At 41.1% G+C, this 72,089-nt stretch overlaps 1 protein-coding gene across 5 annotated transcripts; it reads right to left on the bottom strand.

Annotated features, from left to right (window-relative positions):
- Positions 1 to 13,051: 13,051 nt before the first annotated feature.
- Positions 13,052 to 70,737, bottom strand: LOC102846019 (protein FAM49B-like). Of its 5 annotated transcripts, XM_006879287.1 has the most exons (12): positions 51,352 to 51,363; positions 46,544 to 46,626; positions 45,554 to 45,636; positions 38,883 to 39,004; positions 29,239 to 29,344; positions 26,944 to 27,080; positions 25,951 to 26,028; positions 22,948 to 23,064; positions 21,985 to 22,064; positions 19,309 to 19,435; positions 17,216 to 17,286; positions 13,052 to 13,790 (listed from the first exon to the last, which is right to left on the bottom strand). In XM_006879287.1, exons 3-12 carry the CDS (start codon positions 45,624 to 45,626, stop codon positions 13,727 to 13,729), a joined length of 975 nt encoding a protein of 324 aa, XP_006879349.1. In that variant the 5' UTR covers positions 45,627 to 45,636; positions 46,544 to 46,626; positions 51,352 to 51,363; the 3' UTR covers positions 13,052 to 13,726. The 5 variants fall into 5 exon arrangements, with proteins under 5 accessions (XP_006879349.1, XP_006879352.1, XP_006879350.1 ...); XM_006879290.1 differs by lacking the exons at positions 46,544 to 46,626; positions 51,352 to 51,363 and adding an exon at positions 70,699 to 70,737; XM_006879288.1 differs by lacking the exon at positions 46,544 to 46,626 and having other exon boundaries at positions 51,352 to 51,357.
- Between the last annotated feature and the right edge of the window lie 1,352 nt (positions 70,738 to 72,089).

Raw genomic sequence — 72,089 nt, 5'->3', positions numbered from 1 at the left:
TTTATCCCCATTCCTAGCACCATGGCCTCCGTGCTTGTGCGTTCTGTTAAGAATTGGCTGAGGGAAGTGGAGTAAGAAGATCTGAGGTCCACGACAATGCGACAAAATTCTACCAAAAAATTCCACCAATTTAAAGTTATAAGAAAGAAGAAGTCAGCTTTCTCTCAAGGTTTTGGAAACAATCTGCCGTTCCGACTGAATTCTCCCTCATGGACATCCTGGAGCCACGTTCTTCAATCCCAAGTACTGCCAGCCACTGTTAAGAGGACAAGGCACACAAATCACAAGTGCATAGCTAGGGATAGCTCAGGCAAGAATCTCTGAAATGCCCTGGCAGGCAGCTCTCAGGATCAACCTTCCCTGAAGCCAAGAGGTGAGGAGTTAAGATTGTCAGAGGAACTATTAGCTGAACTCAAGTGATAATGAATCCATTTAACACTTAGCATCAACCTGCGAAGGTCGAAGGTCGGCATGTTATACCCTTACATATAAAAGGAAGAAACTGAAGGTCATAAACTCATTTGTTCCACATACTAGGAACTGATACAAGGAGGATCCACACTCATGTCTCTGCTCCAAGTACAGCTGCCTCCTAGGGCCAACGCTGTATCTCCTGCACAAGGAGACACGGCTTTGAGAAAGGCGGCCTCGAGTCTCCTGTGCAAGTGGAGGTCTCATTTCTTATGGTGACAGTAGCACACCTGTTAACCAACATTTAGCCTCCTGACTTAAAACATTACTTGATTAAGTTCACCACCGAGAGGTTTAAATGTGAAGGAGAGATGTGAACGACTTGATATTGGATCAAGTCCACTCAAGACAGCCCCACATGTGTCAGAGAACAATTAAGTTCCAGTGGCCTTCCAATGGCTCCTTTTTTCAGTCTGTTGCCAGAACTTTCTCACGAGATGCCTCTGGGAGAACTGAACCCTCCGACCTTAACCATATGCAACACCCAGGGACTACCTGGGGCTGAAAAGGCTCCAGTGATTCCTTTTCACACAAAAGCTGGGCCAAAGGTGCTACTTGGGTCAACCTAAGGTCAATTTTTCTCTTCCCAGAAACTGTCTCAACAGAATTGTTCCTCTTCAATATCACTGAGGTCCAGAAACAGCAAGGAGTGTGGATGCAGAGGTGAACACTGGGCTAGAAATTAAAGGATCGGGGAAGCACAGAGTTCCAAGAATCCTCCCTCGAGTTTCAGTTTATTAGAATTTCACCCCACACATGGACAGACCTTGAAAAGAGGTGAGAGCATGGAAAAGGATGGGATCATGAGAAAGGATAGGCTAGAGCCACAGAGGGCATCATCCTTGTGGGCAAAGAGATAACAAGCAGGCTTTGTTGCTGGTGCTGGGACGAAAACGCTGACACCCTAGACTATGGGTCTCTTCCGATGCACTCATTTTTTTATTCATTCCGCCAACAAAGGGATACTAGTTCCAGAATATTTATTAAAATGGTGATTGTCTATTACAGTGTTATTCTGTCCTGGAAATGGAATGAGGAATGAGACAGATCCAATCTCCAACCTAAAGAAGTTTCTATTTAATGACACAAAGGAAAAGCAGGGAATGATAAAGCAGAGACTTTAAAAATACCAATGAAATGCTAATTTCATTTTTTTAAAGACTCACACTCTTTTTTTGAATGAAATAGACATCAGAGTCTTGGGATGTAATTTGGAGTTTACCTGAACACTTATAGAAAAGGATAGCTGACCTTTTAGAAACCCCAAACCAGAAAAACCCACCCGTGTTGGTGCACGATTCTGATGCATGGGTTTCTGAGGCTGTAAATCTTTACCCAGCGGAGCAACTGGAGGGTGCAAGCCCTCAGTCTTCCTATGAGCAGGCTGGCACATAGCTCATAACGCATCATCACGCCACCAGGGCTCCTTTTTTAAGAAACCAGAGTATCAATTTAAATAGTGTCTCTATTAAGGCAATGTGTTATTTCAAGTGCAACGAGTCAAACACCTCAGACTTTGTTAGAGACCAGGTCCTGACAAGTTTGAGTCACTCACCTTTTGGTTAGCAAACCAATACTTAACTACTGTGCCACCAGCCCACCTCCCAAGGAGCAGTTGCTATATTAGAACCACTGACCTTTTAATCAGTTGTTCAATGTTTAATCTACGAGGCCAGCAGACCTCCGTCCTACTTCTGTATTAGAACAGCTCCAAGCGTGGGTTAGGGTGTAAGAGGGCATCTGGATTTCAGGAGCTACAGGAAAGAAAGGGAAGATGTCTCTCACAGAGGCCACAACATTGTGTTAGGGACAGTGAGATTGGCTAAGCATAGAGCAGAGTTCAGAGCTGTTGTGCATAGGACTGTAGTTATAGTCAACTCGATGGCACATAACAACTACCACCAAAAAGGAGGCAGCTTAAATACAAACTTTAAACCTGAAAAAGATACTTTTTTTTTTTTTAACAAATGAGGGGGCAAAGGATGTCATTTTCCTTAGGTATATAATTAACTGCATACTGAAGGCAATGAATAGGGCAAAGTGACAAAGAGTTGATTAGGCCTCTGGGTGGAGTTAGCCCCTGAACTGAGCCCTGCAAAGTGGAGTCAAAGGAAAACAAAAAGGGTCCAGATGGAGGAAGCCACTGGGCGAGGCAGAGCTTGGTCTTTTCAGTAATCAGAGAACAGCCAAATATGTAGAAGCTAAGCTCATCACATCCAGGGTGATGCACAACGAGGTCTGGCAGTCAGCAGATCAGGAGACAGTGCATTGGAACAGTCCACTAGCTGGGACCACTCCAAACTGAGGGAGCAATGATGTCAGTTTGAAGACTAAGGTGCATCTGATTCAGGCTATGATCTTTTCAACTAATTGCTATGCATCCAGGAGTTGGACTATGAATAGGAAGACAAAAGAAGAATTGCTGCCTTCTAGTTGTAGTGTTGGAGAAGAGTGCTGAATACCCTCATAGACTTCCAGAAGAACAGGTATGTCTTTGGGAAAGTGCAGCCAGAGTGCTGTTTGGAGGCAAGGACGACGAAGCTTCCTCTCATATACTTTGGGCATGCTGCTAGCAGAGGCATCCTGGAAAGCGACATCAGGCTTGGACAGGTGGAGAGTCAGTGAAAGAGAGGAAGACCCTCAAGGAGTTGGATTAACATGGTGACTGTAGCAACGGACTCCAGTGTGTCCGAGATGCTAAGCGTGGCACAGGATAGGACAGGGTTCAGGTCTGTTGTTCACAGGGTCATTATGTGTCACACTCATCTCGGTGACAGCTAACAGCAACAGCGCCAAGCTAGCAGGCGCAGGGTCAAGTGAAGCTTTGAGATAAGCAGAGTTCAGGGCCTGAAAGCCTTGAAGACACAGTAAGGAGTTTGAATTTTGCTCCAAGCCTAACAGAAACACCCAATACTGGAGAGTCAGTGGCTTCTTCCCCTGAAAGGCAATTTAAATGAGCTGCAGGGTTTGGCACAGCTGCTGGTGAGGACACAAAACCCATGGTGGCCTCGGTAAAATGGAGTTGAAGCCTCAACACTAAAACGTAGATGAAATTTGCCTTCAGGACATCAGATCTCTCACATCTCCCACAAACCCTTAACTCCCATTTATCAACCCACACAGTAAAGACAGATAATTCATGGAGACCCATCTGGGCTAGTGTTGAAACCACTCAGCATCCTCTATGTCATCCTACCTTCTCCAATCTGCCCAACTTCCCATCCTGAGTGTGGGATTGAGGTGGGTTTCCCAAGTTTGGACAGTCATGTATTCCCAAGGTCTGTTCTCACCCCTCAGAACTGACCCGCTGCTAGCCTCTGTATGGACATGTCCTTGTGGCCTGGATCTAGAACCTACCTCAGAACATGATCGATGCCACACTGTGTTGCTGTTGTTAGGAGACAGCAAGTAGTCCTCAACTGAAAGCAGCCCTGTGCATGACAGGATGAAGCACTGACCAGCCCCGGGCCCTCCTCACAAGCTCTCCCGTGAGCAAGCCCATTGCGTCAGTCCACCTTGTCGAGAGTCCTCTTCTTTTCACAAACCCCCTACCAAGTATGTTGTCCACCTTCTGGGATACAGGCTGACCAGGAAGCGATCTCTAACTTTTTTGAAATCTAAAACCCCAGTGCACAGCGTCCAGCACACGGCACACACAAACTACTGCAGCACAACAGAGAGACGGGTGGTGATTGTAACACGTCTTCTGTTCTTGTTGGATGCTGTCAAGTGGACATGATGGTGACGACCCTATGAACAATAGCTGTGACCCTAACAATCTTGCTGTTGTCATGCACCTTCGAGTCTAACAACAACAGATCAGGTCATTACTCAGATGAGCAGGGAGGGAGGTTAGCTGTGCTCTTTCATGAACAGCATCTACATCTACTGTTCACAGGGTCCTTGTGGTCCTCCACTTGCTCAGAGGGTCACTATGAGTCTCAGGAGACTCGATGGCAAGTGGACCGTGACTCTAACCATCCTATGAACAACAGGCACCGTGAAGTGGACGACAGAAGACGTAGATGTCATTAAAGTCATGCCACTGTTATAAAACGGGACTGACCTCGGGATTGGGGGGAGACTGAGAAAGATGGGTTCAATAATGTATACTGCACTGAAACAGATGAGGGAGAAAACTGTTTAAAAGGAATATATGATTAGGTATTATTGTCATAACAGGAGTCCAGAACAAAGACTCCATAGTGGAGTGGACCTGGGGGGAGGGATTATATAACAATGGAAGAATTTTTAATTTTTAAAGAGAAGAGTGAACTGGGGAGGGGGAAGGGATGGGCAGAGAGAAAAGTGCAGCAATGAATGAATGCAAAACCAAAGTCTGTAAATTTTCATTAAAATAATTAAAAACATTTAAAAATAAAATATAGATGAGCATCTGGGGAAAGAAAGAAATAGCAGAGTTATTCTTCCGCCCTCCTCATCAGAGCAGAGGTTCTGTGGCCACAGGTAACTTAACTCCTTAAGTCATTATCGTCCAAGGCCCTGAGGATTCACCACAGTCTAAGAAACTGTACCCCTCCCAGGTCATAAGGAGCAGTGGGACCCAGCAAGGCAGGAAGGTGTTCCTTTCCTGACACTGATTCTTCCCTCGTTTCCTTATACCCACGAGAAGTCGGAGAAAGAGCCGGTCTTTCTGAAGGAATGTCACACAAAAGGGAGGACCTCTATGTGGCGACAAGATGAGGGCGTGCCCCCACAACCCGTCTCACACACACACGAGTGCACCTGGCTTAAACTATTTAGGCCAAGAGATGAAGGGGACACGTGTCACACTTGAATGAATTTAACCCTCATAATGATGCAGCACCAAGTAGCAAGAGCCAGCTCTGACACATGGCGTCCTCAGAGAGATCTCAGGACAGTTTTCAGTGTCTGACTTTTCACAAGTAAATCACCAGGGCTTTCTTGTGAGGTGTGCTGGGTGGACTTGACCTCCAATTTTTCAATCAACAACAAGGCGTCTTAGTGTTTACACATTATCAACATCCCAGAAAGGAATATAACGTGCAGAAGACTCAAATCAACTGCTGACTCACTTACTGTGTGGCTTTGATGAAAATAAGGACTCCTCTCTGAGTGCCAGTCTTCTTTGTAAAATGGAAATGATATCTTCGGTCTAGAATAGATACAGAGAGTAGAGATAAATGCCTCTCTGCGTGAATGACACCGATTTATCCACCCCAGCTCACCTGGGTCCTTTCCAACGGCCTGCGAGATGGTCTGCCATCTATAAACAACACACAAGGATGTGGCCTCCCAGGGGTTCCCTCTCACCCTCCCTGCTCCTACGGTCAACTTCCGCAACGCCCAGGCTCTAGGTACTCCACTCCTCACCCGACATCCATGTCTCAACCTCCACCGTCTGTCCTCAGAGAATGTATTCAGAGCAAGTCACCAGTGAACACACCTCCACGAGTCCTTCCTGGAACCCCACATCTCCCAGGGAATTCGGGTCTCCTTCTCTGCCTCCTTCACTGACTTGTCTCTTAATCAAACACTGAGAGCGTGGTCTTGGGCAAAGACAAAATATCTCTCCGTGAAATCCAAATCACACAGGGAGATGGGGGATTGGAAGCAGCTGAGGGCAATTGAAACAGAGCCCCGTGCAGTGAGGGAGCAACATTCTGAGGTTTAACCTGCATGAAAGTCACCTGGGGCGTCTGTATAAGCTGTGTCATCTGGGTCCCTTTCCTAGAATGTGATTCATAAGACAGAAGAAGGTCAGGGAATCTGAGTTTTAACAGGCATCTCAAGAGATTCTCCTGCCAGAGGTTGTACTCGGGAAAGTGACCACACACTGGCCTGGGAGAGCTGCAGACGGGAGTCTTGATAGCGCCTGCCCGCTGCACTAACCCAGCTCTTAACCGCCTGAACCTGCATGCCCGCCCCGCCACTCTTTACAGCCCCAATGATGACGAACAGAAGATCTCCCAGGATGGTGAGTTCCAGAGCTGGTAGTTTCTGTGCTTCTTCGTGAGGGTCTTTCTCAGCCCTGCCCCTGCCCCTGCCCCACCCCGACACACACAAGGACCCCACAGAGGCAGCAGGGCCCCAGAAACACACAGAAACCTTCCCAGACAACAGTCCCCACTGTTTCCCAGAATCCCTACCTGTGACCCGGCCACAGCTCTCTGGGGCCACAGAGAAACCAAACATTCTCCTTGCAGCCCTGGGCTCTGGGGTAGTGGGGCTGCCCAGGGCTCCATCTCTCAGGAGTTACTACTCTTTCTTCTGCCGCCCTGAGCTCTGGGGTGGTAGGGCTGCTCTGAGGCTCCATCTCCCAGGAGTTCCTACATTATTTATTTTGGTTTTGCTGGATCACCTTAGAGAGTAAAGGTAAGAGTCCAGAAATAAGGGGCTGGAGGGTGATTAAAATGTACAAGGATGGAAAGTGATGGAAGGAGAAAGGGGGAACTGATTGTGCTTTCGTGAGCATTTGTGTCTTTCTCTCCAGCAATGGGAATTCATATCCCATCAGGTAAGTGTGTGTTTTTGAAGCCAGGAACAAGGTCTCTGATTTCCTCCACCTCACCACCTGGCAACATCAGCTCACAGCCCAAACTGCACGACTGTCTTTTCTCTTGGGATCTGGGGTCCTGGGCAAAGGACATGGACAGTGAAGAGCAGGGGGTAAGAGGAAATAGAGGGAAGAAATCGATAGCCACACTTCTTACATTGAGAGAACTGAATTTCACTCTCTGTCCCACATAGGAGATGGAAGATCATCTCCCTGTAGATGAGTGTGCAGTTGCTGAAGGCAGTGGTATGACCAGGACAGGTTGCCTTGCAATACCTCTGCCCTTGACTGTGATCCTGTGGAATGGGAACGATCCAGCAAGACTGAGAGGGAACTGGATGGAATGGAAAGGGCAAGGAACAGCTAGAGGAGGTGGTGGATGGGGTGGGGACAAGAAGAGATCAGTAAACTGGAGGTAGTGATAGGAACCTTCCCAAGTGTCTCAAAGGCAGTGGGCATGGGAGGGGGTGTTGAAAGAAGTTGGTCACTTGTAATTCTCTTTGTAGGAAGAAGAGAGGAACCCTTTTCTCAAGGTATTTATCAGACTCTGGGCTTCCTGGGTGGGAACCTACAATGGTGAGTACCCAGCAAGTTTCCAGACTCACCAGAGAGAGCTCTATTTTTTTTAAACCGTTGGTGTTTTGTAAGCCTGCTAACTCATTACTTCATGAGTGCCTGCATGCACGGAATCACCACTTGGTGAAGCGCCTGGGCAGCAGACTCAACTCTGAGCACTGCGGACAGAGTGGAGAACAGAGCAGACGGAAAAGGCTGGACACTGAGTGTCTGTGCTTGAGGTCACCTGAAGTCTTGTGGGTGAAGCCGAGAACTACCCATCAATTAGTTCTTTGTTAAACATTATAAAATATGGGTACTTATTTGCCAAGTCAATCCTTTCTCACTTGTACAGTGAAGCCAGTTCCAGCCATCAAGCTGTGCAACTCTCACTAACGTCCATTGCTATGTGTCCGATTCTCAGCAGACGCAGGCCTGTTACAGGGTAATAAGGGTAGCCACGCCCGTCAGACCTCACCTCAAACACCTAACACGTGTGAGCTCGTTTCGTCTCAACATATGGAGCAACTGTTAGACCAGCAAACAGCTCTGAGCACCGAAAATCTCACTCGCGAGCCCAGCACTAGAATGTCTGTAATTCCTAACATTGTCCCTTCATTTTCCTGCCCTTCCAGTGACCCCGTTTCCAGAGTCTCTAGCGTACCTCCTTGCATTGTACCCCTTGATGTAGAGGAGACTGTCCGCCTTCCAGCTTGTGATGGCGTGCCCACCCCCAAAGCTCAAGAGCCCCCCCAGCCCTTTGTCTGTGGAAGAGGAAGTTGACCCACCTCAGTGGACATCCCGGGATGTCTGAATCAAGGGACTCTTCCGTTTCCTCACTGGTGTTGATGCCTGAAAGCAGGTATCAGTCGTCCACAAGAGACAATTTCCCAGGAGATGGAGGCCTTGGCCAGGACCCCAAAGAGCCTTCAGGCCACCGTGTTCCACAGCATTCTAGCCATGCTCGGGGACAGAGACGAGCTGCAGGACATGATGGTGGGGCGGTGGTCACACGACTCTCTAAGCTGGTGAACACTGCAAGGAAGGCGGGCTTTGGGGGATGGATGACAAGGTCCGTGGTGAAGGAGGAGCCGGAAGGTGTCTGGGAGGTAAACATGAAGTCAGGTATCAGGGGCTCTGGTCCAGGTACATTATCAAGGTCAGAGCACATCACTCATGTGCGGAGGCTGCTGGGCATTCTGTGAGGGGGTAGCGAATGCTCACCTGCAGTACATTAGTTAAGCAGGTATAGACTCAAAAGATAGGGGTAACATTCTAGTTACCATTATATTATCTCCTTCAACTGGAAGAGAACCCCTCAGGTCATTTCAATGGCCCTGGAGGCATCATCCTAAATGAACCGCAAAAACAAGAGAGATCTATGCTTCCACCTGGAGCCCCACATCCCTCACATTTTAGGAGCCACAGTGGGTAAGTGGGGTTTGGGAGGAGAAAGTAAGAGTCACAGGGTGCCTCCCGAACCCTTGAAAAGAATGCGTTAGAGGTCCCTTCTCTGAAGTCTCTCAATTATCAGAATCTCACCACCATCACTGATGTCAGGAAGGCATAATGTGATAGGACAATTATGTGATCCAGGACCATCTTGACACCTAGAAAGTGACTGACTTGTGTTCATTCCAGCCTCCAGTCTCACAGGGCCAATCTCAGGACCAGAGGCTTTAGCATCCTGGAGACTGCTGTGAACAGCAGAAGATGACTTCCCAAGGCTGAGACCTTTACATCTAATGAGTTTCATTCATCTCCCTCAGAGTCCTCCTTCCCTTGGTTCTAGTTCACAGTGAGGACAGTCTTTGACTCCTCATGACCCTCTTTCCCCCAATGCCTCTCTCCAGTGCCGAGGGATGGCCGGCATGATCTGCTGGCCCAGGCCATGGAGATGAGGATCCCGGCCCAGCAGGAGGAGCAGGTGAGTAACCCCTTGGGGTGTGTAGCACCGGCCAGAGGATGAGTGAACAGGAGACAGGAAAGATGATTCTGAAAACAGGAGAGGCAGGTCCCCTGGGAGAGGAGACAGGGTCCCACGTGCCCCTGGGAAATCCCCACTGCACCTTCCCTCGGGACAGCAAGTGAAATAGCGTGAGCTGACATGAGGAGAGTCTGACTCTCCCCTGCAGTGAACTCAGATATGAATTCACCATGGGAGACAGAGATTCTCGAGATCTGAGGGAATCTGAGCCATAGCTGTGCTGTGACTGCACAGATACCACCTGCAAATTTCACCTTCTTTCTCCATATAAATGTACAAATTTAAGAAGCTCAAACGCATGACCATTGAGTCGGGACTGACTTAAAGCTCATCGCCGGTGGGTTCTCAAGAGAATAGAAATCACAAGAGCGGAGACTTTCCACCTTTCTCTCATGTAGCAGCCGGTCGATCCAAACCATGCGTTGGTTTGTCAAGGCAGCTCCCTACCACGAGGCCACCACAGCTCCCGTATAATCATTAAATTCACGTTGTTGTTAGAAGCCACCCAGCTGCTCCAACTACAGGGACTCTGTATACAACACAACAAAGTAGCGTTTAGTCCTGTGGCATCCTGACAAGCTCTACTTTACATGAGCCCATTACTGTAAACACGGAGTCAGGTGAATTTATGGAGGATCTCTTCTCCACTGGCTTCTATCAAGCATGGCATCTTTCTCCAGATGTTTCACTTGGTATCATGCCTAAGGTGGGAGACTGTCCCATCCTATTCATTTGTAAGAAGAATTCTGTTTATACTTCTTTCAGGACAGATTTGTTTGTTCTTTTGGCAGTCCAAAAGTAGATCCAGTATTTTTGCTAACACTATAATACAAGGGCATCAATTCTTCAGTTTTCATTATCCACTTGTCAACTTTCATGTGCATATAAGGTAATTAAACAGTTTATGACTTGGGTCTAGTCCACTTTAGTCCTCAAAGTGACATCCTTGCTCTTTAGCACTTTAAAGAGGTCCTTGACAGCACATTTGCCCAATGAAATACTTCCTTTTCTGTCATGACTGCTGCTTCCATAGATGTTAATTATAGATCCAAGTAAAATTAAATTCTCAATGTCAATATTTTCTCTTATTATGTCATGAATTTTGTTTTCTTGAGAGGGAAGACAAGGAACTCTGATAGCTTAGTGTCATGGTGCAAATCCCGTGCACAGCATGCTTGGTGCCTTCCTTTGGTGGAGTTGTCATTCAGCTCACCACAGTGTCTCAAAGATGGACCCAGGTCACCCAGCAGCTCATCCTTGAGTCTGGGAGATGGACACGAAGGAAGGGACTGCCAGGTCCAGGGAGCAGCCTGACTGGAGTTGAGTGTGGCAGGGGAGGGAACCACGTGACTGGCTGCAGAACAGTGCCCAGTGGAGTGGCTCAGGGTGGGCATGCACACGCAAGGGTTTAATCATGAAGGCTGCATGTAGAGTCAACTGGCCTTCATTGGTTACAAGTTTTCACAGCAGCCTCCTAGAGTCTGTTCTATATTGACTATTTTAACTCCCTAGTGGTACCCTAGGGAGCTCTAGTGGCAAGAAGCTGTGCTGCAATCCTAAAGGCACGCGGTTCAAATTCACCAGCTGCTCCGTGGGAGAAGGATGGGCAGTCTCCTTCTTACAATTAACTGCCTCTGAAAACCTGCTGGAGGGTTAGCTGTGGGTCAATGGTACACAACAACAGTTGAATGCTAGATGAATGCCTGCTTGTAATCCAAAACAGTCAGGGACTCAAATCTATCAGTCACCCCAAGGGACAAAGCAGTGGCCACCAGCTTCTATAAAGATCAGTCCTCAAAACCTGACAGGGGACTTCTACCATCCACTAAGGTCAGCTGAATTAACAGGAATCTGTTAACTTGTAATGTTTTGTGTCCTCGAGTCTCCTGCAACTCATAGTGACCCGACATACAACAGCTGTGAACCCTGCCTTATTCTGAGCCAATATCAGTGTTTCCAACACACCTACCCTCATTACCCCAGTTACTCTGTCAACCCATTTCATCCGGGGCTTCCTCTCTGATGCTGTCCATCCATACTTCCCAGCATGATGTCCTTCTCCAATGACTGATCTTTCCTGGTCACTAAAATATGTGAGACCGCAAGGAAACAGAGCTCCTTGCCTCCAAGGAGGAACTTGGTTTTACCCTCTCCAAGACAGACCTGTTTATTCTCCTGATGACCCACGGTATGTTCAACACTCTTCCCCAGCACCACAAGTCAAAGGTGTCACTTCTTCTTCTGCCATTTTTATTCACTGTTCAGATCTCTAATGTAAAGCAAATGATTGCAAAGATCATGGCCTGGATTAGGTGCACTTTCATCTCTAGATTGACTGACATCATTGCTTGTTAGCACTCTGGAGAGGTCCCTGAAAGCAGACTTTTCCAATGCAATTCGTCTTTTGATTTCCTGACTGCTGATGCCAAGAGGGTTGATTGCGGAGCTGAGCAAGATGAAATTGTTAACCACCTCAAGCTCTTCTCCATCTATCATGGTGCTGCCAGTTGGCCCAAGGGTGAGAATCTTTGTCCTCTTGACGTTGAGCTTCAATCCACACTGAAGACTACAGTTCTTGACCTTCTGCAGTAAACACTTTAGGTCCTCCTCAGTTTAAAGCAGTGTGTACTCTACATAACGCCGGTGAGTCTAGTCTTCTCAAATCTCCAGCATGATTCAACTAAGTAACCTTCAGTTGTGAGACTTAGATTTTATGACAAATGTGTTCTACCACTAGTGAGATGATGGCCTTCTGGTTTTGCCTCCTCAGAAGCCCCTCAACCGTCACTCCAACAGCATCGAGGGCTGCATTTCCTTCCACACTCAGCCGCACAGTTCATGTTGCTCTTCTCAACCCTGAGAGCTCAGTGAAAGGACAATGTTTTACTAAGTCAACCACATAAGAACAAATAAAAAATAAAATTCCTATTAATGGGATCACTAACCATCCTGTACTTGGCAAGATTTAAAAAAAAAACAAAACAAAAAAACCCAAAAAACACCACAAAGGTTAGAGTGGAAGTTTAAAAAAGCAAAGTGGCTTTCCATCAACCATTTGTCATACACAATTTGATTTAAATCATTAATTACAATGCCCATATAACTGCTCCTTTCCCCAAAACCCCTGTGATTCTAATTTCCATCAGTCCTTCTACCCCTTTCCTGCTTTCTGGACTTTACCCTTCAATGAGTGCTACCTTTCTGATGTTCTAGGGATGGTTCTTGCTCTGAGCACCTCCTGGTGTGACTATGCACCAAAAAGGCTGGCTGTCTGCCTCAAAGGTAAGTCACCAAAGTGAGTTTTGTTTCAGATTTGAAGGGTCATCGACATCTTAAAGGTAGTTAAAATGATGGGAAAAGAGAAGGATGAAGAAAAATACTACTCAGAGAGGCAGCTCTCCCTAAAATGGAAAACGTGACATTTAAACAGTCCATAAAAAAAACATACTGGGAACATTTTTTTACACCTGAAATAAAAACATCAGAAAACCAAGCCACACTTAGAAAAATGAAAGCTGATTTTTATTTTATCATCAACAGCCATTCTTTAAACATGAACATGCATACGTAATATTCTACGCACACATCACAGTTTTTAACATTAGTTAATAAAGGTTAAACACACAACATACATCCTTACAAAAAAAGTCAAAATGCAAACTTAAAACTTTAAACAAAAGTCTTACTAATTTAAAAAAAGTGTGTTGGGTACCATTTTGTACAACACAGTTAATTTAAACATTTTCATTTTGGCTGCACATGAAAAAAGCGGCAGTAGAAAACAAAGTCCTCGAGGGTTTAAATAGCAGAGCAGGCAGTCTTGCCATGCAGGAAAAGCAATGTTAAATATTAGTTTTCAAAAAAACCTTCCACATTTAAAAATATTTAGTTCAAGTCACAGAATTTTTCCTCAGGAGAGACCCCAATGCAATGCCTAATTAGCTGCCTTAGATGGCCTATTTGAAAGGACATGATCCCTTCAGAATAACGTTCTGATTTTGGCACAGAAAAGAAGTCTTAAGAACAAGAACATGATTAAAAAAGAGGGAAGAGGAACAGAGGAAAGAACTCAAAAGCAGGAGTAAATGAGAGGGTAACTGCAACCCCTAAAAACTGCATTCTCAGTCACTGCTGAATACTGTCTTCTTCCCAGGCAGGTGCTCGCCCCACAACGGTTATTGCAACATGGATTTAATCTGCTTGGAGGTAGTCTCATCATTCAAATGTTTTGTTGTGTACCTGTAAATTTTAAAAGAAGCAAATTAGCAAATTGAGGGATTACCAATAAAAATATCTGAAGATGAGGCAGAGAGCCATCAAAATCATGCCCTCTGTCCACTGCTAAATCGGCCGGTTTCAAACAGTGGAAATCCTGGCCACCTCTGAGAAAGAACAGAAGGCAAGGCTTCATTTTATCTTTAAGTTAAAAGTACCTTGTGAAATAATTGTGTTAACTTCTAAACAATTAACTGTCACTTCTCACTCAAAGGAAAAGACCTGCAGGAGTCCGCAAACTATAGGCTGTGGGTCAAATCTGGCTCTGTCATTTGCTTTTCTATGTCATGTGAGCTAGAAATGAACTTTAGATTCTGAATTGTTTGGGAAGGAAGAAAACATAAAAATAGTACTAGTTTTTCATATAATGTGGAAGTGTAATGAAATACAAATTTCAGTGTTTAAAAAGGTTTACTGAAACAGTCACGCTGATTCACCTACGTGCAGTTCATGGTTCCATCCGACAGTGGCATTACTTCACCTGCATGTAAGGAGTCCAGCTCACACCTCAAGTGTCTGCTGCATCGCTCAACAACGTAGTGTGACATTCCAAGAGTTGTGAGCTTGTTCTCCCCCGGACACACATCCCCTTCTCCTCCTGGGGTGCGGTCATTCACTGCCAGGGGCTGAGCCGTCCTCAGACAGAGCCAGCCAGCACACTCTGCACTTGGATTAAATTCTTTAGAGAAGCTGATCACTAGACCTTTATCTCATGGAACCAGTATATAGATCGAAAGACCCAATTTTCTGGTTGTATGCCGAGCACCACAAGGATCTCAGCATGACTTGGGTAGGGGAAAATATTTAATACTTATTCTTGTTTCAGGTAAGCCTAGCATATGTGCCAAATTTCTTATAATAAATTTTCTCCTTCCGTACCCTATAGTACAGTGAAGTACTTAATATGCCTTTCGAGCTGTAGCCTTTGACATTTCCATCAAACGACTACGTGGCTCACCAAGGAAACTGGATAGCTGGGATAGATGTAAATAAGATACATGGCACCCTTGTGAGTGTTGAACTGTTCATCTATGGTCTGTGAAACCCTAATAGAAGGACTGACCCGCTTTGCCATCTTGCTAGGCTTACGGGGAGACAGGGTAACACAGAAGTCAGTGAGCGATGACAGTACAGAAGATCTAATGGATGGGAAAGGGCCACAAGGATGTGGATTCATTCCCTCTGGGCGGAGGAACCAAGTCCAATTACTCTGTTTAGTCTTCAATTGAACAGAGGAAGCAAGAGCTGTTCAGCACTGCACCTCTGCTCTAGCTCTCGCAGGCTTCAAGGCTCTATTCCTCCCCCTCTCAATGTGGACAGGACCTGACGTTTTCTCTTTACCACATACTGCAAATTAGAGGTACAATACACACAATAATGACAGAACTGCATCAGAGAGAAAACTACCTATATAATTTTCTAGGCTTATATATAAAGTATACTTCATTTCAACCTTTTGGTGGGTAACTTTTAAAGATTCTGAGGAAACCAAAATGAGCATCTGTAGCTAGTCATTAAAATAAGAAATCCTTTCCCACAAGGCCCTTGCTCCATGCTGCGGAGCTGTGAAGGGACACCACCCGCCCAGCGGCTGTGCAGATGAAACAATGCTTCCAACTATCATTTACTCTGTGAGCAGCACAGGAAAGGCTGGGCTGATCTGCTGAGGCAGGTTTCTCACTCACTCCGGGGTTCACGCAAATGAAGCTGCCCGAGCGAGCCAGGCCCATGAAGAGACTCCCTGGGGAAGATATTCAAGGGCAAGGCCACTGATTTAAAGGTTAGTTTGGCATTTTCATTTACTCCTCATGCTTCTGCAAGCTGGACAAAGAATGAGAGAGGAATCATCAGTGCCTCTGAATTGTGGTTCTGGAGACAAGTAATAATCATCCCAGAAAGTACGCAAAGAACAAGTCGGTCTTGAAATGGCATAAGCAAAGCGCTCCGTGGAGGCAAGGATGGTGAGAATTCTCACATCCTGTGGGCAAGGTGTCAGCAGAGTGAGTCCTCAGACAAAGACACTACACTGGGAAAGGAAGAGAGAAGGAGAGGAGGACCCTCAATGAGCTGGACTGACACAGTGACTAACAGGCTCAAGCACGTCAGCGACTCAGATCTGTTCAGAGGGTCGCTACGATTCACCCATCGTGATGGCAACCTAACAACATTCTATAGCTGGTGAACTACCATACAGAGCTCTGTCTTTAAGTGTGAAGAAATATTCTAGAAGAACGTATACCAGACTGTTAGCTGCTAACTCAAAGAAACGCAATTACTTCTCTTCCACTTTCTTTAAATTGTTGTGTTCTATGTCCAGTCTTCATGTACTCTCTTCCCTTAAACACTCAGCTTCAAGGAGGCAAAAAGCAAAAGCCACAATTTTTAGAAATGACTGGATTTCCATTTGTGTGCACACACCAACATGTATACAAGCCTCACCATAAATGACAAGAAGATTTAGAATATTACCAATAACCCAGATGAAATCTTCACTTTTTAAACCTAAACACTTATATTCCTACCCTTTTGTGGTGTTCATCCTTTGAAGGTATTCCTTTTGGGTGCACAATGCAAGTATTTTCTTTACATAACCCTGCTTGCTGAAACTGAAGAGGACCTGAAGTGCCTGCTGCAGAGTCAAGGACTGCAGCCTACAATATGGATTGAGGCGCAATGTCAAGAAGACAAAGATTCTCACCACTGGACCAATGGGCAGCATCAGGATGGATGGTGAAGAGATTGAGATTGTACACAGCTTTAGTTTGCTTGGCTCCATAGTCAACAGTCTTGGCACCAGCAGCCAGGAAATTAAAAGGTGCATTGCCATGGGAAAGTCTGCTGTTAGGGACCTCTCCAAAGTACTGAAGAGCAATGGTGTCTCTCTGGAGACTAAGGTGCATCTGATACAGGCCATGGTCTTTGCAATCACTTGTTATGCAGAGAGTTGGACAATGACCAGGGAGGACAGAAGGACAATTGATGCCTTTGAGCTGTGGTGCTGGAGAAGAGTATTGAGAATACCATGGACTGCTAGGAAAACAAACAGATTTGTCCTGGAAAGGGTTAAACCGGGTGGCTCCTTGGAGGCAAGGATTCTGAGGCTCCGTCTAACCTACTTTGGACATGTTGTGAGGAGAGACCGGTCCTTGGAGAGGGACATCATGCTTGGGAGGGTGGAGGGACAGTGCAGGAGAGGAAGGCCCTCTATGAGGTGGATTGATTCAGTGTCTGGGATAATTGCGATGGGAGTGTCAGAGACAGTGCGATTGGCACAGGACAGAGCGGAGTTTAGGGCTGTTGTACATAGGGTCGCTATGAGTCGCAGGCGACTCGACGGCACATAACAACAACAAAAATTCATTTTCCTATACACATACATGTATACATACCTGAGAGCATTTAGAAGACCTTCTACACTATTTGGAGGTTGGTCTTTAAGAACTTTGATACACCCTTTCATCTAAGGAGAAAAGAGAAACATGTCATCTCATGCAACATTCATTTTCAACACAGTAACACTAAAATACACTAGGACCACAACAGTTGGTGTCATGAGAAAAATACACACTGGAGATGTCAAAAGAATCATCATCATCGTTATAATAAAAAGAAAAAACCACATTAGTGTTATTTTCAGATGTCAAACATATTGCAAATTTCTGTTGTGCACAATATCAAGAAAGAAAAGAAAATCAATCTCACTCTTGATATAACCACTAAGAAAGGTTAAAGAATACTCAGAAAGCAAAGTCAAAGCTGAAGGATCGCCTACACTACTGGCAAAACAAGGGTGTGCTGAGGTGGGGCGTCCCAGAAGAGGCAGCTTTTAAGGAAAATTTCAAAGGATGGAATAAGAGTTGGAAAGGGTAAGAGGAGTTTTTCAGAGAGTTCCATGACAACATTGGTGGAGGAGCACATGCAGAGGAGAGTAACACTCTGCAGGGCTGAACTGAAGAGCTCAAGGAAATCGACGGCGGCTTCGTCAAACGCCAGCTAAGTCATGTAAACCTGGTGACTAGAGAGCAAGGACTTGTGAAGAGCGATGTAAGGAGGAAAGAACTCGGTGAAGATGATACTTAGAAGATTCACTTGGCTGCTGTAAACAAAAGCACAACACAGTAAAAACAGCATAGGCGTACTGGATCCACTTGCCTTTGGGTTGGTAGCACAACTTCCTACCAATGTAAACTAGAAAGAATAAACTTTCTTGAGAGAATAAAGTAACATATATTAACATTTAAAAAAAAAAACAGCATAGGCTTTACACGTCAAAGAGACGTGGGTTTAAAATGCTGTGGCACCATTTGTGAGTAATGACAATACTTGACTACCCCATCAGTAAAGAGGCAATAACAGCACTGACCTCTTGGAGTATTTCCAGAGCTAAATCAAAGAACAAGCACAAAATCCTGGAAACATAATACTCCGTACCTGCTCCCTGACCTCTACTGACACATGATGTGAATGAAGGTAAGAAGACTGGCTAGCAATCAATAGACACAAAGCACAGAGAGCTGAAGCAGCTGTGAGAGGAAAATGGAAAACGCTATTTTCAGAGAGTGGCTGAGACCCTGATGAAGTGGATCTCAAGAGAACAATTACAAAACCGAGAAAAGTGCAACAATGAATAAACGAAGTCCACAATCTCTGTAAATGTTCATTGAAAATAATAATAATAATAATAATGGGGGGAAAAACTCGAGAAAATAGAAAACTACTTCATTGCTTATCCTTTTATTCAGACAAGGAAAGGTGGAATCTAGGCCACGGTCAATAGATGATGACAAAAGGTGTGCTGGGGAGGCATGTAAAATCTTCAACTTTTTCCACTGAAGCAGATCTAATAACTTATATATATAATTTCTATCTATATGTCATTTCTAACTATTGATATATATACATATACACGCATATATTTTGAAGTAGGAATGGCATGTACTTCCTGAATAATGTCCCTGCAAAAACTCTATGAACGTTGATAAATGTAGATAGTCGGAGAGGGGCTTCAAGCCTTTTGTTCATAGGGTCTCTATGAGTTCTGCTCGACTTGATGGCAATCAACAACTATATATGATAATCAACAATTATTTATACATATAAAACACACACACATATAAAATTTTATTTATTTACTTACAAATCTTTTGGTTGAACTGCCTCTGACTACAGATAGGAGCACAGACATACACTCCAAAAATCTAATTGTCTATACCACCAAAGAGATTAGAAGAACCATTTAGAAACCCAAGGCTTCCCTGCAAGACACTGTGAAGACAACAGTCATCCTTCAGTCACCCTGTGTCACCTGTGCATGGCCAATCAGACAGACAGCAAGAGAGCAGGAAAGTGAGAAGACTGTTAACCTAACCCAGGACTCAGTGCTGTGACAAAGGCCAATCTTCTAGATTTTTAAAGAAAATTAAAAACCCATGATTTCCACTTAAGGAAAACCCATGGAGTGATATAAAACAATGTAACTTACATCAATTTTTGAAGTTTTGGCAAATGCTCCCACTGGATGTACATGGTCATAGAGTATTATGACACCCACCATTACCCTCAAGCAGAAGGACACTGTCTCTTCATTTGTAAACCTGCTTCTGTATTCCCTGGAGGCGGAAAAGACACAAGTGAATAAGACACACTGCAAAACTCTCCCTCGAGTTGATTCAACACATTAGCTCATGCTAAAAACTTGTCAATCCCTAGAAGAGACGTTATAGCGAGCGTTCTCCAAGAGATCCCACAGGTGAGGAGAGGGTGGAACAGTACCCACAGACTTTGTTCTCTACTTGTGCCCGCCATAGTATCTTGCTGTTGTTAGGTGCCGTCGAGTCGTAGACAACTCATAGCGACCCTATAAACCAAAGTCCTCAACACTTGCATGACTTTCATCCTTTCTCCAGGTTCATAAGGTTTCCAAAGGCAAGCTATTTACGAAAGTGGATGTGACTCCTGCTTCCAAGCTTGTTTTAATAGGAGGAGAGCTCCACCAAACACTGTCCACCATGGGTAACCATAGTATCTTACAGGTAATTATAGAGATCAAAAGTATCTCCTAAAATAGCAAGAAGCTGCCCTGCAATCCCCAAAACACGGGCACAAGGCCACCAGCTGCTCTGCAAGGGAAGGATGAGCAGTCTCCTCCCGTGTGATTAATCGACTCTGAAAACCCGCCTGAGGGTCAGATATGGGTCAGTTCTGACTCTACAGTAGACAACAACCACCAACACAACCACAAATATGAAAAAAGTCACAAGCTTACTAGAGCAACTACATTTACTATTCAGGGGCAACACACTACTGGATTGCTGTTAGGTGCTATCAAGTAATTTCCAATGCACAGTGGCCCCACGCGGCAGAGAAGAACTGAGTTTACAGGAAGGAGTCCTGTGGTGCAGCAGTTAAGTGCCCTTGACTGCTAACCAACTTATGTCCTTGAAAACCTGGTAGAGCGGTCCGACTCTGAGTCACTGGGAGTCAGACTGAGTCAAAGATGAGGGCTGACATATAGTTTTGTTTTCCAAAACTTTATGGGAACAAACTGTCAGATCTTTTCTCCTGCAGAGCTGCTGGGGAGGTTCAAACCACTAACCTTTTAGTTAGCAGCTGAACAAACTCATGGTGCCACCAGAATCCAATATTACTATATCCCTATGGCATCCACTTCCATAATAGCTTGCCTCCGGAAACCCTATGAACCTGGAGAGAGGATGAAAGGCACCCAAGCGTCGAGGACTCTCCTTCATAGGGTCGCTATGAGTCGCCTGCGACTCGACGGCACTTAACAACAACAACAACATATTTGAATTCTATTATAATTCAATCATTTTTTAGTTACTTGAGAAAAAGAAAAATATTTTTGTCTCTATAGATGGCAGTATGACACAGCACAGCAAGTCCAGAATCAGGGTGGAGACACATGGGCATATATGGGGCTGGTCACTATGTCCAAGTTTATTCGTTCCCCAGCACCTCCATCCTCTAAATGAAGAGGAAGGAAGTGGACCACCTACATCATACAATTCTCTGATAAAATGATGTATATAAAACAGTGCTTTGTTAAAGGAAAAAATAAAACCTCAACAAAAACAAGTTCTCTGGTAAAACACGGCATCAGTCACTGATCCAGGAATTCTTTTGGCCTGCAGATATAAAAATCCAACCAGAAAATACTGTGGGTCTACATCATGATAGACGGTGAAGAGACTGAGTCTGTTAATGGCTTCAGTTTTCTTGGCTCCACAATCAACACTCTTGGTACCAGCAGCCAGGAAATCAAAAGACAAATTGCATTGGGAAAGTCTGCTGTCAGAGACCCCTCCAGAGTACTGAAGAATAATGATGTCAGTCTGGAGAATAAGGTACACCAGACTGAGGCCAGAGTCTTCTCAACTACTTTGTTATATATCAGAAAGCTGGACAATGACTAGGGATGGCAGAAAGAGAACTGATGCCTTTGAGCTGTGGTGCAGGGGAAGAGTACTGAACATTCCATGGACTGCTAGGAGAACAAATAGGTTCATCCTAGAGAGGGTAAAATCAGGCTGCTCCTTGGAGACAAGAATTCTGAGGCTTTGTCTCAAGTATTTTATATCTGGACATGCTGTAAGGAGGGACCAGTCCTTGGAGAGGGACATCATGCTTGGAAGGGTGGAGGGACAGAGAAAGAGAGGAAGACCCTCAATGATTGATTCAGTGACTGGGGTAATGGTGGTAGGTGTGTCAGAGACAATAAAGTTGGCACAGGATAGAGCAGGGTTTAGGGCTGTTGTACATTGGGTTGCTATGAGTTGCAAGTGATTCAATGGCACATAACAACAATGACAACATTGTAAATGGTCTGAGAGAGAAAGGAAAAACCTAGAAATCAGGCCTGTGCTAAAAACAAAGGTGAAGATCTTTACTGAAAAGAAGAATGCTGATGAGAATCTTCCTCTACTTTCCAGTCACCCTACCAAAAAAAGGAGGAGGGTCCCATAAAAATTCCAATTATGAAAAGTCTCCCCGAGTCGCAGGACTGCCCTGTTGGAAGTATGTGAAAGTTGATAGTACTTTCTATTTCATCAGAATACTAAAGCTGCCAAATGGTTTTAACTCCCTACATAAGCTGTCGTCCTTGGCCCCCTCCTGGATGGGCACGTCGGCCGATACTCACGGGGTCTCGAGCATGACTCTGCACACACTAGCCATGGTGCTTAAACAATCCGTGGTATTTTCTATCGGCAAGTTTTTATTCTGTAAAAGTGTGGAAAAACAAAAAAAAGTAAAAATGATGGGGGGAAAACAGTAACAAAGGATGTCCTACAATTAAGTATAATTTAAACCTGGCATAATACGAAAGTTGGCAACCTCCAAGCCTAGTTCCTATTCTCAGTTTCTAACACATGACATTCTGGCACTGCTCTAGTTCTGATGATGATCTAGCTGGGACCAGGACAGCAGAGACCCTCCCAGAGGCACTGCCTTCTGGCAGGTAGAGACTCCATCATGCTGCCGGGGCTCCAGTGCGCAGAGCCTGGTGGGCCGGGGCGGGGTGGGAGGGTGGTGAGCACTCAAGATTTTATCCTAGGAGTACACAGAAGCACAAGGAAGAAGAATGACTACTGTAGACGTCACCTGGCTAACACTGGAACAAGACATAGTAACTCAGGGGACATGAAGGTGGTTTGAACAGGAGCCGTGGCAAGCCAATGACAGGGTTTGATGGAGCAGATGTTAGGAGGGGGTTGGACAAGAGAAGAATCTGGGTTGCTTGTACCATGGCAGAACTGAGATAGGAACAAGAAGGATAAGAATTACAAAAAGTCAGGAATCAGTAGGTGATGGGTGTGCACATGGGCCCAAGGGCGCCTGGACACAACTGGGAGCAGGTCAGCAATGATCTAACATCTTCTTGCGTTAACTGTTGTTGTTTAGCCTTGGTAGCCTAAGTTCAAATTGAGCTAGACTTTCGCTTGGGACAAAAGAGGAAATCATCTACATCTACCCTTTCCTACCTTCTGGACTTCAGCCTTAAACAAACAGTGGCCTTTGAACTTTACTCTAAAAAGAACCATTCTCTTCAGAGCCATTCTCTTACACCAGTAACAACACAGTAACATCAGTAGGTTACACTCACCTCTGATACAAATTTTGTTGTGGCGTCACTTAATGTTTTCAGCATTGGAGTCGCTTCAGCATAAAACAGTGACATTCGGTTTGCCAACTCGTTATTGACTTCGTTTTCGCCTTCTGCCTGTGTGGAAACGAGCACACTCACCATCAGTGCCAGGCCTTATTACATCTGACAACGTATCAAGGGATCTAGGCCTCAGAGATAACCTGAGCAAACGATTTTTGTAAATATCATGTGTACACTATATTTAAACTCTTTGAAAATAAGAGAAACATTTTAAAATATTATTCTTTGAAAAATGTTTCAAATGATTCAGCAGAAGTTTGAAGACCTGGCTGCTACAAACAAGGGGCAAGTCTGAAAACTACAGTGGATAAAAGACAGGCCACACGACTTTATTCCATCTGCCACTACACACACACAATCACAAAGCAGCCAAAATACAACGCTAATCACCTCTGAAGACAAGGGGATGAGAGAAAGACTAAGTAAGACTGCAAGACATTAGGAACTCAGACGAAAGATGTTCTTACAGAGGATGGGGAACAGGTAAAGGTGGTTCTCCAACCAGGTGCGGAGGAGTGGGAGCTCTTTTGTGCTTTCAATTAGCTCATCAGGATAAGAGGATGCAAATTATAAAGGCGAAAATGGGAAAGCAAGATTAGCATTGGCTTGTAGATTACTTGAACACTAGGTTTAAGTGTCTGCTTTTCCTCTGTATGAAATGGAAAACCACTTAAGAGCATTTGAGGAAAGAAATTACATTAATTTTTCAGAGAGTTAACTGGTTCTAACTTTACTTGCTCAAAGTGAGGCAGACATGAAGCACTTGCTGCAGAAGGTCAAGGACTGTAGTCTTCAATATAGATTGAAGCTCAACAGCAAGAAGACAAAAGATGCTCACCCCTGGGCCAATTGACAGCACCATGATGGATGGAGAAGAGACTGAAGATGTTAACAGTTACAGTTTGCTCAGCTCCACAATAAACAGTCTTGGCACCAGCAGTCAGGAAATCAAAAGACAAACTGCATTAGGTAAATCTGCTGTCAGGGATCTTTCCAGAGTAATGAGAAGCAAAAATGTCACTCTAGAGACTAAGGTGCATCTGATCCAGTCCATGGTCTTCGCAATGACTTGCCATGCACCAGAGAGCTGGACAATCACTAAAGATAATAGAATTTATGCCTTTGAGTTGTCGTGCTGGAGAAGAGTCTTGAATATCATAGACGACCAAGAAAACTACTAGGTCTGTCTTGCAGAGGGTGAAATCAAGTTTCTCCTTTGAGACTAGGCTTTTGAAGCTCCATCTCACATACTGTGGGCATGTGTCCAGGAGCTACTGATCCTTGGAGAAAGACATCATGCTCGAAAGGGTGGAGGGACAGAGCAGGAGGAAGACTCTGGATGAGATGTACCGATACAGTGACTGGGGTTCTGGGATTAGGTGTGTTAGAGTCAGGAAGACTGGCTCAGGACAGGACAGCCCTTAGCGCTGTTGTACATAGGGTCGCTAGGAGATGCAGTCAACTCAACAGCACGTCAACAACAACAAAAGCTGACAGAGCACATCAAGAAGGAAAAGGACTGGTCAGAAAATGAGTTACACAGTTGTAGACTGACTTACAAAAACAAGATGAGAGGTAGGCTCTCAACTAGGAAAGCAGCAGTCAATGTTGAAAGAGGGGAAAGGGAGGGGCTCTGGGAGACGGCTCCTCTAATGACTGGGTCTACCCAGTGCTGTGGTCCTACACCATCGAGTCAACTCAGAGCTGACCCTCCAAGGACTTTTCAAAGGCAGTAAATTGCATTGGAGGAGATTACCCATCCTTCTCCCATGAAGCAGCTGATGGATTCAAACAGCATGCCTTTGGGACTGCAGAGCACTTTCTTACCACTTGACCACTAGGGTTAGCCATCATTAGAACACATAAAATAAGGCACAAGAGGACTTTGATGTCTTTGGTCATAAGAGACAGGAAACAGGCTATCTTAGGACTGCTTGTTTCATTTTCTTTTCTTTCACTGGGTGGGTACAGAATGACAGATGGTAAGGTCACTTCACACCAGGAGCTGGTCTATGCAAAATCAAACTGATGTAAATAACAGATGCTTCGTGGAAGAGAAATCTTTCCCAGCCCAAGGCCTGTCACAGAGCAACCTCTTCATAATAAAATATTTATGGAACAAAAGGAAAATAAAAATAAGTGGTTTCTTTCTCTGTTACATTTTTTTAACCGCGTATGACACTCATCCCTCCCTATGTGGTTATGGTGGTATTCTAGAAAATTTTCATCTACTTGGAAGTCAGTATAAATCCTTGAAACTTAACTACTTTTCACATCAATTAGCACAATGTAGGTCCTCCAAACTCACAGGAAAAAAAAGATGCTTTCTCTATATTTAAGACTTCACTACATGATAGTAACTCTTTGGAAGAAAAAGGGTTTAAGAAGAGGAGGTCGAGAGGTTAACGTCAGCCAAACAACAGGCACAGAAGCCACTTTCTCAGCCAGTCACGAAAAGTCCAGATGTGCCTGGAGTTCAGGACGCCTCTCCTCTCTTATCAACACTAGGACGCTCTCCTTTCACAGAGAGGAAACAGAGGCAGAGAATTACCCCAGACAGAAGAACTCTCTCCTAGTACTCAGGAGCTTTCAGAATACAGGGACAAAAAACATCACCACCTTAACTCACAGAATCTCCACATAATGAAATGAGGATACACAGAGAGATGTTTTATAGACCAGTGTGATGCAGACAAAAAGCAACTTACTGACGGACTGACAGGGATTTTAGCGGCACACGGGAGTAGAGGGAATGACCACATGGCTGGATGTCATTTTGTCGTCTGGTGTTAGCCAGGGAAGGCTGCACAGATTTACTCTCCTCATTATTGGCTTTCTTTCAATGAAAGAGTGAATGAACAAAATGGAATACAAGAATCTACCAAAAGCACTCAAGAGTGTGTCATTTCTTCGACCCCTTCACCTGAAGGACCAACTTACTGGAACATTGTTAATCCTCATACGACTCAACGTTCGTCTGTAATAGCTGAAATCATTCTGTATAGCAGGATTTGTCATCTGAAAAAGACATTTTGAGAGGAAAAAGAACACGAAATGTTACTGTAAAGAGTAAATTAGGTATCTGTTAAATATGACTTATGCAACACTGCCTAAATTGTAACACCAGACAGGGACTCCACACTGGACCATCCACGCTCACTTCCGCACCTAGACTATGCCCCGCACGCTCAGTCCTCCTGGATTTACTGTTTGTCCTCACTGTACCCTCCACACTGTCAGAATACTCATCTCATTTGAGTAATTCTGAGTCATACAACAGAAAAATGTTTACCCCAAATAAAAAGTGAACAAAAAGGAATGTGTAAGACCTTGCTTTAGATCATTACAAAAAACCCATATTTATTTGGTCAGCAGGAAAACCCTCAATAGACTAATATTTTATATAAAAATTATTTCTATAAAAGATTAAAAAAAGAGAATCAATAGATGCCATTGATACAACCATAAAATTTTGAAGAATTCAACTCTTTCATTTTCTAAATGGGGTAAATGGAAGCCCTAAAAAGTCCAAGGACCCACTAAAGGTCTTTAAATGACAGAGTATTTGACTTGAACTCAGGTCTCACGATACAAAATCTATTACTTTTTCATTATGTCTAAAAAAAGTATATTCTTATTTAAAGAAAATAGTTTCACGTATTCTTATGGGAAGAAGAGTTTTAATAACAAAAGCACAACGAGCAGGAAAAAAATTATAAAAGAATGTCAATATTGTTTCAGAGATGATTTTCAAAATGAATTAAATGAAGACTACATACTCAGTGATACACTTTTCGCCAGATAATATCGCAAATGAATGGCCCTGAGGTTTAAGCCTATGTTCCCATTTCTGCAGAGGTCCAGCAGACATACTTAAACACTTTATAACAGGGTTCCCAGTGATCGAGCAGGCAGGACAACGAGGACGTCTACCTTGAGTTCATCAAACCGGAGTGTGAAGTGAAGAATCTCCGCAAACTGCTTAGCAAGAGCCTGCTCTCGCTCCAGGTGCTGGGTGGGGGAGTACGGCGTGCTTGTCAAGGCTCCCAGGAGACCCCGCAATGCTGCCTCTAAAGGAGATAAAGAGACACACTGCTGCTGATGCTTCTAGATTCTGCTGGAGAAGTACACATTCCAGAAATGTTCTACTTTCATTTGTTTCCTTGTGTTTAAGTATTTTTTCCATTGTTGAATGTTTACTTCCCGTCTCCCTACCCACCCCACAGTGCACACCATATTCCAGAATATTGTCATACCACGAATGTTCTCTTAATTCCCATAGAAAACCCTAAAAGAACTCACTGCCTGTCGAGTCAGAACCCACCCACAGCAGACCCCCCAGCGGGTTTTCTAAGGCTGTAAATGGCATGGAAGATTGCTCAACTCTCTCTCACGGAGCGGCTGGAGGACTTGAACCGTCAGAGAGCTGCCTCCTCAGGGTGAGCAGTACAACTCCCTAGGGGCTAAGCCACCAGGGCTCCCTTATTCCCATTAAAAGCTTCCTTGAAAATGAATGCAATACAACACACCAGAATCGGAAAAAAGACATGAAAATTCTGCTATAGCCAGTGTATTTCACACACCAAACTTAGCAGTATTTAAAAGACTAAAAAATGTAAAAAAAAAACAAAACTAAAAAATGTAAAAAAAAATAATTCCATTTTATGAGTCGCAAGCAACTCGATGGCACATAACAAAAGCAGTCAGGAGACAAAAGATAAAGGATCGAGGTTGACTGAGGTTGCATCAAATAGTGTGTAAGAACCTGTATTCATGCTTGGAAGAATAAATTACAAGATTCCCTTAAGAAAAGGTTAACTTATACAAGTATCTCCATGCCAACCAGTATCAGTTTAACCAATACATTTAAGGAAAACTGACAATTCACTTACTATGCTGAAATATAAGAATGTTTTTAAAAAGTTCTCAAATGGAAACTTCAGACTAGACATTTCAACCTTACAGCAGAGACTACAAATTAAAGCAGGGAACAAACAGAACAAATGACCAGCTAGCTCATATAAATCAGGAAGGAGAGCAAAACCGAGACAATCAAAGCTATTAGTCCTAAACTAATAGGGCAGACCCACCCAACTCAGAAGCAGAATGACTCCTCAATAACCTACCGAGTTTCCCCAAGAGGAGGGAGACTTGTTTTTTAGAAGTGTTTCAAAAACAGCTGGACCAAATTACACTCCAAGTTTGAGCTTCCAGTTTTAACTTCTTGTTTCAGTATAGTTAGCCTGTTACATTCTTGTGATTATTTATAATAAATAGTAAGTTGATACAATTGTAAAAGGAAGCTGTAGAAAAGCCTGTTGAAGTATTTGATTAAACTGTAATGTCTCTATGCGGTTTCACCCTGTAGCAGATGCTTGCCAAAGTCAAGGCTTTCAAACTTTGGTCAATGGCACACAGACCCCGTCAAACTCCCTGCTCAGCCTCCTCCTCCTCCTGTGCCAACAGGGAGAATTCTGCTTCTGCTTCCTCTTTGCATTGAACAACATTCTGAACTCTACTCATTTCCTCATGCAAAGGAAAAGGCACAGTGTTTTGAAATTGTTTCTATTTTTACTAATTCCCTGGACCACTTTGAGTATCACTTCCTGGCTTGTCTGTTAAAGAGTTTCTGATTTGCAAATTGATCAGAATCGACAACACTTTTAGCAACACAAACTTTAAGTAACTGAGACACCTGAGAATTATTTCCTGAATAAGAAGAGGACTTGATGATGGAGAATAGAGAGAAATAGTAACAAACAGCTTCTGATACTGGGCTCCCTTTGCACTGGGGAGACCAACCCAAAAAGGCTTCTTCATAAAAACTCTGTCAAGAACAATATTCTCAAAAAAAGGACCTGGATTAAAAATAAGAGAGTTAAGCTGTATTTACAGTCAGACTAGTTTGCTCTGAAAATATGTATATATCCCATCACAGACAGCTGTATCCGGAAACCAAACCCAGGTCTGGCCTCCAACTCCAAGCAACCCCTCAGGACAGGGCAGAACGACTCTGAAGCCGGGGCTGTAGATCCTTCCAGAAGCGGACTGCCACATTTCTCCCTCAGGGTAGCTAGTGGATTTGAACTGCCAACCACTCAGCTGCCCAATGCTTAACCCACTGCACAAAATTTAGCAAGTAAATACAAAATACTCTTCATACCTTCTGATGCGAATGACCACCTTCTTGTTATTAGGGAAGGCAAAGTTAGAAAACTGTCAACGTACCTAACCTCTGAGAAAATTCATAAAATTTCTTTAATTTGCCGACTAGTGGAACAACTGCACCCCATGCCTTCTCTTGCAACTTCTCATCGGCTGGATGCTGGATTGCCTGAAAACCCCAGACACACAAAGGGTTAGATTCTGAAAACAACAGTATCATTTTCACATTAAGACAAGAGGTTTCAGCAACACAAGAAACCCTGCTATAGTCACACAGCAGAGTAAGGGATCCAAGGAGGGTGGTCTTCAAGTCAGCAGCCCTGTTATGCCCATTACAGTAGAAACGCCGAGCCGGAGCTCATGCGAGGCACAAACTTGTCACAGAAGAACTCAAATATTCCCACTAAACAGACAGTAACAGAAAAGCAGTGGCAGTCCCTGTCAAAGTTGGAAAGCCAGGCAGTCCCATAGCCTTCCAGCTCTCACAGGTTCCAACGTACATTTGTAGATATTCTTGAACTGGATAAGGGCACAATATGTTACTGTCTTTTAGACACACACTAAAAGAGATTTGTATGCCTGTTTCCCAGGCTCTCTTAGTAATGACTGCTCAAAAAGTATTTTGTTGGAATAAAAGGAAGCCAAAATGGTGTTACACTCACTGTAAAATTGTCATCTTAATGAAAGCTGGATGCTAAATAAACTGTATATTTACTTAAAACAGGTAAAACCACAAATAAAAGAAGGTGTCAAATCTAGAAAGTTCAAGACGTATTTTTTTTATAATTTTTTATTTTATTTTCTTTTTTTTTTACAGAGGTTTTGGATTTCCATTCATTCATTGCCGGAATTTTCTCCCTTCCCACCCCTCCCCACCAGCTCGCTTCCCCCTCTAAAGAGAGAAAAAAAAAAAAGAAAAGAAAAAGAAAAAAAATTCCTTCATTAGTTTAAACTCACATCCCAAGGTCTAAGTTTAAGAAACCTACCAAGCAAGTAATAATAACCTAAAGATGCTGGCAAACCACGGTTTAGAAACTGGCCATTATAGTTATTCTCTGAAATAAAAATCTTACAGGGAGAATATAAAGCATAAAAAATCGAGAGGCTTAACTTTTCTGCATTTTGCAAACTATCAGGCAATCTTTTGATCATTCAGGACTTTTTTTTTAAAAAAAAAAAAATAAGTTTCCTTCTTTGTCTTCCTCACGGCTGTAGACACTTTGCTGTTGTTGTTAGGTGCCATGGATTCCAGTGCAACTCACAGCAACCATATGAACAAATGATCTGAACACTGTTCTATCCTGTGCCATCCTCACACTTCCTGCCACACAGGAGCCCACTGCAGCGGTCACTCTGTCAATCCACCTGGTCAAGGTCTTCCTCTCCTTCGCTGACCCTCCACCCTTCCCAACAGCATGTCTCTCTTCAAGGAAGAGCCCTTCCTAGCAACATGCCCAAAGTACGTGAAGCAAAGCCTCCTCATTCTTGCCTCCAAATAGCTCTCTGGCTGCACACTCTTCAAGACATGTACTTCGCTTGTTCTCTGGGCCATCCGTGGGCTGTTCCGTGTTCTTCTCCAATACCTCAGCTCAAAGGGATCAATTCTTCCGTCATCCTTATTTACTGTCCAGCCCTCAGACACATAGCAAGTGATCAGTAAAACCATGGCTGATGTATCTTAGTCCTCAAAGTGACATTATTACTCCTCAATAATTTGGAGAGGTCCCTAACTGTAGATTTTCCCAGTGCAATGGGTCTCTCCTTATTTCCTGACTGCTCGTACCAAGGGCTTTAGTTGTGGATCCAAGCAAGATGAAATTGTTGACAGTTTCAATCTCTTCTCCATCCATCATGATGTTGCCTTTTAGTCCAGTGGTAAGAATGTTTTCTTGACAATGAAATGCAATCCATATTCAAGACTGCATTCCTTGACCTTCTGCAACAAGTGCTTCAAGCGTTCTTACTTTGAGCAAGCAAGGTTGTGTCATCTGCATGTTGCAGGTTACTGACACATCTTCCTCCAATCCTGATGCCACACTCCATCCTTCTCATAGAGTCGAGCTTCTCAAATAATTTGCTCAGCATACAGACTAACTAAGTATGGAGAATTATAAATTATATATATTTCCCAATTCCTTCCCAATTATAAATCATGCAGTGTTCCCCTGCTCTGTCTGCACAACAGCCTCCCGGTCCAGGTAGAGGATACTCATGAGCACATTTAAGAGCTCTGGGATTCCCATTCTTCTCAATGTCAACCACAACGGCTTTGACTGTAGATGCTTCCTTCACTTGGTCCTTTATGGAACTTAGTGGTTTTAGGTTTGCTTGCTCTCTGTAACACCTTCAAACTAACTAAACACATGATCTGAAAGGTAAAACTCCTAACCAGGAAAGGCTTGTGTATAAGGATTAGCACAGGCACTTTCATGCTTAGCTTTTCTCCGGGCACTCGCCTAACCAAACCCATGCAGACTTAGAGGACTGGCCAAACATGAGGCTAACATGAAAACATGAATTACATGTAAGCCACTGTTTACATTTTCTCATGTACCTACAAAATTTTAAAGATGCTTAAACCTAATAGTAACCTGAAATGAATGCTATGTCTATGACTACCTAGAAACATAATAAAAAAGAGAAAATATTATATTAGGCTATATTATATTGACATTTTAAGTATCTCAAAGGGACTCTGATATTATACTGATATACATTAAAAAAATAATAATAATCCCTTTACCTTGAAGCCCAAACTTAGCATTTTATAACCTAGCAGAAAAATTTTTAAACAAATAAGTAACGAGCCAATTTTCCTTGCAAAGATCTAGCAGATTTCGGCAGGATCCACTCATTCGCCCCTTTCTAACTGTTCCTACCTCACCACCCCTTTTCATACGTGAACACAGCTGTCTTCTGCCCCTGCCTTGCCTGGGCTTCTCAGGAAAGACATTCTCTGCTCGATAACAGTCAGTTCATGGATTCTCCTTGCGATGCAGTTCTGTCCTCCTTTACATCAACGGTCCTGCTGCTAGATAATGTTTCTGGTAGAACACCCAATACGGGCCAGTATTCACAAGGGCACTTAGCAGTGGAAAATAGTCACACAGGACACTAAACTCATTTTCAAAAATGTTAGAACTTCTTTGTTCTCAGGCGCTGCTGCATCAACTATGACTCATAGTGACGCTATGCACAAGAGCTCTAAACCCTGCTCCATCCTGTGCCGTCCTCCTCATCTCTGATACACTTGACTCCAATGACAGACTGTGTTAATCCATCTTGTTGAGGGTCTTTCTCTCTAATGCTGATTCTCCACTTTTCCAAGCATGATATCCTTTTCAAGGATTGGTCCCTCCTAACAAAATGCTCAAAGTAAATGAGACAAACATTTTCATCCTTGCCGCCAGGAGCATCCTGGTTGCACTTCCTTTAAGATAGAATGGTTCTTTTTTTGTTGTTTTATAGCCATTTACATATATATATACACTCACACACACACACACACACACACAGAGGGAGAGAGAGATCTATCTCCAAAATTCTGTTTATTGAGATAATTTTCCTTTCATCTTGATTCAGCATGTTTTTCTTAATGGTGCTTCTGTCTGAAGGAGCATCCTTCTGTGAGCCTTTCTTTTCCTCCTGTAGACTGTCAGAGAACAGTGAACAGTGGAGCAGCCAAAACACAGAACTACTGTTCGTGCACGGCTGAAGACTGCAGTGATTTTATAGCATCCTGGGCATTTCACATCCATGATTCAGGAATTCAGGCTCTGCACCAGGCACTTCTTGTGTTTCCTCTTCTCCTCTTCAGGAGAAGGATGAAGGAGATCCTTTGCAAGAGGCATGTCGGCATGGGGAGGTCACCGCCAGAAAGGCTAGAATGGTTCTTTTGCTACTCTTACGATAGTCAGTCCTCTTCTCCAACACCGCAACTCAAAAGCATTGATTCTTCTTTGTCATCCTAAGTCACTGTCCAATTTCCACATGCATAGCAAGCATCAGAAAAGACCAAGGCTTGGATCACATGCATCACAGTCTTTAAACTGGTATATTCCTCCTTAGCACTTTGGAGAGGTCCCTGACAATAGATTTTCACAATGTAAAGAAAGAATGCGTCTTTGGATTTCTTGACTGTTAGTACCAAGGGTGTTGACTGTGGATCTGAGTAAGATAAAATCACTGACAATTTAAATCTTTTCTCTATCTATCATGATGCTATCTATTGGCTGGGTGGTGAAGATTTCTGTTTCCCTGATGTTGAGATGTAATCTCTATAGAAGGCTGTAGTCTTCGATCTCAGTAAACATTTTAAATCCTCACTTTTCGCAAGATTGTGTCATCTGTGTACATGTTACTGAGAAGTCTTTCTCCGATCCTGATTCCACCTTCAAAAAGTCCATGTATGGAGAAAGGATATAACTTTCTTGATTTTAAACGATGCAGTGGTTGGTTCCCTTGCTCAGGTCTGACAACAGCTTTTTAGGTTGTCTAAAGGTTTTTCATGAAAACAATTAAGTGTTATAGAATCCCATTCTTACCAATGTGAGCCATAATGTGATTCACACAGTCAAATGTCTCTGAATAAACAATAAAAAACAGACAGACATTCATCTGGTAGTCTCTACTTTCAGCCAAAGTCCATTAGACATCAGCAATGATATTGCTGGTGCCCCAGCATCTTCTAAATCCAGCTTGAATTACTAACAGTTCTGTGTTGATATACTGTTCTAGTGGTTTTTTAAAAATCTTCAGCAAGATTTCGCTTTCATGTGATATCCATGATTCTGTGATAATTTCCACATTCTGTTTGATCAATTTTTTGGGGAATGGGAATAAATAGGGATCTCTTCCAGTCAGCTGGGCAGGCAGCTGTCTTCTAGAGCTCTTGACACAGCCTGGTGAGCACATCCAGGACTGCATATGTTTGTTGGAAGACGTCAAGTGATATTCCATCAATTCCTTGGGCCTTATTTTCTGTCAATGCCTTCAGTGCAGCTGAAAATTCTTTTATTATCAGTAGGTCTTGACCATATGACACTTCTTGAAATGGTTCTGTGTCAGTCACTTCTTTTTGGTACAGTGACTCTGTGTATTCTATCTTCTTTTGATACTTCCAAGATCTTTCACTATTTTGCCCATAACATCCTTCAGTATTGCAACTCAAGATCTGAACTGGTTTTCCAGTTTTCTAAGCCTGAGAAATGCCAAGTAAGTTGTTCTTTTTTTCCAATTCCAGCTCCCTGCACATTTCATTGTAATGCTTTGTCTTCTCAAGCTGTCCTTTGAAATCTGTTAATTTCCTTTACTTAAACTTTTACTTTTTTGCTTCTCATCTTTCAAATGCAATTTTTAGATTTCTTCTGACAATCAATTTGGTCTTTTCTTCTATTTTTGTATTGACTTTTTGCTTCCTTTCTGAATGACAGCTTTAATGTCATCCACAACTCACGTGGTTCTCAATTGTTATTAGTTTTCAATACCTCAAATCTACTCCTGAAATGATTTTTAAAATTCAGGTGGGACAGACTCAAGGTCATATTTTGGTTTGTTGTCAACTTTTCATCTTTTTTGTCAGTTTCACTTTGAACTTGCACATGAATAACTGATGGTCTGTTGAACAGTCAGCACTTGGCCTGGTTTTGAATGCTGATATTGCACTTCTCCAATGATTCTTTGCACAGAGGTAGTCAATATAATTTTTGTGCAGTCCATCAACTGAGATTCATGTGTGCAATCACCATTTGTGCAGCAAGATACCATACTAATGGCATTAACGTTGCTTTGTGCTGTATAATTCACTCAAACTCATTTTCCTCTTGAATGGCTTATCCTAGAGAATAAACATTTTATCTTAAATAAAATTTTATTCTATTTTAAAATTATGCCAATAATTTGCACAATAGTAATATAAATAGATAGTTTAAATAGGTAAGTTTAAGTTAGCTACGTGGTAGGCACTATAATGTGCAATTTTCCTGGATTATTTCATTTAATCCTCATAACAACTTCATAAATTAACTGCTTCCATATTTATGTGTCTATAATCAAGATGACCATAAAAGTTTTTATATAAATTCTTTTTCTTCTTTAATCACAATCTCCAGGGATGTACTGTCTAAAATATAAGTACCTGGGCACAACTCATTTGCCAAACTGACTTCTTAAAAGAAAACTCTCTTACAATAGTACCTATACCAGTCAAGAGGACTTATGTCTCTAAAAATCAATAGAGTAATACTTCTTGACAGTCATGTGTCCTTATTAGGAAAATGGGCCATGTTTTTCTATTGTCTTTGCTTTTTTTCATAGGTAAGTGGTTGGACTGTCTATTAAATTACTGGTAATTTTGCCAGTCTATCTTAGAACCCTTATCAGTTTAATAATGATAACTTTATAACAACTTTCAGAGCCTGGAAAGTTGATTCCATTTATTTTCTTATCCTAATATTTCTATTAATACACTACTATGTACAAATGCTGTAGTTCTATTACTATAGAAATATTATATGATTGTATGCTACTATTTTATTCTTTGACAGACTGTGTTACTACAGAGAGCTGACTCTCATGCACAGTTGCCTTAGACGGTTTACAAGCTCAAGTGGAGGGTGGGCTTTGACTATCAACCTTTTGGTAGCAGCCAAGCACATTAACAATAGTGACATGTGTCTCTTTTCTAAAGACCAAATATGAATCTTAACAGGCACTCAAATCTACACACAGATTAGGGGGAATGCACTACATTTTACTGTAATTTTTTTTTTCTACATCCAGAAAAAAAAAAGAAAAACACCCCAAAACTCCCCTTTTATTTGGCCAGATTATTTCTTCCAGTGTTGTAATTACACAAAAACTCACAAAGAAAAAAATCTAACAGTCTAAACTGAATGAGATTAGGTTTTTTTCTTGCAAAACAAACAAAAAAAAAATTCCAATGGCTAAAACACTGTTTTAGCCACTACTGTGGTTAATTTCTTGCAGTAATAATCAACATGGAGATTATTAAACATTTAAGCATGTAAAAAAATCATCTACTTCCATAAATATTTTCACTTGTAAGGTAGGTTTAAATATTTAGAAAGCTTGACTTCCCTAGAATTAAGCACATACTTTTACTTATTGAAAGCATGAGGTTTTCATGTAAGGTAATGATAGTGTGAATATTAGGCTAAAGCTATCGTGTCTATTCCTTTGAAAAATAAAATTCATAAAATGTCTACTAGTTACTGCACTACCACCCACTTCTGTCACCAAGCCAATTCTAAGCCATAATTGTCCTACAAAATAGAATAGAACTATCTCACGTTTCCAAGGCTATCAACCTTTATGGAAACAGACATTTACATCTTTCTCCACAGATCACCTGGTAGGTTCAAACAACCAATCTTTGTGGTCAGCAGGCCAAGTTCTAACCCACTGTAACCCAGGGCTAAGTGCTCCTAAAAATAAATTAAGTAAGCAGATCTACCCTCCTCAAATACAGGAGTGAAGAGATAAACACATATCAATCAGAAATTGTTATTAGGAGAGAAACACGTGCAAAGTGCTAAGGGAGAGAAGTTAGGCAAAGTGGGAGACTACTGGGACCTGAAGGAAGAATAGGAATTCAAGAAAATAAATGGAAGAATATGAAAACAAAAACAAAGGTAAGGAAGTGTGTACACGCAGCACTCAGGGAAGCAGCACCGAGTCCATGGAGGACTGTGTTGTTAGGTGGCATCGAGTTCAGAGACTCACAGTGAACCCACGAACATCAGATCTGAACCTTGTCCTATCCTGCAACATACCAACGATCGCTGCCAAGCTCAAGCCCACTGGTGCAGGCACGGTGTCATCCTAGCTCACTGAAAGTCGTCTTCTCTCTCCCTGTTATCTTTCTCAGCATGACTTCTTTTGTCCAAGGTTTAGTCAAGCCCCTCTTGACAACATGTCCAAAGTATGCGAGATGAGGTTTTACCATCTCAGCTTCTAAGCAGCATTATGGCTGTGCTTTCTCCAAGACAGACCTGCTCTTTCTGGTAGTCCATGACACGTCTGATACTCTTCTCCAACACTACAAAGTATTACTAATTCTACAGTATTCTTCCGTATTCATTGTCCAACACCATACCTTGGGTCAGGCACACCTTAAGTCTTTACACTGTCATTCTTGCTCTTTAGCACTTATAAAGGTTCTTGATAGCAGATCTCCCTGTTGCAACGTGTCTTTTGATTTCCTTACTGGTGTGGATTCGAGTAAAATGAAATTGTTGACTTCAATCTTTTCTCCATCTATCATGATGTTGCCTGTTGGTCCAGTGGTGAGGATTTTTGTTTGCTTGATGCTGAGATGTAATTCTGAAGGCTGAAGTCGCTGATCTTCTTGGGTAAATGCTTCAAGTTCTCCTCTTTCTGCCAGCAAGGTCGAGTTCCCATCCCCACAGTACAGGCTGCTCATTCTTCTCCAACCATGATGTGACATTCTTCTTCATATGGTCCAGTTTCTTGAATCATTTGCTCAACACACAAAACAGCTATGGAGAAAGGAACTAACCCTTATGCACACCTTTCCCAATTTTAAAGCACGTTCCCTTGTTATATTCAGGCAACTGCTTCTTGGTCTATGTATACATCTTGCGTCAGCACATTAAGTATTCTAGGATTTTCATTCTGGTTCCTCATTTCCCTAGAGGCTAAACATCCAATCACAAACCTGGCTTTTCAGACTGAACTATGTCTTGGATAGTCATTAACAAATATATTTTATTGTGTCTTCACCAATCTTCTGAATGAGAAATCAAGTTGGATTTTAACTTACACCCAATATACTGGTTCTTACCAACTTCTGCAGTATTAACGCTACTGCTGTATAGGTCTATTCTCTCCACCCCTACTCCCAGGCCCAGAAGACAGTAGAAGTGTACGTGAGGTTCCCAGGCCATAAATCTTTCCAGGGGAAAACGGCCTCCTTTTTCTCCCACTGAGCACCCAATAATGAGATCAGAAATGTGAAAACAAACTGAAGTAAAACCAGCTGTGCCTTGGGCAGACAGAAGGAGTAGGCACCAGGGAGTTTCTCTGGGCAGTCCGGAACACCTTAGTAGGTATATGCTGAGAGAAGCCAATGAAAGAAGAGAGATTAATTAAGAAAAAAGGTAAGGAAAAGAATAAAGATCCAGAGGTGAATGGAGAACAAAATTAGAGAAGCTAATCTTAGAAAATGAGACAGATTATTCTGAAAATAAGAAAATGGAAAAAGAAAATTAATTTAGAACAGAAAAAACAGAGGGAGACGACACTTGACTTTTTCTGTGTGGTAATCATCAGATTACTGAGGCCCAGATTACAAAGATTATTTTCCTTTTCTCCCATAAAGTTTGGGAGGAGTGGAAGTAACAGACTGACAAAGCAATATTACAGAAAGTTATGTTTCAGAGAGACAGAAGACAAAGAAAACTTATTTATTGGGAATAAATAATCCCCAATTCACATTGTATATTTTATGTGAAATCAAGTGTAAATTAAAATTTCTTTAAACAAAGTATGTTTTTATGAAACAGTTGTTTGCATCTTATAGCAATCCTTTGGAAATAATATAAGCAACTGTCCTTCAAATGTATTAATATGGAACAAAAACTTAAAATATAGGAGACAGGAGAAATTAAAGGGCAAAGGCACACGGTAAATTTTCATTCTCTGAAAAAAGACATAACGTGCTTTACCTCTCGTATTTCATGGCCAGCTCCTCTATATGACTGCAAGTCCTCCAAGATACCTTCCGCATCTTTTAATACTACATTCACCTGATTATAAATTTCCTTCTCAGACTCTGTAGGTTGGGCATCTAAATGGCAGGAAAGCACAAGAAAATTTACAGTGACATGAATTTTTAAAAACAAAAACACAAGACTAAAGCAACCAACCATCCACATTTTCACAGATGAGCTCCATTTCATTCGAGGTTAACTTTGCACTCACCCTAGCTATCGTTCTTCCATGGTTCTACATTTGAATAGCGAGGCTCAAGTCTGTACATACCAGAGAAGCAAGGGTACACCAAGCATGGCTATTCAGTACTAACTGCCAATCATGTCATTTTCAGTCATAATCGTCACTACTCTCAACACTCTTAACTATAAACAGAAAGGCATCAATGATACATTTATTTTAATGTAAAGACTGAAAAACCTTACTGTACTAATGTATCTGGTCATCTACTTACACGTCAAGGCGGAAACAACTCTTATTTTCTTCTAAAGGTGATTTTACTGTTAACCACCAAGTTTTCATACAAAATGTAAAACCTATTTTAGAAGAGTAGGATGCTCCACTTTTCTAGAGATCACATTCAATTCTGGCTCAGTTTCTAAGAAAATCTACATCCAGGAAGGATGGACATGTGTATCTAAAATCAAACTCAGGGCAGTATCTCAGACTGTTCCTGTGAATGGACACAGGCCAGGATTCCTGTGCATGAGAGGAGTTCCACCGGAAACTGCTCCAGGATCCTTGAGCTATGGGAAAACTATACACAGCTATAATACTATCACTGAAATTTTGAAATAATAAAGCAAAAGCTGAATTCCTCTATACCTGGGATGGAGTAAGAGAAAAATGAGGGACAGTTAGAATGTTAAAAGCCTAGTCAGAGAGAGAAACACATGGCAGTTTTCACCAGCAGAATGATGAAATCTAGATTTCTCTACTAGGCAAGAGAAATTCTGGAAACTTTTTTTAATGGCATGGTAATGTGTCTAAGGACCAAGTTTTACTCAATACTTTATATTTTTGTATTTAAAGAAGTAAATGGATACTCTAAAAAGAAAATGTATTTTCTAGAAATCTGTGCTACTAAACCACAACCACATTCATAAGGCATAACGAACTTAAAATGACAAGTACTAAGATTGCCATCCTAAAGGTTGAGAAAATTATGCTGGAAAAACTCCTCCATGCTAACATTGTCTTTATTAAAGGAGGCATAAGCAGAGAAGAAAAAGAGGGCTGTGACATTCAAATTTATAAATGAATTAAGAACACCTCTGGTAAGTATCCTGTCACTAATTATATAGTGGAATCTAGTACCTGGACTGTTCTGCACCCACATAACCTTCCCACAAACATAAAATGATCTGCTATTCAGTCTTTTTCTCAGAAAATTTTAAGAAACTTAGTTCACACATGAAACTCGGACTCAAGATGCCCAATCAATTGAACTTTATTTCAAATAAAATTTGCTTGGGTGAATCATAATTCATTCTATCTAATAAACCTGGTCAATCAGTCAAAAATATACCATATACTGAAAAATAAATACAGTACCAAATTTAAACTATACTTTAAAAAGGACAGCAACAATAATACAGTAGCATTAATGTGCAAAGTCAATTTAAGAATTTGTAATCACATATCTGTTCACTTCAGAAATTGTATATGGTTAAGAGGAGCCAATTGATAGATTCCAAAATCTTTGGGTCCATAACTCTAAAGATATTTACTTGGAGCAAATATTGTTATTGTAGCTAAATGATTCATTAAAGAGCAAACAAACAGCATTTGTCAATTAGCAATAATATTTTCCACATTTAGCTAGACCATAGTTTTCCAAATTAATAGACACACATTTAAAAAAACACATCTCATAAGTTTTATACTTACACCAGATGCAATAGAGATTAAAAAATTTTTCATGCAAAAAGAGCTACTTGTACTTTTTCACATGAAATTGTGGAGCTACAGACATAACATCAATAGTAAACACGTGTTAAAGTTCTGATTCATGAAGTGAGATTTATGACAAACAACAGTAATTTTTAACTGTTTTAGAGTAAAAGGCATTTGTGAAGCTTGAAATACTAAGTGATGCAGGGTTTTTCTGGTGTGGTGACCAGTTGTTAACATAAAAATGTGACACTGAGACTTACATACAAACAAAACATTATCAAGTAGCCTTAAAGAGACCTTGTAAGAGATTAATTATGATTACATTAGAAGTTCGATGAGGACTAATAAATTTAAAATAAAGGAGAAGATTTCCGTTTCCCCTCAGGGTGAGAAAAGCACCCAGCACCACACTGATTGAACGTTTTTTTAGACTGCCACAGGAAAGTCACATGGCTAATTTTGAAAGCTGCTGAAGACTGCTGGAGGAATGAAGACGAACAGAAAAGAGCAGACAGTAAGCACTACTTTACCGATAGCAAGTCATGCAAAAGAGGGAGACGCCAGAAAGGGGAAAGACTGCATGAAAAAAAGCATTTTTAACAATGGCATCATAGGATGCAACCAAGACTTGTCACTTTGATTATTAATAGTAAAGAATGCTTCACTATTCAGAGAAAGCGTCCTACTTAACCAAGGAGCAGAAAGGACACTGCCTGGATAGATTTCTGGCCTCGGCTATCTTACAGGGGTGGCCAGAAGCTAGAACTGACTGGCAGGCAGTGGGTTTGGTTTTTGGTTCACCACTCACGCAGATTCAAGAATTACTTGTGGAGCGTAGTTTCAAAAGATTTGCAAGAGAAATAAATTTTTACTACTTTCATACCAGCTTCAGTCAGTGGGGGAAAATCAAAATTGCTACATTTAAGGAATTTAATAGTACAAAATGAGAAAGGTTAGACGTGAAAAGAAAAATAAAAAAAAACTATAGTTATGCCAAGGGGATATTTTTGCTTTACTGATCCATTAATTCAGCAAATGCATCTCCAATAATGTCATAAAGGCAGGTATAATAAATGTACCCTATGGATCACTCTAGTGCAACACTTAGTAATAAACATTTGCTGAACAAATGGAAGGACAAGAAGGTAAAAATCAGGTGCCAACAAATCAATTCCAACTCCTGGTGACCCCATGCGTCTCAGAGTAGATCTGTGCTCCAGACGGTCAACGGCTGATTTCTTGGACGTGGAATGCCAAGCCTTTGCTGGGAGGCACCTCCGGGTACAGCAAACCTCCCTCCTGTCGTTAGCAGCAGAGTTCACCATTTTATCACTCAGGAAAGGAGAAGGTAGGAGCCATAAGCAGGCCCTAACCTGGAGGTGCTCTTGTTGTGGTTTTTATTTTTTTTACTATAAATAAATATAATCCTACATCATTAAAAAAAAACAAACTAAGAAGGATGCTACCTAGGTAAAAGAAATTTCAAAGCACAAAGCAGAAAGAATTAAAAACCTATATATAACATGTAAAAATAAATTTAGACTGAAAGAGTGAATACCAGTTATTTTTAAAAGATGGGGGGAACCAGTTAACACAAAAGACAAGAACGAAAGGAAAGATAGTGGTGGCGGCAAGGCACTGAAAAACATTCACAAAGGAGATCTTCCTTAGCATTTACCTCCATCTACTCTCTCCCACTATGGTCTATCTGGAGACAAGCAAATTAAGTTTAACAAAAGCGGGACTTCTACAGGCTGAACCCACCAAAGGCTCTGGGTGGGAAACAGGTAGCAATCCTCTCTGGTGGTCGGACCTTCTCCTGGAAGGACCGCTATGGGCTGGGACTAGCTCAAAGGTAATGAGCTTTTGGTGCTATTATTTTTGTTTTATGCTAAGTTTGGGAAAGGACAAAAAAATGCAAGTCCCTCTTCTTACTAGAAGCCCAATTTGGTAAGCTAGTAAATATACAATGTCCTTAGACCACAGAGTTGCCATTAGAATCCACTAGACAGTAAAAATGCCATTACAATAAATAGGACATCGCAAGGACTAGAAAGATCCTCCACTGGCGCTGCCTCTCTAGTCCCGTTAGTCTAACTACAGCCAGATTCTACTGAGGCCTAAGGTCTCTTAAGGGAATCATTTTTCCCACAAAAATATAATTTGTTTCAAGAAATTCACCTCTCTATCTAATACGAGAAAACAATGCTTGACTCAATATAGAATGTCCTTTCAGGTCTTGGACATTCAGACATGCTCCTCCTTCTAATTCACTCTCCCAAATCCAATTAGCTCAAAGGTCATCAAGACCACCTAAATGACACTAAAACCTACTCTATGCTACATAAAGCTAGACCCTTCTGATCTGTATAGTAAATGCCAATTACGTACTAGCGTTTCTATCCATCCTAACAGACGGGTAGCTTCCCAAATACAAGACTGTGTTTTAAACTATCTTTGTAACTCCAGCACCTACTGGCTAGTACCCCATAAATGTATAGTCAACAGAAATGAAAAGCAGGACGTGGGGGTAAAAATAGTGAAGTAAATCATTCTTTACCTTTAATGATATCATTCATTGCAAAAAATTACAGGATATCACCAAGTTATGTTTCAAATGCACTGGGCTTATTTTAATGTAATTTTATGTAAACCAAATACATGTATATGCAGTTATTTCTTTAATTGGTCAACCACAAAATATACAGGGCTGGATTTAACCAAATGGAATGATGGAAATAGGGTAACAAAATTATTCTACTGACCTGAAAGCTGGTGCACATCTAGAAATAAATATGGAGAACTAAACTGCTTACTGAATAGAGAAGCCGACTTTAATTCTAAGCTGAATAATCAATGTTCTTAACTATTAAAAAATTTAAATAAGAAATAACAAAGGTAAACTCTGACTTAATATATGGCATTTCCTCACTAGCTGTTACCGGCAACAAGCAGATCCTAACGTTTATGTGCTTTCAAGAAGTTAATACTTTGTATATAGTTCCTCACTGTTGTTATTGTCTGCAATTTAAACTACTTCTTGTTACTGAATGTTTACTGAAACTTTAAGAACAGTGTTCCAGACTCCTACAGACTTCTGAACCAAGAGCAAATGATCTTGTAATTACTATAGTAAATTCATGCTTCTCACTTGACCACACCATAATGTTAGCTTTATAAAAAAGATCAAGTGCCAAGTCTTGAACAAGATCTTGACTGTATCAAAGCCAAGATTCTGCAAATGTAAGGAATCTGAGATAGGGGGTGGGGAGGAGGGGAGAGAAGGAGACAGAATGGCAGAAAGACAGGACCAAGTTTGAAACAGATGCAAATAAACTAAAATCCAGCTCTAATGTAAGTTGCCTCATCTGAAAGAATAATCTTCAAGTCAGCAATCTGCTCAACATCCCCAAGCTGATTAAAATTCATGCTAAACATGCACTTTAAAATAAGCACTGTGAAATTGTTGAGAAGGGTCAAGAAAACAAATATTCAACTAATACATTCTGCTCCCGCAACCCAATAATGGAATAGAGTCCTGATTTGACATTCCCACTCTCTGTTGGCCTATGTACAAATTGTGAACAAGATTTTTATAGGAATGTAACAGAAGTAGGGAAAAAATATAGATCAAAAATCTTCTGTAAAATGGAGGAGATACGCTACAAATTTCTGTGTTCACATGAACTATTTCAGTTTAAAGAGAGGGAAGGGGCAATAATTATTAATAAAACATAAACAAGAATTACATAACATTATATAAAGGAGACTACAATTAATATCTAAGACGTAAGGGGCTTGTTTTGCTTTTAAAACTAGAAAAAGTTTTAACATATTTAAAAATTTGTTCAAATGTTCTTCCTTAATTCAAAATGTAAAGGATCATTTAACAACCTAAATGAGATCTCTTCACCCTTTCCTAACAATTTGTAGTGACCAGTTAAAACAGCAACATTCCCACTAAAACATCATTTTAATACCATTTTTCTCAACTGGACACACAGACAAGCTGAAGCAATACTGACAGCCAAATAAGCAAAAGCTTTCAACATGCAACAGGGTCCATGGCACTTACCTGCCCCTCTCAGACCATATTATAATAGGTCATGCAACATAAAACAAACAGAAGGCAAATTACTTAAAGGTCTGTGAACCTAAGATTTGTATTTAAATAAATGAATTCCTGAAATAAATACATACAATTATCTTTTTAAACTCTTCAACTGAATTATGTGCAAAGATTAAATAATTTAGGTTCACACTTACCTTTTAATATTATGCCCCAATTACTGAGCTCTGAATGGCCTTCATGAACAGATTCATATTTAAAATATTTTCAAATGTATAGAGTAATTGAAACCCAGCCAATTTTTCTCAACTGTGATAAGCTGTTTTCCCAAATATTGCTTCTATTAATAAATATGGAAGTAATATTTACTCTTTCAAAAAATTTTTTTAAAAAAAGGCTTTCATTAGAGAACAGATCTCAAACTATAAGACCTAGCTGAGAGATAGAAAAATCTCTTTTAAAAATGCAATTAAAGTCATTTTATCCTCACAATTCATAAAATAGGCCTTTAAGTTCTAGAAGGCATTAGAAATTTTACTCCAATTCATAGCTCAGTCATGCAAAGCAGTTAAAGATGGCAAGGTGGACACATTCATTTAGTGCAAGACAAACGCAGTCTACTGCAGGCAAAGAGAAATAGGTATAAAATCATCTTCTCACTTTCAAAATCAAGGAAAAAATTTGGCCCCTGCTCAAGGTCTGTGCATGTCAAAACTTTAAGAAGATTCCCCATGTTAAGGTACCTGTCAAGACAAGAATGAGAAAAGAGAAAATATCCCTTTATAAAAAAGAACATTGGAAATTCATTCAACAGAAAAAGGAAAGGGGGGAAAATAAAAAGGTAACGGGAAGATGTTCATTAGGCCATGATTTCATCCTGCAGGTTACCCAGACCATGCTCTGGTACACAGCAAACCTGGTCCGCAAGGTGTGGCTTTGTAGGACCTAGAGGTAAAATGTGGGTTTCCTGCACACAATGGCACAACTGCTGTTCAAATTCTTCTCAAAATTCTCCCGAGTTGCATTTAAGGCCTTATAATGAAGAATTCTGTAAGTATTCCAATAGTGCTAGTATTCACACAACAAATTTCCAATTAACAACTAGTACTGAATCAGCAATTTATTTCAAAGCTAAATAGTCAATGTTAGGGCCAAGACACACCTTTGCATTTTTGCTTAAAATAGCAGAATGTAAAACTTATGCCCTATGGTCATTAAATGCAGCATATACTTCTAACCAACCTGTATTTATGATTAATTTGGAGTTGATTTAAAGTACTAATTTTGTATAAGCAGCACAGTTTTGATTTTTTTTTAAAAAATCATTAAAGGTACATGAGCAAATGGACTGCTCGTCAGAATCACTAAAGTATACTGTGAGAATGTTCATCATAAGGCTCCCTGCTTCATGGACTAATGAAAGGACAGCACTGGCTACAGACTCAACATGATTTCAGCAATGAAGAACTAAAGAATTATACATACGATGGTGATGTTTGCCTACGATTAAAGAAAAAAAAATCATGCAACTTTTTCTTATCCCCATGTTTCATCAACAAATATTCTGGCTGGCCTTCACTGCGGTGGGAGGATAATTCATCTTTCAACTTTACCGGTACGCACCAGCTGTGAAGGGCTAAAGAGACTTACTTTCAAAGTCCAAGAAAAAATGTGCTGCATTGTGGTCTATGTCCCTGGTTAGCACCTTAATGAGATTACCCATGCCAGCAAACCTAAAAATAAAAATGGCAACATCATTTAGTTCCAGTAAAAAGTTTTAAGCAGAGGCCTGGGATTCAGTAAAGGCTGGCTTGCTCATCGTCCCCAACAGGTGCAGGTCTATGTATTTCTGGCTTCGAAAATTTGGAACAAAAGCACACCTGGCTAGGAGTTTATCGGCTTCTGGCCCTCTTTTCCATCTATTAAAAAAAAATTACATAAAGCAAAATGGGAAAAGAGGGTAGACCTTCACATATAACTTCCAATATTGACATCTAATTCTTAACTATGCTAGTGTTACCCCTGTCAAAGTATTCTCAACTGAAATTAGCACCAAAACCAGACTACTTAAATAAGATCATTATTTTTGAGTAGCAGGAATACTCTGCTCCATGCAAAATCAAATCTTACTGAAAACATAAGGAAGACCATATTCAACTGCATTTAACCATTCACATCTGTAACTGGATAGCAAGTAATGACTCATTTCAAGATTTTTACCACATAAGCCAGCACTTCTTACATCTCCTATTCCTAAGACTGATTAAACATTACGTTAATTAACTCTTAGACTGTATATTTAACTGTTCTTAAAACTGCAAGTAACTTGGGTGAAAATTTTAAATAACCTACAGAACCTGCAATCCTTTTTTCACTCAGTTAGTTGCTGGAAAAGTGGAGATGAGGCATTGGCAAAGATCCTACTCCAGACTACACTCGGTGAAGACCGTGGTAGGAGGCGGTGTGCAGGGTGTCCTGGGTACACGGTCCCCCCTGGAAGCTGCAGTGGCTCTAGAGAAGGTCATTCACTCCCACACTCCCTACCTCTCATTTCTCAATTAAAATACTTTTTCTACAAATAAACTCCTGGCAAACAAAGTAAACCACATGGAAGACACTGCTTCAACACTCATTCTCATTCTAAGAAGTTGAAAAAGCATTAGCACTTCCAGCCACTGGTAGTGGCCCACCCTTCTCCACCTAATTCCCGACAAGGGCATACATTCCCGGAGAGGACGTTCAGACACGTACATAACAGTTATTTGCTTTAGAAGTCAAAGTCTGATGGAATGAAGCACACGTGTTTGGTTGTGGTTTGTTGTTCTGGTTTTTTTTAACAAGCTAAAGTATGATAAATATTGTATGACTGCGCTTTTTTGAAAAAATTTTTCCAACAGGGATCGATTCTGCTTTGACTATTTCAAATCACTGTTACTTGGAATTTCAACAGTCTGATTTTATTTTTACACATACTTCAGGTTGGGAGCTCTGGTAGCCTACTGGCAAGAAGCTGCACTGCAATCCTGAAGACACAGGGTTCTAGGCCACCAGCTGCTCTGAGGGAGAAGGAAGGGCAATCTCCTCCAGTGGGATTAACTGTCTTTGAAAACCTGCCAGAGGACCAGCTATGGGTAGGTTCCAACTCCCCGGTACACAGCACCACCACCACAGCAAAATTCTGGCAGCTGAGTGTTAAGGAACTGCGCTACCAACCCAAAGGCGACGGAGAAGGATGGGCAAGCCTCTGTGTGATTTACAGCCTCTGAAAAGCCACTGGAGGGGCAGCTATCAGTCAATTCTGATTTAGTGGTACATAACAAAGGGAAGGGAAAAGTAATTTTAACTATCTTTTACATGGTTAAGAATTTCAATACTACCAAGTTAAAGATGTTGTTTCTAAAACTGATGTATCTAAAAAATTTGCCTCATATTTGTTAAATAAATTTATTCCAGGTTTTTTAAAGACTCACTTGAAAAGACAGTAAAGCTTTCCAGACATACCTAGATTCTCTCACTAACAGAAATTATGATCAAATATACAAAGAATTACTAGTTACAAAAGCTGAACTACAGACTGAAAACATGCCACAGGAAAGAACTGAAATTGTCTTTAGCAAAAAGGCAGCAAACAATTTGGTCTTCAGTTTGGTCTCTGGAGTCAAACCAGAATGCCAACTGCAGCTTAACAGCTATGTGAACCTGATGACCGAGACGCACATCTCCAGGCTCGTTTCTGTAAGGATCTCAAAGGGTTATATGAGGTATCAACTTCAAGCACTTATTTCACACAATGTCTGACATAGAGCATTCCATAAACAGCAACTGTTACAATTTTAACTCAAAAATAAGAATTTTAAAAGTAGTACTATTTCTCTTAACATAAATGAGAGCTATAAATGTATCAATAAATTTCAACATTATCAGAATAAATAATAGAGCTCTATTTTCCTCCCGTTTTTTTAAAACATTACATACCAAAATGTTCATCTAAAATTAATTTCAGAAGCAGAAAATTATCCTGGATGGAGAATAAAGAGACTACGGTTCATTATCTCTTTGTCTAGATGTCCACACAAAGTTAGTCAACACGCGGGAGGAATGTGGAAAGCTATCACGGGTGTCTGCTGCACCTCCCACTGAAAGGTCTTCACTACTCAGTGCTTACTTGTTGGCAGCCCTAATGTGACCCTGTGGCCACCATACCTAGTCCTGACCATGTCAGTCCCTGAGTGCCCAATATTTTAAAATGTGTCACGTCACAGAGACATTTAGTTCAAAGACAGTAGTTTCTCAACCGTGGCATTATGTGGTCAGATGACTCTTTGTTGTGGGGTATGCCACACACTGTAGGGTATTTCATACAGTCTTGGACTCTGCTCAGTATAAGCTCGTAGCAGCTCTTGTCCCTAAGTTATGACAACCAAATATGTCTCCTAACAAGTCAGAACTACTAATCCGGAGTGGCATGCCCAAGGCCGAGCGTCCTCCACCACATGGTTACAGACCCCAATGCGGGCAGGCACTGCATGTCAGCCATGCCGCTCTGAACAAAAACGCAAGGAATTTTTAAAAGAGTTGAAAGCAGTTCCATTATAATATCATGAACTGTCATCTTTTATGAGGAAAAAGGAAAAAAATTAAAACCCAATCTCTATCTCGATATTTTTAACTTTTTAAAGAAAATTACTGTAAGGTTAAGTTTTTAAAATTTTTTTAAAGTTCTTAACCCTCAATGTGACTGACTGAAACGAACAGGCATCGTAAAAGCTCAGCTCTAGTACCAGATCCCCTGGGTTCAAACTTCAACTGTGACACTTTCAAGCTTTGTGACTTTAGTCAAGTTTCTAAACTTGTCATACCTCTGCTTTCTCATCTGTTAAAATATGCATAATAATATCCACTACAAAGAATCCTAAAAACCACTAATGGAACAGTAAAGTGCTAATTATGGAACAGATCATCAACTATTCATATGAAGATAAAGAATATAAAATCAAATCCACAAATACCAAAATGTGACCTTGCGTCTACCCCAACTGAATTTAAAAACCATCTCAAAACAGGTTTGAGGCCTTGAACACTAATGAATGAAGAACAGATGAACTGTGGGGAGGATATCAAGAATGAAATCCATGATGAATGCACAAGGTCATTACAAAGAGGAAAAAAAGACCTAGACGGATGTCAGAAGAGACTCTGAATATTGCACTAGAGCTCCGAGAAGGCAAAGGAAAGAAATCAAGAAGTTAAGGAGCAGAACAAAAGATTTCAAAGAGAAGCTTGGAAGGATAAAAGCAAAGTATTATAATTAAATTTGCAAGGAGCTGGAGTTAGAGAATCAAAAGGGATGAACTTGGCATTTCTGAAGCTGAAGGAACAAGAATAAATTCAAGCCTCGAGTTGCAATACTTAAAGATGCTATGGGCAGAATATAGAATGATCTAGGATGCATTAAAAGCAGATTAAAAGGGGAAAAAGAAAAAGATGATGATGGAAGGTGTACACAGAGCCACTGAAAAAGATGATGATGGAAGGAGTACACAGAGCCACTGTACTGAAAAGAATTTCATCAATTTATGTTCAAGAAGCAATGGTGATGAAGGAGGAAGTTCAAGATGCTCTGAAGGAACTGGCAAAAACAAGGCTCCAGGAATTGAAGGAATACCAATTGACATTTCAGCAAACAGATGGAGCCATGGATGTGCTCACCAAGTTGTGCCAAGAAATCTAAAGAAGAGCTACCCAGCCAGCTGGATGGAAGAGATCCTTATACTGGGTGATCCAACAGGGTGTGGAAATTATTGAACAATATCATTAATATCATACACAAGCAAAATCTTGGATACTATCCAAAAATTACTGTCATAAACAGAGAACTACCACAAGTACAGGCTGAGTTTAGAAGATGTGGAACTAGAGACATCACTGCCAGTATGTCAGGTGGACCCTGACTGAAAGCAGAGAATACCAGAAGAATGTCTATCCATGTTTCACTGGCTACACAAAGGCATTTGACTGTGTGGATCACAACAAAATGGGGCTAATCTTGAGAGGTGTCAGAAGAAAGCAAGGAAACTTTGCATGGTTCACAATCAAGAAAGGAGTGCGTCAGAAGAAATGTATCCTGTCTCTATACCTTTTAAATCGATATGCAGAACAGATGTGACATCAGAATTGGAGGAAGATTCCTCAACAGCTTGCATTATGCAGATGATACACCTTGCTAACTGAAACTGCTGCACAAGTCAAGGACTGCAGTCTTTAATATGGATGAAGCTCAACATTAAGAAAACAAAGATTCTCGCCATGGGGCCAATTGGTAGTCCCATGACAGGCAGAAAAGAGATTGAGATTGTCGACAATTTCAGCTTGCTCTGGTCCACAATCAACACTCTTGGAACCAGCAGCCAGGAAATCAAAAGACAAATTGGATTAAGAAAATCTGCTGCCGGGGGGACCTCTCCAGAGTGCTGAAGTGCACAGATGTCAGTTTAGAAACTAAGGTGCATATGATCCAGGCCATGGTCTTCACAATTACTCGCTACACATCAGAGAGCTGGACAATGACTAAGGATGATCTAAGAATTGATGCCTTTGAATTGTGGAGAAGATGACTGAACACACATGGACTTCCAAGAGAACTAACAGGTTTGTCCTAAAGAGGGTGAAACCAGGCTGCTCCTTGGAGACAAGGATTTTTAAGATCTCTCTCATACACTTTAGAGGAGGACATCATGCTTGAAAAGGCAGAGGGACAACATAAGAGAGGAAGGCCTTGGATGAGATGAATTGACACAGTGACTGGGGTATTAGGAGCAAGTATGTTGGAAACAATGAGATTGGCTCAAGATAAAACAGAGTTCAGAGCTACTGTGCAAAGTTGCCTGACAGCACATGACTAGTTGACGCTATTTATATTGCTGATAGAGCAACCTGACTGAACAGGTGGGAGAGGCAGGGAAATCTGTTCCCAGTAGCACAATCTGGGATTTAAGTTTGAGAAGCATGTGGTAGTCATCTTTCCTGCCACAGAGGAAGTTATTTTGTCACCAAAGAATAGAGCTAACATCCAGTGGGATCAAAAGAAACACGTCCTGGAATCATGTGGTCCAGCTGCCAACTCCCTATGTAACAATTTGATGTGTTGTTTCTCTCTTGTTTTAAGATACTTCAGTTCTTTTACCCGACTGCCCTTTTACCTCTCTAACTTGGATTTTTTTTTGTCACCTACATCTAAAAAAGTTCTGAATAATAAAAAAAATAATAAAATTTCTAGGTTTCCCCTGACTAAGGACATTTCTATAAAGCTAAACCTATATTACAATGGAATACTATGCAGCACGCAAGAGCAATGTTTTTTTAAATCATTACCTAACAAGGAGGGACTGGACAGCATGATGCTGAGTGAACTCAGTCCCACAAGGACAAATATTGTATAAAACCATTATTACAGAATGAATACGAAGCTCCAAAGTGGGGGGGGGGGTGTAGAAGCAGAAGGATGAGGATGGATTAATCACGGGGTTGTATAAGTTGATAGGGGAGGGGAACTGGAAGAATCTGGCCTAAAAAACAATGTATTCAAATTAGGAAAATAAAACAAGTATAAATTTTTAAAAATAAAATTTAAAAGTATTTTTTAAATAATTTTATAGAAAAATCCAAGCTGGTATATTTTAGACATACTGGCAGTAAGGAGACCAAGAGATGTATCGCACTGGGCAGGTCTGCTATTAGGGACCTCTCCAAATTACTGAGGAGCAGTGGTGTTAGTTTTATTCAGGCCATGGTCTTTTCTATCACCTGCTATGCATCTGAGAGGTGGACAATAATATGAAAGAAGAATATTTGATGTCTTAGAGCTGTGGTGTTGGAATACTGACTATCCCATGGACTGCCAAAAGGGAGCTCTGGTGGCCTAGGGCTAAGAAACTCAGCTGCATCCCAAAAGGCAAGTGGTTTGAATTCACCAGCTGCTCTTCAGAAGAAAGATGAGCACTCTCCCCCCATGTAATTAACTGCCCCTGAAAACCTGCCGATGGTCAGCTATAAGTCAGTTCCAACTCCATGGAACACAACGACAACAACATGGACTGCCAAAAGAACAAACAGATATGTCTTGGAGAAAGTGCAGTCAGAATGCTTCTCAGAGGCAAAGATGACAAAGCTTGTTCTCACAAACTCTGGGCTATTTATTCCTTGGAAAGAGACAACAGGCTTGGAAAGGTGGAGGTAAGTCAAAGAGAGGAAGATGATTCTCAACGAGATTAAAAGGGGTCAAGTGCATAAAAGCTGATGATGGCAGCACAGGATAGGACAGGGTTCAGGTGTGTTGTTCATAGAGTTAGGATGAGTTGTACTCAACTTACAGCACGTAAACAACAATTTCAGAGTAACTAATTGATATTTGCCATTTTGAAAAACAAGGGGCTGCTAAGTCTGTCTTTCCCTTAAAGAATTCACTTACAATTTATTTTTTATTGCAGTCCCTGGATTACATTAAGTATTATTAAATATTTACCAAATAAGAAAAAAAAATGTGTTGAGTATAAAAAATGTAGTACGTAGAAACCAAGTGTATTTTCTGTCATTCATCTATAGTACACTGGTGCGTTTCTGTAATAATGAGCAACTGCATTACGTGTTCACTTCAAAGCTGGAACTTTATCTCTAAGCAGACACTCTTACTGGCCGGTAGCCTGGGGAATGTACTAGTGGAGCATACAAAAGGCATTTGAAGAGTTTTCACTATTTCCCCATAAAACATTTGAGAAGACGTTTCTTCAATAAAATCAACAGAAGCAAGTAAAGACAAGACTACATGCTGCACTTATTACTCTACTTCCTCTCTTTTTCTAGAATTGCCCAAGTAATGCTATTCATTCATTTACTCTTGAGCTTACGAGCATGGATGGTGCCCTCTGCTTCTTCCTGGACTGCGAGTCCCCAGGATTTTCCCCACAACCATTTCTTTTCACCTTTAGGCTTGAAGGACTCCCTTCATCAAAGGCTTTTCTCGGCCAGCACTCACTGACCCATTCACACTCTCCCATCACATTCCCAAACTCACCACCCCCTCAGAAGCCCTTTTTTTTTTTGAAGTCTATTTTTCTTACAATCCGGATTATAAAACGTACTTGTGGAAAGGGGCAAGGCAGTGGGGGGAAAATAGAAAAAGGTGTAAGCATACAGACTAGTTTTCTTCAAATGAGGACTTCTCGTTACCACCAGTAACTCTGAGCTGGACAGCCTGCAAGAGGAGCTGTCCTGAGCGCCGTAAGATGGAGAGCAGCATCTGGGCACCATTCGTTAAAAGCCATTTTCTCACCTTTCATTCATTCTTGCAGCTCGTTCCGATCTGGCCTGTATACCACCGTTACAGGGAAGGGGCCCTTTATCAAGACCGTCTGCACTGGCTCCGTTCAAAGGATGATCCTTAGATGCCAACTGACTCCCAGGAACTGCAGCCAGTCACTCCTTGCTCCCATCCTTTCTTCATGTGGTCTCAAGGACAGCACATCCTTCAGAATTCCCTTCCTACCTTATACCTGGTTTTCTCATGAGTCTTCCCTCTGGCATACATGCAGTTATTCATCATTTTAAAAAAAAATGATCTGATTTAGTTTCTTCTGCCAACTCCCAGCCCATTCCTTTGCTTCTCTTTGTTACCAAATTCCTTGAAGATTTATCTATCTATCTATCTATCTATCTATCTATCTATCTATCTATCCTTACTGTCTCATTCCTTGCCAGAAAAGTTCAATCTGCTCTAAGCCTGTTTAATTCCAAACCCACTCAACCAAAACTTCTCTGGCAAGGCCCTCAAAATAACCTTCCTTTGGTTACCCCAATGGTCAAGTTTCGAGGTCCTATCTTAATGAGGAACATTTGTAAAGTAATTACTTAAAGCAACAGATCCAGGAAAAAACGTGAAACATTCAAATGGTATCAACAATCTCATTGATCAACTGTGCTTCTGAAAACATCCAGGAGTCATCCTCTGTAAACACTGCAGTCTATAGAGCTACTGTGGAATGACACCAGCCACACTGGAAGGTAGACGTCAAGGGAGCACTACAGATAGCATGCGTCTGCTGGAGGGAGGTGAACAACTGACAAAAGTGTTAACATAAACTGTTCAGCATATCATACTCTAAAACGTTTACTATTAAAATGAATACAATTTAGTTACGTTTTGGCAGCCTTTCAAACTTATTTGTCATTGTTAAGTGCCATTAAGTCGGGTCTGACTCACAGCGACCCTATGAACAACAGATCTGAACAACCTGTCCTGTCCAGAGTCACCCTCATCTGGTACGCTTCAGCCCACTGCTGCAGTCACTGGGTCAATCCATCTCTCTGAGGGTCTTCCTCTCTTTCGGGGACTCTCCACCTTTCCAAGCGTGATGTCCCTTTCCAAGGAGACTCTCTCCTAGTAACAAATCCTAAGTACAAGAGATGGAACTTCACCATCTTTGCCTCCTTGGAGCACTCTGGCTGCACTTTTTCCAAGACGTATCTCTCTGTTCTTTTGGCAGTCCATGACATACTCCATACGCTTCTCCCTCCAGCACCTCAAAGGCATCAATTCTTCTCTTGTCATTCTTATTCACTATTCAGCTCTCAGATAGGCTAGTGATTAAAAGACAACTGCTTGAATCAGGTGAGCCTTAGTCTTCAAGATGACATCATTGCTCTTAAGTACTTTGACGAGAACTCCGACAGCCGACTTGTCCAATGCAATACATCTCGGGATCTTCAGACTGCTAATGTCAAGAGCACTATTTTTGACCCAAGCAAGATGGAATCACTGCCTGCTTTTATCCATCTATCATGATATTGCCTGCTGGCCCTGTGGGAAGGCCCTTTGCTTTCTTAATGAAAGTGATCCATACAGTGGCTGCAGTGAGAAGTAATCCAAACTAAAAGCTTCAGTTCTTCATCTTCTACACCAAGCACTTCAAGTCCTCCTCACTTTCAGCAAGCAAAGCTATGCCTTCTGCGTGTACCCTATAAATTTATTCTGCAGTTTTGACTTTAGCAGTCAAATATCTTTGGGTGCATCGCTAGTGGTTCAAAAGAAGACAGACAGATAAAGAACTATGGCGTCTCCTCCTATGGTGATTTATAGCCTCAGAAACCCTGTGGAAGGTTGATAGGAGCTGAAACCTACTCAGTGGCAGTGAGTTCTTTCTAAGAGAAGTACACAAAAGAGAGACCTTCCATTTGACGAGACACTGCAAGAAATAGAACTGATCAATTGTAATTAATGTTATAAAACAAAATGCATATTAAATAGAGTGAAAACCAATAAAAAATGGGAGCAATGAAAAAAAGAATAAGGTAGCTTTCTCTTAGTAATTAATTAAGGAATCCTTCAGAGATTTTATCTTTAAAAATAAAACAAAACCTAAAAGAGACTTTCAACATCAAACCAAACCAAACTCATTGTCATTCAGGAATTTTTTTTTCCTATAAGGACAAAGCGATCCTATATGACATAGTAGAAATGATCTACAGAGTCTCTGCGGCTGAAAATATCTTCACAGAAGGAGACTGCCAAGTCTTTCTCCTGTGCAACAGCTACCAGATTCAAACCACTGACTTCTCAATGGCTACAGCTTACGTTCTGGTTACTCTGCACCAAAGGAAATAATAAATACTAACTGAATTACATTAATAGACTTATTTAGATGGGGTACAATGGTCTTCCTTACCTCCAAGTACAGTTACATGCACTATAATCTAAGAGAGGGAGTGGAGGGAATGGAGACAGAGAGAGTGAGTGTGTGTGTCTGTGTCTGTGTCTGTCTGTCTGTGAGATTTCTGCGGGGCATCTGAGATACCTGTGATTCACAGAAAGAACCTGAGAGTGGGAAGCACTCTATGTCATCAGTACAAAGCCCCCAAGAGTTGAACAGTGTAGCAGAAATAACTAACTCAAGCCTATCTATAGTATGTATCCCTTGTGTCACACTTTCATGGTCTACAGATTATACTAATTAGATTGCAACTTTCCTCTCAATCTTACCAATCCCCTTCTTTCTCTCCCTTTCATTTAAAGACAAAACACTACTAACTCTTCAGTATCTTCTGCACTGCACAATGGCAGTGACTGAGCAACAATCCATTGCATATGTGGCATACAGCCCAAGTTCTCCTTCTCCCCTGCCCTTGTTTTCTGTTAGGTGGTAAACAAGGTTAAGCAGAACCTGAGACAAGATCTCAACTCCTCCCCTTCTCCCCATTGCACTGAACTTGACAAGTAAGCAGGCGTACTGTATCCTCTGGGATTCTACACTGACAACTCTTTTACTCCCACCTGAATCCCTCGATAATCCTGCATGAGCTTCCCCTAAGAGCTGGAACTGAAAGGTAACAGGACAAGGTTATGCTGCTGTACCGAAATCAAACCCAAGTAAAAGAATGCTGGGAGCAAAGAGGTGACCTGTGGTACCTATTTACCTATGACCTCTCAGCTCCAAGCTCTGGAATGTTCCCTTTTAAAACTTGCGTCATGCTAGGACCGAAAATCTGCTGAGGACGTTTCTCAGACTCCTGTGTCAGCTGTTTTCCCAGTTCCATTATGGGACATATTTAAAGGAAACTGTTAACTAGGGAAAGAATGTATTTCTCAAGTCCGGTCACCATTTCCTCTACAAGACAGCCATGGCTCCAGCTCCAGGCTCCTAGCAGCAGTGCAGAGTGTGTCCTCACTTCCTGGGGTTCCTCCATCGAGGTTCTGTCTAACCTTTGACTTCCTAGTACCTCTCCCTGCCTCCTCTCCAACTGCTTCCTGTGGTTACTATTAATTTCCGAATTATCCCAGCCTCCTCCCCGTGCTCTTTCAGCCTTCAAACCCTGTGTCAATAGCCTAACTATGAAATCTCATTTTAAAGTACCTCGCAGAATTTCTGCTTTCCTGAGGAGTGTGACAAACATGGAGGAGGTGACAGAGAAGAGTTTAATCCTCAAAATCCTCAACCTTACCAAACTGCCCCATAGAGATCTGTATCAGACACTGTTGAGTCCTAGTTCTGCTAGTAATAAACTGATCCTGATTCTCCTCCTTTTCTGTAAAGAGAGGAAGAGTATTCACAACGGTAAGAATGAGTGCTATGAGTCTACAAAACCATCAAAGAGGACTAAAACTCCCAATGAATTCCTAAACCATGTCAAGGCTGATGTATTTTTAATAAGTGGACTTTAAGACTTAAATTCTTAAAAGAAACATAGAGAAATAAACAATGGAATTACAATCAGGAAACTGGATTTCTAATCTAGTTTCTTTAGGAAAGTATTTCGCTTTATGCTATGTAGTTCACTTCCCTTAACAGACTGGTGCTCTTACATCGCATCTGGCTAGGATTCCACATATGTACGCGATGGACCATCTTTCCTCATGCTTAGGTGTGGTGGGCGCACTGAAATAGTCTAATTTAAAATGAAAAGATGGCATTTTGGCTGTTTATTTAAATAGACTGTCATCTGGTTTTCCAGCTGTGTGCAATCGACATAATCAAATTAGGAAACTCCTCTCCCACCCCGCGAGCACAGGGAAACATAGCAAGTTACTCTATCAGACCGCCAGGGCATCCTTGGGTCTGATTCCCAGATCTCCGCGCCTTCAGCCACCAAAAATAAAACCATTCAACAGCTAGAATATGCAGACACATAAAGACAAAGTGTGTTAGTGGTCGGCAGGGGCTGGAGAGGGGAAGGAATAAGAATTCATTGCTTAAGGGACAAGGAGTTTCTGGCTGGGGTGAGAAGCAGGAATAATGACTACACAACCTGGCCAGCATCATTCTTGTCACTTAAATGTGTATCTAGCTGCCGATCCCTGCGACAGACACTGAATGTCTGGCACTGAGGAGTTTACAGAGAAGAATATGTGGCTCACCTTCCTAACTAACTCAAACAAAGGACACTATGAACACACCTAGTCTGCCCCCCACCCCACCTGTCGTCATGTCACACCAAGGTCATGAGCAAACAACCTCAAGACCTTATTCTTCCCACTTTCCTGCCACGCCTACAATAGATAATCACGGTCTTTAAAACCATCATCTTAAAAGTAGGCTTCACTTTCAGAATTACTTTGTATTCTAGAGATACAGGTACAGAAACATGTATTGTTCTATTTAAATTTGCATAAAATCATATAGTGCATAAAAAAGCAAGCAACAGAAATCCCTTATGATCCAGCAACCCCACTCTTAGTTATATATCTTGGGGACGGAAGCAGTGACAAAACAAGACCTATTAACTGCAGCATTTTCACAATAGTAGAAAAACAGAAACAATTCAAGTACCTATGAACAGGGAAATGGGTAAATGATCTGTGGTAAGGATATACAACAGGCTGCTACACAACTCTAAAGAAAAGTGAGGAGTGTGAAACATACTCTACATGAATCTGGAAGACACCGTGCTGAGTAAATTGTTACAAAAGAACCAAATGCCCATGGTCTCACTTGTGCACACAAAGACACCACCATCTGAGGGTCCTCAGGAATGGGGGGAGGGACATTTTTGACAGTGCTGCTCTTGCTGAGTAGCACTGAGTCAGAACCCACCCTCTTGCGCATTTTCAGAGGCAATTAACAGCACAGGAGGAGACTGCCCATCCTTCTCCCACTTCTAGTAATAACCAATACGATGGCGTTGTCATATGACATCAAGCCCCTTGTCACTCATCGCAACCCTATGTACAACAGCTCTGAACCCTGCTCTATCCTGAGCCAACCCTACTGTCTCTGACATATCAACCCTCACTGTACCACTGTCACTGAATCAATCCATCTCATCAAGGGTCTTCCTCTCCTGTACTGTCCCTTCACCCTCCTAAGCATGATGTCCTTCTCCAAGAACCGGTCCTTCCTTGCAACATGCCCAAAGTAAGTCAGATGAAGCTTCAGAATCCTTGCCTCTAAGGAACAGCCTGATTTCACTCTCTCCAGGATGAATTTGTTTGTTCTCCTAGCGGTCTAGGGTGTATTCAATACTATCCAATATACTTGCAAGTATACACAATCTATCCAATGTAAAGTAAGACGCCAACTACATAAAAATAAGGAGTAACATCAGTAAACACTTTAACATTCAATTTTGCAACCATAATAATCTAAAATGTGTATCTGTAAGGGCACAGTATTTGACTATGCATGTATAGGTGTATCTATTTCTTCTTCACTGTTTCCACCTTTTGTATTCTAATCACCAATTAAGGCATCCTGATTGCATGTTCTGTCAGTTTCAGACTGCACGATCTGGTAAAAATTCTCAACTTCTTCCTCTTTGGTTCTATGTGCAGGAGCATATATTTGAATAACAGCCGTAATTATCCAGGTCCTCCTTGTACGCTTATGGAAAATAACCTGTAAGTCACAACATTGAATTTCAGGACAGAACTTGAAATTGACTTTTTGACTGTGATGCAACATCATTCTTCTTCTGTCTTTCATTCCCAGCACTGTATACCATATGATTAACTGAGTCACAGTGGGCAAAGCTAGTTCATCTCACTAATGCCTAGTAAATCACTGTTCATTCACGCATTCCATTTCACTTTCTACAATCTAGCTTTCCAATGTTTAAGCTGCATACATTCTATGTTTCAATTGTTAAATGATGTTTGTCATTATTTTTCCTCATTTTAATCTGGGCTCTACCACTACACTACTATAACTATCTCCGTTTCTCTACTATTCATAAGGTTTTCAGAGGCCTATAATTTAAGAAGTGGATGGCAATCCTGCTTCCTACTCTGTCTTAATCTGGGTGCTCTACTAAACCCTGTCCACCATGGGTAACCTTTATGGCATTTAACACACTAGTGCCATAGGTTTCAGTATCACAGAAACCAACAAGGTATATCATTAAAGCAAACTGACAGACAAATGCCGTACCAATTAGAACGATGCTCTTCTCCCCAAACACAACAAACTGGCAATTCAGTTTGTAACTCTAATATCAAATTAGTCTTCACACCAGACAAGAGGCTCTCAAGCAGATCCAATGAACTTTTAATTACAAAGGCCTGCCCTCCAAGTCCTAACTGGTTTAAACAAGAGGCTTCCAGCTCACAACTGCCAAGCAAACTCCAGCTTACACCTGACTGTTGAGTAAATTAAAAGGACCAAACAGCTTACATTTAATTGTTAATAAAATAAAAACAACCTACCTTCCAGAACTCAACTGTTTCAAACAAGAGGATCTCAAGCAGACCTCAGCCAACCTTTAAAACACATTGCTGCACACTTTTAAATTGAAAACCATGTTTAGAAACACATGACGCTTAGCTGTTATTTGCGGCAACGTGTTAATCACAAATGCCGCCCACCAGTTATCTACTCCAATTATTTATTCAGAGTAGCACAAGCAAGAATTAAAAGCTTGTGAGTGGCCATCTAAGCTAATGGCCCACAAGAACCACTGTCCATTCTAGTTTGAAACCAGCAGAGCTCATGTGTGGTACCTAAGTTCTGACAAAGGACACAACAGGAAAACCTACACAGAATGGGAGAAAAATGTTGACCAAAATTGCAATTCCTAAAAGAAGGTTAGGCATATTGGACAGATAGCGATTAGAAGAACCCTCGCGATTCTCATCCCCAAACACTCTAAACCTGGAACTGAGCAAGTTCTGGTAGTTGTCTTCCATCCAAATAACAGAATGATTACATATCTTATACATAACATACCACCGGTGAATCCTTTGCTCCCTTATCTAACTATATGAGAACCAAATTATCAACATTATCCCTAAAACCAACATCAGAAGAATGAGGGGTGAGGGGGCTAGGTTTGCTGCAGACCGAGGAAAAACCCATAAGGTTAATGAAAACCAGACATAAAGAAAGCAAATAGCATATACTGATAGTCAAAAATGTAACCAAAGTTGAGAAAGAAGTTATTTTAAAAGCTGTTAAATGAGGGGAAAGGAAACATATTCTTGTACAACTCCTTTTAAAATAGCTTTTCTCATTAACCTTTTTTTTAAAAAAGTATTAGGCATGTGGGTTAGTTCATTCACTTTAGCTGTTACATACTATTCTGTGATTCAAAGATACCAGCTTATTAATTAATTCCCTATTAGGAGACAATAAAGGGTTTTTTCAAATAAATTTTCTCTTATAGGAAATCATGCTTTACACACACACACACACACACACACACACACACACACACACACACACATTTTCTATAAGAACTTGTAGAAGACAGCTAGCTAGAAACAAAAAGGCAGCTATAATGTGACTACATTGTGCCAGACTGCTTTCCAAAATACTTCTACCCAAGCACTGCTGTCACTGTGGTACTGGCAATAAAGACGGGATTTTCTTCCTCTTTTTCCATTCCAAGCTCCATAAATCTCAAACTTTCAGAGTGTGGAATATCTCATCAATGTTTTAATTTGTACTGTCTTGATTACCAGTTAAAATGAGCATTTTTTTCCATATTCTCTGTGAAATGGAGGTTAAGGAGAAAGCATAAGCAAGCTTCCTGTTTTGGACCAGAATCAACTAACAGTTGCTATAGTAACAGTAGGAATGGAGTGATTCCACTACCCAATGCCCTAATTAAGAGGCAGAGGCAAGCAGAGAAGTGGGTTCCAGTCCAGGGATGGTAGTGGACCATCTCTGGGCACCGTCCTTTCTTGCTTCTCGAGTTCCTTGACTCCTCCAGGCCTTCTATTATCTTAGTAACAAATCTTATCAAAATCACCTCCGCTGTAAATGCTAGGCTCTAATACGCTTCTTCGAGTTTTAGGAATTATATATTCTGAACACCAATCTTTGAATGCTTATATATATGGCAAATCCGTTCTCCTTGTCTGTAACATGTCATAATTCTTTTTATTGTATTCCATGTTACTTGTCAAACATAACCTACTTTTCCTATGCTTTTTATTTAAATAACAATTCTTCTTCATCCCTGAACTATTATTCTTGGCCTTTTATTAACTCACATATTATTTTCAAATTCTATGAAATACTAATGGAATTTTGATTCTGTTCCTCATTAAGTTATAAGTTATCTGATATGGAACTGCCACCTTTACAATATCAACCATTTTTCATTTAATCCATGAACATAGTAAATTGTATTAATAATTCTCTAATGTAAAACCGATTTTTGCATTCCAGGGATTGATTCTATTTGGTCTAGGTTTGGTTTACTAACATTTCATTTTGGATATTTCATCAGTAATTTAGTGGAGCTTTCAGATAGATTCAGGTTGGGAAGCAGGAGTGGCATCCACTACATAAACTAGATGCCTCTGGAAACTCTATAAACATACAGAAATTATGTTAGTCATAGAACAGAGTTCAGGTCTTTTGTGCAAGAGTTGCTATTAGTCTTATTCTACTTGACAACACTTAGCCACTGCTAAGTGAGACTGGTATTGTTTTATCTGGAGAAACATTCTTCCACTTTGTACATCACTATTTGTCAATGTACTGTATGAAGTAACCTGGGTTTATGGTGATGCTGAACCTTGTGCCATTAGGGTATCAAATACCATAATGATTTCCCAAAGTGGGCAGAGTTTGGTGGAGCTCCCAGTTGTACAACAGGCTTGGAAGCAGGAGTGGCATCCACTTCCTAAACCACATGCCTCTGGAAACTCTATGAACATGGAGAAATGACAACAGTTACGGAAAAGACATTAGGTCTTTTGTTCACAGAGTCGCTATAAGTCGTCCTCGACTCAGCGGCAATCAACAACAACAATAACAAAGACTGACCAATAATCTTCCTCTTCATCCTTGCCCAGAATGGCTATTAAGCTTATTTTATGTATAGGCTCTAGTTCATGAGAGCTCTGGTGGCCTAGTGGCCAAGGAATTGTCCGGCCAATCCAAATGCATGTGGTTCAGATACACCAGAGGTTCCACAGGAGAAAGATGGGCAGTTTTCTCTTGTGCGATTTATAGCCTCTGAAAATCCACTGGAGGGCTGCCTACAAGTCAGTTCTGACTTGACGGTACTCAAAAACAGCTAGTCCATGAATGGTTTATTACATAATGGAAAAAGTGTCAATTCTCTGAGGAACTTCAGAGATAAGTTCTCCCCAACAAATAAGTCTATACCCTTTTATCTTTAAAACTTTTGCTTCTAATAATTCAAAGCTCTTATTAGATAGTAAGAGAATACCTAAACTAATGGTAACCTGTAAAAGCAGTAGCTTAAAGCCAACTGAAACAAAGCTCCACAGAAGCTCATTTCAATGGGCTCTGGTGTCCTCACACATTACAGCAATTAATTAAATCTTGATCCTCGATTCAATCACTCAGAAATGGTCCTTTCCCGTCTCCTCAAAGCCCCTATTGCCCGAACATAACTAAAGGCTACAAAGCATACTCTTGTTCACTACACAGAAACATCCTAATTCATGTTCCAAGAGGGAGGCCTCAAGATACCTGTCCCACAATCACCAGACTAGCACACAAAGTAAGATGCAGGTGCCCTGATAAAGAAAAAAGGAAAGAGCCATGTCCATTACTCTTTCCACCCCTCAAAGGTTCAGAGGAACCATGGGGAGAGGAAGCAGCAGGGAATCTCCACCTCCAGGAGGTCTGCCAGGATTTGGCATATTTGAGTTAAAGCATCATTCCAGTTACACCATTTTAGAACAAAAATTAATTAATTTTCTTCCTTTTTTTCTCTGAGTTTTTAAATGAAAAGATAAAGTATTCTCTGAAGTCTCACATACACACACACACACACTCCCTACCCCTGTTTCCCAGTTGCTGACTAGGAATTCTTATCAGCCCTTTTTTAAAATGAAAAGACATCAGGATAGAATGGCTTTACAGAGAATATTTACTGAATCAGGGAATCTCAGGGCCATCGCCACTAAAAGCAATGATGGAAGCCTGATCATTGACCTCAGTGTGACCATTGACCCAGTTATTCCACAACACCCATGCCAAGCAGTCATCTGCCTAACTATATGTCAAAGGAGTAACTCATTCTATTTTTAAATCACTTTATTCTGAGAAATATCAGGAGTTTAAGAAAATGCTTATAAACTTCAGCCAATCTTTACAGAGCACTTGTGCTTACCACTACATACTATTATTGTTGGTGCTGTTATCTACGGGCCTCTGGCAACGCTGTGTATGACTCCACGTACAATGGAACAAATCCTGCCCAATCCTGCACCATTCTCTCAATCTCTGCTGTGCTTAAGCCCATTATTATAGCCACTGTGTCAATCCAGCTACATTACCACACAGAGATGCATAATAAATAAAGCATGACTCACACAGTGCTTATACTGAGATTAGCCCACCAGGAACAGAACAGCACAGGTGATTCTTGGCACCACCTGACAAACCACCTCCCGAATGACTAATGTTGTCTTAAAATATATTAAAGTGAGGTTAAAAGAAAGTTACCACCTACAACCAGAAGATAAAACAGATGAATGTGATCTTCTAAGAATCAATCTCTATGCACATCCAAAAACTTCTCCAACAGGGTAAAAAGGGAAGCCACAGACTGGGAAAAAAATAGTTGGTAATGACATGTCAGATAAGGGACTTATATCTAGAATTTATAGACTACTCGAGCACCACAACAAGATAAACCCAATTGCAAAATGGGCACAGGATATGAACAGACACTTCACCAAAGAAGACATTTAGATGGCCAACAAACACATGAAGAAATGTTCAAAATCCCTAGCTCTAAGAGAGATGCAAATCAAAACAACTATGAGAAATCATCTCACCCCAATAACAATTGCAAAATTCAACAGAGCAGCAAACAACAAATGCTGGCGAGGTTGTGGAGAACCTGGAACCCTTATTAACTGTTGGTGGGAGTGTAAAATGGTGCAACCACTATGGAAGGCAGGATGGCACTTTCTTAAAAAGTTGGAAATAGAAATACCATTTAACTCAGCAATTCCACTACTGGGAATATATGCCAAGGAGACCATAACTGGCATTCAAGCAGATATATGCACACCCATGTTTATCACTGCTTTGTTCACAATAGCAAGGAGTTGAAAACAACTTGAGTGCCCATCAACAAATTAATGGATAGAAAAGCCGTAGTGCGTTCACACAATGGAATATTATACAGCCTTGAAAAACAAGGAACTCATGAAATATACAAAATGGGTGACTCTGGAAGACATTATGCTGAGTGAAATATCTCAATCACGAAAGGTCAAATACTGCACAATGCCACTGTTATAGAAGAGGACTGACATCTGGGTAGGGGAGAAACTAAGAGGAGATAGATAATGTATACTGCATTGAAACTGATGAGGGATAGAACTGTTTAAAAGGAATATATGATTAGGCATTACTTGCATGACAAGAGTTCAGAGTGGGTGCTGCATAGTAATATGGACTGGGGGGGGGACTGTATAACAATGAAAGTTTTCTTTTTTCCAATGAGGAAAAGTGAACTGGGGGGAGGGTGGGCAGGGAGGAAAATGTGCAAAAATGAATGAATGGAAATCCAAGTTCTCTATAAACTTTCATTAAAATATCAATTTTTAAAAACTATAAACATTTCTCACAAAAGAAAGCTACCTACTGTGCTATATGTATTAATTATATTTATATTATTAACAAAGATTTTCTGTTTAGAAATGCCAAGGACTTATCTTCTGAAAGTCTGGAAGTGGAAATTAACATTATGGACTAAAGGAATTAAAGGCAATGGAAACATTTTATTCCCTGATAATAAGTACCTTTATTTCCTTCATCTCCAAATTACCTTGCACTGGGGCTTTGGCCATTGTGATGCTAAATGAATGTATAAATGTAAGTGAGATCTGTATTCCTCCAAGTACAAACATAACTAGGCCAAGTGTATTATAATACAGCGTTATCTTAGACTATTTCATGAGGTTAGTCAGCACCACAATCGCCACTTTTAACACGTTGCCGCACACTTTTAAATTGATGACCATGCATAGAAACACATTTTGCCATCGTTTGCGGCAATGTGTTAAGGATCCTAGAAGTTGGAAAGACTGGGTAATTCATCCAAGAAATCGAATCTACTTCTCTTAACAATTTTACAATTCCCTTATAAACACAAGCACACAAAAGTCATTCAGAGAATAAAATTTTTTCTTCTAAATGTTCTCCCCCACCCAAATTAATCCAAAACTAGTACTAAAAATCTGGGGGGGAAGAATTCTCTGAGAAAACCAAATTTTAAGGTGGGAGAAAGAGCACGACCAAGAAATGAAGACAGATGCTGACTCACACATGTTCCTATGAGACTACTGTGGCTCGGGTCTTTTTATTAGAGTCTGGCACACTAAAGAAATTCACTGCTGAAAATGACAAGACAGTAAAAACAGATCTTGGTTTTGAACCTAAATTAAAGTCAATCTTTTAAGTGCAAGTCCTCAGACACATCATAATTAAAAAACTCGGAAAACTCACGCAGTGCCTCAGGTGGCACTGACTTGTAGCTGACCCACTATTGGTAGCCAAGGCTGTACTTCTTACAAGAAACTGTCCATCTTTCTCCCTCAGCACAGGGAGGCCTTTGGGTTAATTCCCTATGGTCTATGCCAACAAATGTTAAATCTTGGGTTTCCCCCCCCTTGTTGGTGGTCATATAACTAAACTTTGAGACGTGTACTTGAACGGCTTTTCTACTTTGTAAAACGACACTTCTTGTAATGCTGCGATGACTCCAGCAGAGGTCCCCATTACATTCTGATCTTGCAGAAGTGGTGGTAATTAGAGCTGAACAGAGGCTTTCATTACATCATTTTTTAGAATATTTAAGTTCAGCTGGAGAGTAGAAACAGTCTCTCCAGAGAGATTTAAAAGCAAACTCCAATTATATTCAAATAACATGGCCTGCTATCTTTACCTAAATAACATTATAAATATTAATTCTTTAAAAATAAGTAACTTATTTTCTTAGTAGCATACTCATTTAAAAAGATTTCTCAAAACCATAAAATAAACTGCAGACTGTGCCCATTATATAAATTTTTAGAAGTGTACCATGTAATTAGCACAGCTTTTAAAGTTTCAGAGTACATTAAAAAGCGGTTATTTATCTACAAGAAAAGTTTAAAGAACTAAGCTAGTTGGACTACATCTTTCAGCACATGGTTAAGGCTGTTGGGAGCAAGAAAAGTAAAGAAATGAGAAAACGCAGGAATGTGAGCCCAGACTAAAGACCTTCTGAAACTGTCTGAAATTGGGCAGCTAGTGAGATGCGGTAACTCAACAACAAAATCAACCAATTAGTAAAAGAACTGGGGTTAATCGAACAACCCTGGTATTATAGATCTTAAGAATATCGTTAAAATGCAGCATCAGGGCCAGATTACATTGCTGGAAAGCATCAAGTACCACAAACATGCTAAAAAACAAAAAGGCAAGCCCACACCACCCCCTAGATCTCCTTCTAAAACACCCCTTAGGCTGCTGATGCCATCAACATGAAGTGGCCTGCCCTACAGTCACCTCCAAGTTCAGACTCCAGTGACACTCGTCCAGGCTTTTCCTAGCTTATGGAGGCACATTTCATCAAGCAGTTCATTCGCTGAAGGAGCTGTTCTGATGCACCTTGGGATTTTTCTGAAGTTTACTTTAAAAAACAAAAATTCTTGGAGAGAACAAGCAAAGGACCCCTATTATTTGTACCCTTCTTATGGCAATTAAGGAAGATAATGCTGTTAAACTGTGAACATCTTACAATGGTGCTTCATTTTTCCATGTTTATCTCATGTTCCTTCAACTAGAATGTAAGTCTTTGAAGGAGGCACTATCCCATTTTAAACTCTTCTACTCTCCTCTGCACAGAATATACCATTGGTTCTGTTATACGTGATTGGAAAAAAGCAGCAGCTTTTTTGAAGCTCTTTCGAGAACTCAAAGCCTATACAATTAAGATGTATTTCTTTAAGAATGGCTGGGTGACTACTTCTCCCTTCCTCACTGCCGCCAGCAGGCACCAGCTCAGAGCTAACCCCACTGGGTTTCCGAGGCTGTAAATCACACAAGCTCCAGTGACACTGCCAGAGAAATCAAATCATCAGAGGGGTACAGCCCCTGGGTTAGCAGCAAAATTTCCCCTGGACTATGCCACCAGAGCTCCCTCCCTTCAATATTAGTTACACAGAGCATCAAAACGCAAAACAAAAACACACCACCTGATCCAGGAGAAAGGGGGAAGCCAAATGACTTTCCACTAATTGTTGCTGCCGCTGGTAGATGCTGTCAAGCTGCCTCCAACTCATCATAACGTCATGTCCAACAGAACAAGACCCTGCCTGAATCTGCACCACCCTTACAAACTGCTGCGACGAAGCCCATCACCACAGTCACTGTGTCAGTCCAGCTCAGTTGGGGGGGGGGTGTCTTATCTTTTCGCTGACCCTCTATTTAGCAAACATGATGTCCTTCTCAATGGACTGAGCCATCCTGGTAACAACATGCCAGAAGTTATGTGAGAAGCAGCCCCAGCACCTTTGCTTCTAAGGAGCATTCTAGCAGCACTTCTGTTCCTTAATCTGGGATCTTCATGAGACTGTGAATTGGTAGGAAACTTTTTCAACTAATCTCTATGTAAAGTTTCAGTAATTCCATTGGTCAGCACTGTAGGCAACAAACTATAGTAATATTAGAAATATCTATACATTTGTCATTAATAGATATGTCTCAGCAACCATGGCAACAAAAACTGGTGATAATTATTAGAAAGTGGGAATCAGATCTGTCTGGCACATTAGTGGCTTATTAGCCAATACAAGCAGCAGCACATATGCCACTTTACCACTGGTTTCTATTTGCAGTATTTTGTTAACTATGTTTCAACATAAACCCTGAGTTGAGGCACAGCTCAGACTGTGAGGACGGTGCAGGATGAGGCAGAGGGTTTCATTCTGCTGCACGCAGAGTTACTGTGAGTTAAAGATGACCTAACAGCACGGAACAACAATTACTTCAACAGAATTCGTTTTCTTTCTAATCATAAGTAGTATTTTAATTCGGACACCATTACTGAGGAAAGAGTCTAACTGCTACAAATTACAAATCTGTAATCTCTATGATTATGAATTTTAAGGGCCTAGTGATAGCTCATAATGCCCTAATAAAGCGAAAAGCTAGCTTTTCAAAGGAAATAGCCATTTTTACTAGAAAGAAAAGCACATTAAATTTCTAAGCTAAAGATTTTATTGAGGAATGAAAAGTAGATCTATAAAAAAATTACAATGTAGGATCACACAGTGCTTCATTCTGTTATACAGTTTAGATAGGGTCACCGGGGTTACAGCTGACTCAACAGCACCTAACAACAAACATGTTTAAGTACCTGCCACTTTTTACGGGGAACTTTTTAACTGTGATTTGCGTCTAAGATAAAAAAGCGATCAAAGCCAATAAATGGGTAAAATTCTTTTCGTGTGTGAAAGTGTCTCTACTTCGATTCTCAAAGAAAACCAACTACACACACGTACACACAATCTATTATCAAAATTTTTTCAATACCAGAATCATGGCTTAGCCCTTTTTTTATCACCTATATTGGTGATAAACGAAATGACTTAACAAAAAATTCAAAGGGAAACGCAATTCTCCTATCGAAAGCCAGCTGCAAAAAAATTCCTAATTACATTTCCCCCACTACTTCCTATTTTAAACCAAAAGATTTAAACAATACAGTGTACTTCTAGAGATATATTTAGCAATCCAATATGTGCAGAATATTTTCCTTAATTATAGTTAGTCAATGTAGTCTTTCAAATCATAACTTTTCACTTGTACTGGAGGAATTTTCCCCAAAGACATACTTACCTTCAGCCAGTGCTGGTGATTCTGTCTTTGTCCCTCTATCTGTTTAAAGAAAGAAGAAAGACAGTCTAAAACATTACTATACTTTTAAACACTTTTTTTAATAAAAAATAGCTAACTTTAAAGTTCAGAAATGCTAGCATGTGTGCGTGTGTACTGGATTCATTCAACACACTACCTTACGGAGAGCTTACCAATAAGAGAAAAGAACTGTCACGTTCAAGAGACCCAAGGTAAAGTACACAATTCTCATTACATCTACGAAGCAGGAGATAACAAAGGGAAATGAGTAACAAGTCTTTATTCTAGGAAAATGGGGACTACTACAGCGCAGGAGAGGAAGGCCCTCTATGAAGTGGATTGATTCAGTGATTGGGATAATTGGGATGGGAGTGTCAGAGACGGTGCGATTGGCACAGGACAGAGCAGAGTTTAGGGCTGTTGTACATAGGGTCACTATGAGTCGTAGGTGATTCAACGGCACATAACAACAACAACACAACAACTATCAAAGGAAGGGGTGCTGGTGACACTGTGGTCAAAGCACTTGGCTCCTAACCAAAAAGGTCAATGGTTCGATCCTACAGCTACTCGAGAGAAAAGGGGAGGCTGTCTCCTTCCTGAAAGATTAATGTTTTGGAAATTCCATGAGTCAGTTAACTGTCAATTAACTGACAGTGATAAATTAATAGAACATCTCAGTGGAGGTACTGATTAGATGGGGGGGGTATGTGAACTTGGAAGTGGTGAGGAATATGTATACTGGATATGCATTTGAGACAAAAAAGCCAAAAGTGAGAAAGACCACCAAGAGAGCAGTGCAGCAGGAGTGGTCCCTGGGCATGCCTGCACAAGAGGCTGAGAGAAAATAAAATTCAGAGGATCAAGAAGAGTATGCAGGGAGGTGGGCTGCAGGCACAGAGAGGGAGTGTCCCGGAGGACAGATGTCTTAGCCAGGTTTTGTCCTAAAAGCTTATAGCAGGGGCTTTTCTATAGGTAATTTATCCAGAAACACAATAATAATAGCAACTAAAGCCTGGAGCAAGCCAGGAGGGTAAGCTATGCCCAAGGCTCATCATCTCTACGAGCTCAGGCCTGAGGATCTAGATTAGCGAACTACAGAAATTCGTTTTAGAAACACTTAGTGAGCCAAACAAAACAAGTCTGAGGACTATTATTTCATGCATAAGCAAACAGCTTGTAACTCGTGCTTTAAATATCACATTCTCGATAATTCATTAATTTGTAAATCTTTCACTTCTATCATCCAGGAAATGAATGGAAGCTATTTATGTTCAAAGCTTAACCACCCTGGTTTTCTGTAAAAATGTTTTGAGGATCAATGTTACTATAAAGCAAGTGAATAAACATTTTCAGCTTTTTCAGTCAACAGC

Source organism: Elephantulus edwardii, unplaced genomic scaffold (genome assembly GCF_000299155.1).
Source record: "Elephantulus edwardii isolate Elephantulus edwardi_28Jun2011 unplaced genomic scaffold, EleEdw1.0 scaffold00003, whole genome shotgun sequence".
In the NCBI taxonomy this organism is placed as follows: Eukaryota; Metazoa; Chordata; class Mammalia; order Macroscelidea; family Macroscelididae; genus Elephantulus; species Elephantulus edwardii.
This window is presented reverse-complemented; position numbering and strand designations above follow the sequence as displayed.

Coding starts and splice junctions, on each gene's coding strand:
- LOC102846019 (XM_006879290.1), bottom strand. CDS start 45,626: ATGGGGAATCTTCTTAAAGTTTTGACATGCACAGACCTTGAGCAGGGG. Junction 29,345..38,882: donor CTGGCCATGAAATACGAGAG/GTAAAGCACGTT, acceptor TGGGGTTTTCAG/GCAATCCAGCATCCAGCCGA. Junction 27,081..29,238: donor TGAATTTTCTCAGAGGTTAG/GTACGTTGACAG, acceptor TATCTCCTTTAG/AGGCAGCATTGCGGGGTCTC.